This window comes from Phaseolus vulgaris, chromosome 5 (genome assembly GCF_000499845.2).
Source record: "Phaseolus vulgaris cultivar G19833 chromosome 5, P. vulgaris v2.0, whole genome shotgun sequence".
Classification (NCBI taxonomy): Eukaryota; Viridiplantae; Streptophyta; class Magnoliopsida; order Fabales; family Fabaceae; genus Phaseolus; species Phaseolus vulgaris.
The window spans coordinates 19,619,450-19,691,538 of record NC_023755.2 but is presented as its reverse complement, the minus strand read 5'-3'; the positions used below and the strand labels follow the sequence as shown (position 1 = coordinate 19,691,538).

The following is a 72,089-nucleotide window of genomic DNA, read 5'->3' as shown; positions in this document are numbered from 1 at the left end:
CGAAACTTGGCTAAGTTGCAGGAATATTTTTGCTTTAGTGATAATTGTCTCGCCTAAGCGAAAATATCAGAAAATCAGTCTCAACAACAGACTTAAATACATTTTCAAATATCTTTTTAAGGACAATCCAACCATACAACTTCTAAACTGTTCAAAAATATCAATTTAGACTAAAATATTTTCAAGCATCATTCTTCAATAATTTAAATACAATCTAAACTACTCTAACTCATTAAACCACAATCAAAGTCAATTTAATTGACTTTATACTCCAACATTCACAATCCAATTATTAGATCAACTTATTATCTAAATCAGCTATACTAAAGTTCTATCTAAAACATAAATAGCTTCCCTTGCCTGAAATTCTTTATTGAATGAAAACTTCAACTCCAGGAAACCACTCCATAATCTAGAGATCTAAAGCATGCTATTCAAAGATTACCAAAATTCAATATGTGGTAAAACAAGTTGAGAGGAACACTTTTTCCAACTATTCCCATCAAAATTATTGACTAAATCATAGAAAAATAAATAGAATACAAGATCTTTAGAGTAAAAATGAACTTGCTTTATTTAAAAAGCAAATAGGGAAGAAAGAGAGACATAGAGAAATATTACAAGGTGAACTTTAAGCCTAACTCAACCCCATAAAACCAATTCATGGGATGATGTTTGCACCCACTTATATACAATGAATTGTTCTCATCTCTAGTTGATGTGGGATCTCCAGCAAGAAAAAAAACTAGAGAGTGGGTAGCTTTTGTTTTATTAAAAAAGAATTTTGCAAAATCATATATTTACTTCTATAAAAATTTTAAAAAAAATCCAAATTTTTTAAATTAACAAAAAAACAATCAACATCATTTCTAATTGAAATTAAGCAAAAAAAACCAACATCAATTCAAATTGAAATTGAAAAAATATCCAAAAATTTTAAATTAACAAAAAAAATCATCATCAATTCTAATTGAAATTAAAAAAAAAAATCAAACACTCTCTGGAGATAAAGAGTCTCCATCTCGTTGAAGTAATTTATTAAAGATGCAAGGGGATGTTTTCATCTCATCAAAGAAAAGGTTTCACTATTCATGATAAGACAAGACGATGCGCACAGAAAGTTGTCTAAAGTGTGCCAAAACCACGACAAATACAAACCATAAGCCAATAGTTTCTTCTTGCACTAAAAGTACAATAAAAAAGCCGAACCAATAGATGTTGAGAAGGACCTGAAGCGATAAGTATCCTAGGTATAACGTAAAAATATACTCAGTTTAAATATGATATTTTTATGTTAAACCTAAAACATCCAACATAAATAAATGTACTAAAATTACAAACATAGTTTTCTTATGAATATTCATCAACCCAACATAAATCAATTAGATAAATGATGATTATCATATAAACAATATATATAATATTAAAAATGAATTTTATTATAAAAAATATAATTTTAAGTTCTAAAACATATGAATAATAAAGGTAAGCTGTTGTTATTCACATATATGTTACTCCTGTCTATAGGTAATAACAAATTTATTAAGATATTCAATATCAATATCACAATTTCACAATTATGCACAAACAAGAGAAGAAAGAATAAAATTTGAATAGTTAAAGTGAAGAAAAATAAAATAAATATATATTGACTGATATAGACAATTTCATATTATTATTTAATTATAAATTAATGTCAATATAGTTTTAAGATAGTTATTATGAAAATTAATAAATTTATTTTACAATATAATGTACAATCAAAATATACTTTTTATAATTTATCAATTTTAATAAAGTTTTTAAAATTCTATTTTGTAATTTATAAAACTTAAATTTGACATTACATCTGACAAAATTCAAATTATTTTTATTTAATTGATTTAACTGTTGTAATTTTTTCTTAAATAATTAAAATATTTTTTTCTCAAAATTAAATTGTTAAATGTAGAAGGAAATGATATCATATTCCATTGTTAATAACATAACATGGTCATGTAATATAGGGTACACCTATTTTGATTATTTTAAAGATAAAATATTTCAGACCAAAATTATAAATTGTAAACCTGTAAAGTTTTACTGGTTTTAATTCAAACTTAAACATGAATATATTATTTTATTATTTGGGTATTGTATGTTTTTTTATGTAGTATTTATCTTGGACTTATTAATTATTGGGAAATTAAAATAAAAGGTATTGGGTGGTGAATTGCATCAAGGGGAATTCGACAAGTTGAACCCGGGGAATGAAACACGTAAGACATGCATGCATGCGAGGCCACCTCAAACCCTATCTTCATTCAGATAACAACAACAACTACACATTATTACCAGACCAAACTCAGAAACCAAAAGTTACCCAACTCAACACAATGAACACTTCTTTCGCAAAGTTTTACAGGAGATGGTTCGAGCAGCTGCAGGAGATGGTGCAGCGGTTGAAGGATGAGCACAATGAGGAGGTGATGGACAAGGTGATGAGGCAGCACCAGGACTACTACAGAGCAAAATGGGCGGCGGTGGAGAAGGATCCTCTCTGCGTGTTCCTTTCGCCATGGACCACCACTCTTGAACGCTCTCTCCACTGGATCACTGGGTGGCGCCCCACCACCGCCTTCCACCTCATCTACACTGAGTCTTCCCTCCTCTTTGAGTCTCACATCATCGATATCCTCCATGGCCTCCGCACTGGAGATCTGGGCGACCTCACCCCCTCTCAGTTTCGTCATGTCAGCGATCTCCAGTGTGATACTGTAACTAACACTCTCTCTTTTATCTTCTTTTTTCCACTGTATCTAATTCTCTCTTTTTTGTCTTCAATTTCTCACTATTCTCTAGATGCACCCACTGAAATTACATGCATGCAGGGTGTTTTAGATTATCATTGGTGGTTCTCTTTTTCATCACAGATTTCATAATAAATAGTTGCATTAAACGATTTACATTATCATTCTTCATTCTAGAATAAGTATATTTTTTTGAACAAGAATGTTCAATCTAGAATGAGTGTATTTTTATAATAAAAATGTTCAATTTAGAGGAACCAAATCTAGGTTTAGCCAGAGAAATTAGTAAACTTACACTGAATACATGATTAAGATAATTTAAATTACCGATTAAATGAAAAATTGTAGAAGATTTGTGGTTTATTTAGAGGAGAGAAATGTAAATAATTTGATGTTGTAGATGATGTTGACGTGAGAGTTTGTTGTTTTCACTTTGAATTAATTTGAAGGTGAAAGAGGAGAATGCAATCCAAGAAGAGCTCTCAGAGTGGCAGGACAGTGCAAGCGAGATGGGGGATCCTGACATGGACATGAATGAGAAGATCATACAGCTGGTGCCCATAATAAAAAAAGCAGATGATCTACGGCTGACAACTCTGCGGAGCGTGGTAAGATTGCTGTCAACACAGCAGGCTATCGAATTCTTGATTGCCTCAGGGGAGTTGCTCATTGGGATTCGCAGCTGGGGAATGAATCAGGACTCCTCAACCTCATAAATCAGGATCAAATTGCATCACTTTGGTCACAATTTCCCTTTCTCTTTTTAATTTCCTTCAGCTTTCATCTAGACTATGGAACAAAACTTTACTTATGAACCAATTAAGACTTAAATTGCATGTGTTGCTCATGTTTATTATATCATTTTAATAGTATGGTGTGTTATTTTTTACATATTACTATTTCTTAGGGATTCTATTTATAATGTTTTATAATTTTGTGTCGTATTTAATCTTTGATTTTTAAATAATTTAGTTTAAGTTATTAAAATAGTTTAGTTTTTGATGAATAATCATGGTTAATTTAATTTTTATATAAATTTTATGAAAATTTAAATAGAATTTCTAATTAGTGCTTGTTTTTATTATTTTTACCCTAATATTAAATAAAATAAATATAATTTTTTTAAAAAATAATTAATTTTATATTGATTAAATTAGATAAAAAATTAAAAAATATTTATATTTAAATTAATTTTTATTATTTATAAATAGTTTTTATATTGATAACTAAAATTTTAATAGTTAATTAAGTATTGATTTAAAAATAATTATTAATAATATAAATAAATTTATATGTTAATAATTTATTTATCTTTAATTTAATTAATATAGTAATTAAATATTTTTTATTTAATTAATTTTTATTTAATTAAATATAAATTTAAAAATTATTTATTAATAATATAAATTAATTTAGGTATTATAAGTTTTAATTTATAAAATAATATTTAATTTAATTTAATGAATATTTTTTTTATTTAATGATTATTTAATTAATAATATAAATTAATTTGAATATTAATATTTTTTAGTGTTCTTAAATTAATATTTAATTTAATTTAATTAATATAATAACAAATTATATTTTGTATTTAAAATTAATTTTTATTTAATAATTATTTACTAATATTTTTTTAGTGATAATGATAGTGGTAATGGAAATGGATGTTACATATATTGTTTTTATTTATATGTTGAGGAACATAGATCTTTGACACAAATTAATTTTATATAGTACATCAATTATAATCTAAATTTGTTAAATCTTAATTTCATATACTACTCATGGTGTTCATGTATACATTAATTATAACATAAATAATTGATTATAGCTAGGGTGAACAAAACTGCTCTTGATCCACATCTTTTCAAATTTTCAGATCAGATATCTATTTTACTTAAACAGATCTTAGTATAAATTAGAAAATTCAGATTTTCAATCTATATTTAATTCTCATAATTTTGTTCAGTACGCTATGAATCTTTAACCAATCACCTAAGGACATCTTTAACCAATCACCTAAGGACATTCTTCTCACTTCTTTTCACCTGCATATACTTCTCCATTCTTTTTCACCAATTTTAGTTTGTAATTGTATACAATTACTGTATCCCTAAATAATGATTATCTATAATGTTAATTTTTAATATTATTAAATTATAATTTTATTACATTTTCTTGATATTTATATAATATTAAATTTTTTTATATTAATATTATGTTATTTTTTTAAAAAAAATATTGGATTGGATTTATAAAAACTCAAATTGTTTTTAAAAAAATATGGATTTGAATTTAAAACTTGATCCAAATATTTGAATTAAATATTTCAAAATAGTATATATACTTGATGTAGTATGTACAGTTTTTTAGATTAAATAACATAAATGAATGGAAAATGGTATATATATAATAATAATAATAAGTTTGTTTTGCAGAACTAATACTATAGCTAATAGAAAAGGGTCATCCATACAGTGATGGAATTTTTAGAAAATATTTTGGAGGTGTTAAATTTTTTTTTATAGATGTAGAAGAAAATTGGAATTTTAAATATATCAAATGTGCTAAATTTTTTTATAAAATGTATATATATATATATATATATATGTATATATATATATATATTTATATATATATATATATATATATTTATATATATAGGGCCTTTACACACCACTGAATTAATATTATTAGTTAGTCAACAAGTAAAATTATATTTCCAAATCATGGATTTCAAACTGATGTAGAACATTGAAAATAACAGTATAAATAGAGCTTATTATATTAAGTTTCTGAAAATTGTTCTCGAAGTTTCCTTTTAGCAGCAAAATGATATATATATGATGCATATGATGGAAATAAGAAAAATTTATTAAATAAAAATAATTTTAAATAAAAAAATAATTAATTATTATTTTAATTAAAGTATATATTATTTTTAAATTAAAAATTAAATAATTTTAAAATTAATATAATTAGTTATTAAATTATCAATTTTACAATTTAAATAATTAATACTTAGTATACTTAAAATATTAATAATTATTTTAATCTTTATCTAATTTAATTTATAATTATTTTTTATTTTTAAAATTAATTTTTTGTTAATAATTTTTTAGTAGTAAAATAAATAAATAAAATTTTAACTCTTATACAATTCTTAGTCTTAAATTTAGATTGATAAAAAAAATAAAAAGGCTTTCTTCATGAAAATATACACTGATCAAATAAATTTGCATCCTTAGCTGTATTTATACATGATATAAGTTACCTCTAAATCTATCTCCTCTCTTTCAAATTATATGTTTCACCGTATCAAATTACCTTTACAAGACAAATAATTTTCAATGGAAAGTTTGTTTAAACATCAAGGTTAGGATTTCTCTTAAGGAATTTACTCAACTTGTCATTTTTTGCAAGCAAATCATTGATTGAACATGTTCTTTGGAATTTGTTTAACTCAAAAAAAAAAATATTAACTTAAAATAATATTGACTTTTATTTTGTCTTCTGGTATTTATGGAGTTCTCAAAACTATTTTTAATTATCATAAAATATCACGATTGAGTCTCCATTTTATAAAAAAAATTTATAAATTATCATGGATTTTAAAATTTTCATAAAATGGATTCCGAAATTTCTTCAAAGTAACATAAATTCAAAATTATTTACGGTGATAGGAGTGCTCGGGATCTCGGTCCAAGCATTTAGGTATGGTCAACTCGGTTTTGGACCCAAAAGGCGGGTTATGAGCTTGGTCCATCTATTGGTAGTCAGTTCGTAAAAGATAATTAAAAATAGAGAAAATATTCATATTGGTTAAAATATTGTTCTTGTTGGTTGACCTTGGCGACAAGCTCTAGCCTTTCCTGGAATCTATTCTACGTCTTGATGCACTGGAACGCGGCTTCGCTAAAACAGAGAGGGCCCTATCTGTTGATTATACTCCGACGATTAAGTCATAAGAGCTTACTAGAATTTAAGAAGTATTCAGTTTCAGTCTAAAAAACAACGTATTTTTACTTGGGAAAGATAAAAAAAAGACATTATATGGTGACACACACATTCCTAGCAACGTCACTTCAAAAACGCCTCGCGCATCGCGCTACACCTACCCATTGAGAAACCATCACGTCAGCACTCGGGAGCCTCTTCGCTTAGCCAAGGCTCAGCTCGAGACTGGGTGATGTGAGTTGATTTTTAGATGTTTTCGTTTAGGTGACACTTTACTTTAAGATTGAGAATTTAGGAATTAATGGTGATGACCTTAGGAAAATTCCCACTGGACACTAACTTAACTAGGTGGTTAAGTAGGTCTGAAGGTGAACGTGGCATAAAAATCAACGACGAGATAATCCTACCGTTTCAAATTCCATCTTCGCACACACGCCACTCAAAACCTTGTTCCATCCTCTGTGTTTCATTTCTAGTTAAACCCGAAACCTTTCTCTTCCACGTGCTTGTCAAACTTCTCATGCTCTCAGACTTCTCATCTTCAAAGCTTCTTCCTTTCGACTACAAAAAGTATTTTTCTTTACACATTCCTAGCATTGCACATTCATCTTATCCATTATCCTGCCAGATCATCTATCTGAGCATTCATAACTATATTGCCTGAGCTGGGGTTCCATTTCTGTTCATCTTCTCTGTCGGTGATGATTGATTATTTGTTGCTTGTATTGCATAACACACACACACACACTCATTTTGCTTGCAACTTGCTTGCTCTTCCTAGACTAGACTTGTTCTTATATCCTGCTTATGCTTGTGTTTTAGATTTACCTTCGCAAATGGATTACAAAACCTTGTATCCATGGGCTCCCCAAAATATTCTAGGAGAAACCTCTGATTACCCCTCTTCGGAGAGTATATTAGCCCTTAGGAAAAAGAAATGTCGTTTCGATAAAGACAAGGATAGAGTAAGAGTAGTTACATGCGGGAAGGATGAGCCAATTTTGCTGCGATGAGCCCTCAGACCCAAATGGTCCATTTTGCTTTTTCTATGCCATTGTTTTCAAAAAGGTCCTTTAGCGGCTTCCCTTGACCATTTATGAAAAAGAACTTTTAACCGAGTTGAACGTGGCACCTGCCCAACTACACCCAAATAGTTGGGCATTTATTTGTGCCTTCTCCATCCTTTGCTCCCAATTCGGCTTTTCGCCAACTGCGGAAGTCGTTTTATACTTTTTGAGGCCAAACGCCTAGGCTGCCAACTGTGGGTCTCTTTCAACGGTTTATCTGGAAGAACCTTGCTTTCCCTCTTCGAATCCTCGTACAAAAACTTCAAAAGGAAATTCTTGAAACTTCGTAGCAACAAGTGGAATCCAACCCTTCTGGATGGGTTTCCCTTGTAATGGACACTTCCAAGGTGCTCGACGCCTGTAAGATCTACAAACTCTAGACCAGAAATTCTGCAAGTTCCTCTACAACCTTAAGGTGGTCTTCGATGCCGCTCGTCTTATAAGCGAAGAGTTCTCACCCATACTTTTAAAGATTTATACTGGTACTTCTCATTTCCTGCCCCTTATGAGACAAGCTTTCATACCTGTGCTAATCGTTCGCCCTCTTTTCTTTGCAGAGAACATGCTATCACAATTTAACAAGAAGGAGCTAGCGGAGATGGCCAAAAGGACGAAAGCGATTTCCAATGTGCCTAAGGAATCAAAGATGAAAGCTCTCCTCACCACCCCATCCCCTATCGATGAAGAAGAAACAATCTCGGGGTTGGTCTTCACGAGAAAAAGGAGATCTTGGCAACCCCCACCAAGCACTCATGCTCAGTTGGGCGGGTTCCTTCCAATCACGCTGCTCCATCTAGAGGCCAGACTACCCCTTTGGTCGTGGTAGATGTCCAGGAGTGTGAAGCAGAGATCTCGAAGAGGCCAAATGATACAAACCAACAAGAACTTCCCAAAAGGGTCAGTCATCTCAAGATAAAAATCCAGGCCCCACCAAACCTCGAGAAAAAATCAGCAAAAGAAGAAGAAGTTATAAACCAAAATATCAGAAGGTCTTCCTTTTAGTCTTCTAAAAAAATAGAATATGTTTGTAAATAATTTGGGTTCACTTTAGGGGTCCAAATAGCAAAGATAGGCTAGAATAAGGTGCCTTTAGCATAGTAGGGGGTGTAGGTATCATTTTAGCTTGTTCCTAACCCTTTAGAAAGGCATTTTGACCTAGTTTCTAGAAGGACAAGCCTAGGATGCGGAGGCTGCCCATTTTTTCCCTTTTCCCATCCTACCCTTGTTGCTTGTTTTCCAAGGCTCCTTTACCTATAAATAGGAGTCCTACCCATTGTATTTTACAAGTTGAAATTAATAGAAGAAGAGTTACTCTACACAGATTGTGTGAGGTGTTAGTGAGGTTTGAATTCCTCTTAGCATTTAAGTCTTATCTTGTGAGTATTGAGAGCTCTCAAGTGGCGGCTGTCTTCACTTATCTTGGAGGCCAATCACATTCCAAGTGGCGTGTTCCACTTCTCAAATCCATCACATAAGCTTTCTCCTTTCTTCATCTATTCTTCCATTGTCATTTCATTTTTACTTTTTGTATTATGTTCTTGTTTGGTTTTCCTTGTTTCCATTTGACAATTCTATTTTGGTTTCTTTTCCTTGTTCGTTAATTCTACACCTTCTATCATCATTTTCACCTTATAATTGTCTTTTCCTTTTGCCTTTGTGAAATGAACCTTCACGTCTACTTAACCACTTGATTAAGTTAATTTTCAGTGGGGATTTTCCTAAGGTTTTCACTCTTAAATCCCTAAAATCTTAATCTAAGTAAAGTGTCACACCATAAAATGAACAATCCTAAAATCAACTCACATCACCAAACCTATGGGACCCCAACCTGGACGCCTCCTCCTACCTTGAAGAGACTTTGTTGTTCAACGAAGAGAAAGAGAAGCTCATAGCTCATGACGAAAGCTACTTATTCCGCGAGGCCATGAGACAGTTTGGTCAAGCCTTGACAACCAATTGCTTAGCTACTTCTAAGCTGAAAGAGAGAATGGTAGCAAAGGGCGTAAAAGCTCAAGAGACCTCTAGGCTGTACAAAGAGCTAGAAAGGTTGCAGAAGGAGCTTCAACTTTCCAAGACTTCTCAACAAGAAGCGAAGCAACACCAAGTCGTCACGACCAAGACGGTTGTGGCAGAGAAAGAGTAGCTCTTGGCCGAAACTGCAAAGCTTAAGAAGGAGTTGTCCGGCCAGAATGAAAAGTTTGCAAAGAAAATTGAAGCGTGTAAGCAAAATGCTGCCCACGCCTTCCTTATGGGGTTCAGGCGACCGTAGAACAAGCTGCATGTCTTTATCCAACCATAGAATTTTCTGAACTTGGCCTAGACAAAACAATGGTCAATGACCAACTTGTGGAGGAGTAGCCTTACTCTCTACCTTACTTTTAATTTCCCCCCATTTAGAACACTTTGGACATCACATGCACTTTCTAACTTATAAGTACTTTCTATTTATGTGTATTTACTACAAATTTCTTTGCTAGCTATTTGAGTTAACAAACTTCGACTAGTGTATCAGATGCATGTCTTGTTGTTTAACTTAGTGAAATGCAATTAGCATAAGTTGACACCTATTGACAACATACCAATTTAATATCCATGCTAACCTACCTAAGCTAAAAAAATAACAAGATTAATGCATGAATCAGGTATGAAAAATCACAACGCTCTCGGAAAGCTAACCTCTGGATGAACCATACCCTCTGGCCGCAAAGAGCCTCTTGACTCGCATGAGTGCTCTTCAGCTACTTGAGTAGGGATCATATACTTTGACTTTGCTAAACAAGGCCTCCTGTACTTAGACGACCGCACCCTTTCCAAGCTTGGTCTTTTCCCCCTGCACTAAGAATGATTCGTTTATAACCTCGGAGCATCTGACTCGGGTGTTGGCTTACACACCAAGTCAACTCTCAAACAATCTCCTTTAGTCGAAGTATCTAACTTGGGTGTTATCTTACACACCAAGCCAACTCATAAACAATTACCTTTGTTTAGAGCATCTAACTTGGGTGTTGGCTTACACACCAAGTCAACTCTTGAACAATCTTCTTTACTCGGAGTATCTAATTCGGGTGTTGGCTTACATACGAAGTCAACTCTTAAGCAATTAATTACCTTGTTTAGAGCATCTAACTTAGGTGTTAGCTTACACACCAAGTCAACTATTAAACAATTACCTTTGTTTAGAGCATCTAACTTGGGTGTTGGCTTAGACATAGAGTCAACTCCTAAACAATCACATTTGCAGTGTATTACTACCCCACAGGGTGCTCGAACTCGGGTGATCGCCCTCTTGACAGACTACCCCGACTTTTTAGACAATCTTAGTCTCAACAGTCATTTGCAGAGTGTTCGAGCGCAGGTGGTCTTTACCAATGTTGAGGTCAGTCGTATTACCTACCTATAGATGACCAATCTTCTCACAGAGCGCCTACTCAGGTACTCTCACCGAGAGAGGTTGTCTTACATGCTTTCATCCAAAGAACCTTAGTTATAGTTAATTAGGATCTAGAGCACCTGAACTAAGAATCTTAGTACCGAGAAAAATGTCGCCTCATTTGAATCACAATGAACCTCAGAACGTCTAGACTAGGAATCTTTCTAAGAAAAGGTTGCTTCCCCAGGCACTACATAAATCATTTACACACACATGACTCTTAATCGGAGAATTTCACCGGTAAGTCGACTTATCGTGTGCTAACAAACAAACAATTCTAATGCATCATTTTTCAAGAACAATTTTCATTGGGTGACCTCGTTAAAAAACCCTCGTAAGGGAAAAAAAGTGTCCCCTTAATTACTACATCGTTCACAAAGAAAACATTAATATCTTAATTGAAATAAAATTTAAGGTTCGCCTTGAGGTATAGCTCCTCCCTCAAGGGTTTTGAGCCTGTAGGCTCCGTTCCGAGCACCTCCACCATGCAAAATGGGTCAGTCCATTTTGGAGGCAACTTATTCTCCAGCTGATAGGGGTGAGCCTTTCGCATCACCAAGTCGGCAACTCAGAACTGACGAGGCCTCAACTTGGTCTTTTGCTTCAACTCCACCCTTCTCTTTAAAGCTTCAAAATTGATGCGAGCTTGTTCGCGCACTTGGTCTAGCATATCCAGGTTCACCTTCCTTACTTCGTTAGACTCCTCTATCATGAAGTTCTATTACCAAGGTGAGCTTTCTTGGATCTCTACTAGTATCATGGCGTCTAACTCATATACCAAACTAAAGGACGTCTCCTTGGTTATTGACTGAGGAGTACTGTGATAAACCCACAAAATTCGAGGAACCTCCTCTGACCAGGTCCCTTGGCCTTCTTCAATCTCCTTTTCAACCCTCTGAGTAAGACTTTGTTGGCAGACTCGACCTAGCCATTCGTCTGAGGATACTCTACCGAGGCGAATACCTGTTTAATGCCGAGCTCTGTGCATAGCTTACATAACTGCTGACTTGCGAACTGGGTTCCATTGTTGGACACCAAGTGTTTAGGGATCCCAAAATGGCAGACAGTGTTTTTCCACACAAAGTACTGCACCTTGTGGGCAATTATCTGTGCGATTGGCTCAACTTCTATCCACTTTGTGAATTATTCAATGGCTACCACAAGGTACTTCATTTGGCGAATTGCCAAAGGAAAAGAACCCAAGATGTCTATTCCCCAGGTATGGAAAGGCCATGGGCTATATATTGACCGCAACTCCTCAGGTGGTGCATGATGCCAATCAGCATGCATCTGAAACTGTTCGCATCGTTGTGCATGTCTCATAAAATCCTCCTTCATAGTTGGCCAATAATACCCAACTTGAACAACCTTTAGTGAGCGAGCTCTTACTCCCACATGGTTCCCATAAATGCCTTCATGGAGCTCTGCCATGATGCGGGTACACTGATTCTCACTTACGCAAGTGATGATGAAAATTTTGAACAACTCCTCTATTTTTCAAATTGATTGTCTCTTTTAATTTTGAAGACAAAAAAAAATATTCTTGAATTTAATTCTTTAAAAGCTCACTTATTGAGTTGGTACATAATTTTATAATATCCCCAGTATTGGAAAATATTACTGATTTCTTTGCACAATTTAGAAGGACTTGATTGGAAAATAAACAGTTCATGCCTAAGATTACATCTAATTGTGACAATGGTTAAGAAATTAAATTTACGAGAAATTTCCTAATTTCAAATAGTAGAGGGAAATTTAGACAAACATTATTAGTGTACCATTCGGTCCTCGGGCGTTGACCAAAGTCAACATGGTGGGACCCCGAAGGTGGGGTCCGCTGGAAAGTACAACAGAACAAAAAGGAGTCTCTTTAGGCTCACGGGTAAGGGAGCCGAGGAGGGGGTGGCATCGAGGCAGGGCGTGGAGTCCTCGGGTAACGGCACCTCAACAGTAAAAGTGGATAAGCAAGGTGGTTTTCAAGCCACACCCCAGTGACAAGTAGGGGAAGGCCTCGATCACAAGGGACCCGTGCATGGGGTGTAGGAACGCGACAGTACACACCACCGTTAAAGAGCCATTGGGATAGAGACGATCCATAAAGGGTCACGTCCCAGGGGTGATCTGTATGCATGACCCGTGAGTAGGGCAGGGAACTCCCCGGGCAGATGACTCAGAGATTGGATGCATGAGTTGGCATCCAAGCAGTCACCCCGCGCCAGTAGCGCTTCGGTAGAGTAGTCTTACGCACTGGATGGCCCTAAGTCTGGGTGCTAGTGTCGCTAAGACACGCTCACAGAATGCTCAAGTCACAACAATACAGAAGGGCAAAGACACCAAAGGTATATAAGGATTGACAATAGACATAACCAGGTATGTTTTGACATTTTCACAGAACACTCTACGCTTTCATTAGTGCAAGTTACGCATTTCTGAGAGAGAACAGAGTGAGAGAGAACACATAGTGATCTAAGAAAGAGAGTTTGGTGTTCATTGCCCGAGATACTGACTTGACCGTCGGAGTGCAAACGGCCGCGAGGGCGCCCTTTGTTTCTCTGTTTTCAGGTGATTCCACCAGAGGAAGGAAACGTAGGAGTGAAGGGTTCTTGGAAGCGAAGTAAACAGAAACGCACGAAGATGTTAGGTCAACTGGCGGGAACATTTGGCACCCACCGTGGGGCTCGATCTAAAACATCCTTCCCAACCGCGAGAAAGTTCAAGATTCATCAAGAAAGTTCAAGGTTCATCAAGAAAGTTCAAGATTCATCAAGAAAGTTCAAAGATTCATCAAGAAAGTTCAAGATTCATCGAGAAAGTTCGATGATTCATTAAGACAATTCAAGATTCATGAAGAAACGTTCAAGAATGAGGAATACCAGGCAAAGCTCTACGACTTATGTTGGAAGTGAAGGCTTGACCCTGCAACAAGTTATGGAGATGATGCAGGGCCTCCAGGAGGTGATGGCGGCATCAAAGGCTGAGCAGGAGCGTATCCAGCTGGACCTGGCGGCGTCGCAAGCAAGAAATGAGGAGTTGCGTCGCGGGTTGCGAAACCAGGCGGGGAGTCGCGAAACAGAGGAGCAAGAATGCGTTACGCCTCCTAGAGAGTTCCCCATGCCCTTCTCGTAGGCAATCATGGATGCGGTGATACCATCCACATTCGTAGGGCCGAAAGCTACGTTTACTTGTATGGAAGATCCAGAGGCTCATCTCACTGCGTTTCATACGCAGATGATGCTGGTTGGCGGTTCTAACGCTGTGAGATGCAAGTTGTTCATGAGCACGTTGGTAGGGACGACGATGGACTGGTTCATCAGTCTCCCAGACGATCACATGACTTCGTTTGCACAGCTGTCGCAACTGTTCAGGGAGCAGTATATCGTGAACCGCGCTCCCCCACCCAACTCTTATGACCTCTTTGATGTAAGGCAGTATCAGGGGGAGACGTTGAAGGAGTTCGTGAATCGTTTAGGGGCGCAGGTGGTGAAGGTCGCCACCATGGATGAAACAATGATGGTTCATGCGTTTCGGAAAGGGATTTTGTCCTGGCCCTTTCAGTGAATCCCTCATCAGAAACTGCCCCAAGACCTTTGCTGAGATTAGGCGTCGTGCGGTGGCGCACATCGCAGCAGAAGGTGAAGTGAATTAAAAGCGCGCGTGTGTTGTCCCCACGCGCCCACGTGAACCGACGCGTGCGCAACCCATGAGGGTGCATGAGGCTGCAACGGATAAGAAGAGCCAGGGGAGGAAGCAACCCTACGATTCTAGAAAGGCCCAGGCTAAGGGATGTGCGAGGGAGAATAAGCCTATGAGGCACAGTTTCGTGGTGGAGCTGAAGGATCTCATAGCTGTGCCCAACATAGCAAAAAGGCTGAAGATCCCAGCAAAGACTGAGAAGGTGCTGGGACCCCACAAGGATGTATGGTGCGAGTTTCACCAGGCGTTCGGTCACCCCATACGCAGCTGCTTGGCGTTGGGGCATCAGTTGGACGAATTGGTGAAGAGCGGGTTTCTGAATGACTATTTGGCAGAGTCACAAGGGACTGGGGCCCCAGCAACGTCAGGAGAAGATCAGGGGCACGAGATGCCTGTTCATGGGGAGTTCCATATGATCTCAGGTGGATTCTCAAGAGGCGGGTGTACCGTTTGATGTCAAAGACATTGTAAGAGATTCGAGGGAGAACCCTATTGATAAGATATTGCTCTCTGAACAGCGTCGCGAATTGATCGAAGGTCATAATGTGTCCGTTAGGGAGACTGACGAACCATTCCAACGCTGCGCCTGCCAATGTGCTCATCAATAGCTTGGAGTACACAACATCAGATCCTCCTGTAAGCATCATCTGGGTGTGGAACGCTGTGAGGTGAGCCTCTGGGTCCTCTACACCCGTGAAGGTGACTTTCGGGCCCAAAGACGTGGTAGGTAACACAGTGTCCATAATTGTCTGAGAGAATGACATCGGGTGTGCTCTAGGTGGTATGGGTCGGGCAGGCTCGTCTATCGCACTCTCCCCTACCTGTTGCAAATTCCTGCGCAGTTCCTCATTGGTTATGTGCAACTCTTCGTTGTCTGCCTGGGATACAGCTATCTCAACCCTAGATGTTGCTACCGCCTCCTGGAGGGCGCGCATGGCCTCCATGAGTTGTTGCATGATGATGTTGTCCCCCCAGGGCGCAGCAGACCCTTGCCTCGTACTCCTCATATTGCTAGTAAACTCTTAACACGGTGGGCGCCAAATGTTCTCGTTGGTTGACTCGCTCGCCGGTTGACTTGAACGGTAGTCTCTGAACCTCCTATCTTCGCTTGAGAATCTAACTTCCTTGGTTGAAGAATCTCTCGCCTGCAAAGACAAAGGGCACCTTGACGGTCGTTTGCACTCTGACGCTCAAGTCAGTATTAGGGCACATAAACAATAAGTGTATAAAGTAGTTTCAGTCTTAGAAACTGTGTACCTTGCTTGGGTTCTTAGTGCCCTTTATATAGGTTGAAACTAGGGCTTATCTTTGTTTTGTTACTCATGTCTAGGGTTCCTTGTAGAATGTTCCTGTGCCGCTATTATGTCATCTTAACATAATTTGGCACATAGAACTTCCCTTAACTGGAATGCAACGACTAACAAAATGGTCGCCAAGGTACCAACTCATGCACCAATGTTGCAGAGCTATCTGTCCTATAGGTGTCCTAAGTATTCACGTGCCATGCATGCAACCTACCCTTGGAAACCCTAACCCTAATGGGCCTTAGCGCCTCCAAGGATTCTTTACTTGTGTCCCGCCCAAATGCGCCATACACTCCACATGCATGGATCCCTTGTGTCTTAGGGCTTTCTTATATATGAGTGCCTTATCTGATAACTGATATGATTTTTGGGCCCACCTTACGTGGCCCAACATTACTATGTGCCACCGATGTCCGATGTTTGAGGTCTTCTCTGGAGTCGATTACCGAGGACTGGTTGGTACAATACTAGTTAAAACTTAAACAACCTAAAAACATAATTTAAAGAAGTTCAGAGAAAGAGAAATGCACACTTGCAACAGTTGTTGCCGGTAGCTATTCGTGGGATCTTACCAAAAAATGTTAGACATACCATAGCCCGTTTGTGCTCATTCTTCTCTTCCATCTATTGTAAAGTCATTGATCCATCAAAACTAGATGAACTTCAAAATGAAATTATTGTTATCTTGTGTGAATTGGAGATGTTTTTTCCTCCATCTTTTTTTGACATCATGGTTCATCTAGTGGTGCATCTGGTAAGAAAGGTTAGATTGTGTGGACCAGTGTACTTAAGATGGATGTATCCTGTTGAACGGTATATGAAAATTTTGAAAGGTTATGTGAAAAATCATTATCGTCCAGAGGCTTCAATGATTGAAAGGTACATAGCTGAAGAAAGTATTGAATTTTGTTCAGAGTACATGTCAAAAGCAAATCCAATAGGTCTTCCAGCTAATTCATGGCACCATAGATGTTCTACAAGTAAACTTTTACGTGGTGTGAATATTGTAAGCAAATCTCGATCAGAAGTCTTGCAAGCACATTTGTACATATTTTATAACACAAATGAAGTTATACCTTACATAGAAGCTGATAAAGCCATTGTGAAGGCAAATAACCCAAGACAAGCAGAGAAATGGGTCTTGATGGAACATAATAGAACTTTCATTCCTTAGTTTAAAGACGAGGTGTTCAAGGATTCAACGACATCAGAGACCTTGACCTGGTTGACTGCTGGATTGAAGTTTGACGTCATCTCATGAATGAAAAGAGTACAGTTCAAAATTCTGGTGTTACTCTTGAAACCGAGTCAATGCAGTTTTCGACTTCGAAAGATATAAATCTAGTACTTGGATCAATGGCATACTATGAGTTTATAGAAGAGATATGGGATGCTGAATACACCAAGTTTTTCGTTCCAGTTTTCAAGTGTAAATGGGTTGACAATAAAAGTGGGGTTAAAATTGATGAATCAGGATTCACACTAGTGGACTTTCGAAAGATAGGGTATCGAGATGAGCCATTTATAATGGTTCAACAAGCATCTCAGGTTTTCTACGTGAAAAATCCTACGTCAGAACATTGGTATGTCACTTCTCCTCCACCACCACCTTTTCGTCATGTAAAATGGAAAATGGCTCAAATTAAAAAGTCGGTGCACCAAGTTCTGAGCAATCCGAAGTTATCATTGATAAAATTCTAAGTTATTTTCATTTATTTTAAAGCAATAATTATATTAAAAACGGATATGATTTTTGTCTCTTGTAGGATTCCTTGGAATCCCAAGGTAATTTTGTTGTTGAAGGTCGTCACGATATCCTGGTTGAAGCAATTGGATGACCTGAGCACTGTGGTCGTGTTCGTGCAGCTAGGCAAGGGGTTGGAATTAAACTATTTTTTGGAGTTTCACAATGACAATCATCCTCCTCCTCCAAAGAGAGCGAAACTAAAATGAAGACTAAGATACGCGAAGAATTAATGGAGGAGATGAGAAAGGAGACTGATCTGATGTGGCTAGAGATGAGAAATGAGAATGATCGAATGCGACAAGAGTTTCTATCACAACAACTTTGTGTTGAGCCAATTGAACCCCTTGTTAATCCCACTCCCAATAGCACAAAGGGGAGTTGTGCGACTCCTACAACATTAGGGGATGATATCATTGGGCAGAAAAGGGAATGTGAGCTACTGGTAGCGGCCGACAAGCTTCATCAGATGGTGGCCCTTGGAAAAATCTATAAAGAGGCCACCACCTTACATAACGTTCCTTTCTCCCCTGATGTAGCGAAGGTAACAGTTGAAAAGTACGAGTACCTGATGCTCGTGTTCCACTACCTTCAGATGAGGTAACCACTATGGCCGATGCATTTCAGACATTCATTGCCTGGCCCAGACACCTCATTTCATTATATTAATTTATATTTATATTTATATATTACATATAATTTAATACAAATGTTCTTTATCTTGTAGAAACCTCTTGGGAAACCAAGTCCGGAGAAGAAGCGTGAGGTTCTAGTTGACGATCCTATAGCATTCTTAGGTCTAGTTGCTAGTCAGATTGGTAATCAACCTTTTGAAGTTCCATGGTATGATACGTTTTTTCAAATAAACACTGAACTGCCACTGATGATGTACAACACAGATTTATTAGAATTTGTAACTGGGAATCAGGAGCTCAATATAAATATAATTCAATTTTTTATGATGTAAGTATCTTTACCTATATTTCAATTTACTTTATGTTAAATTATTATTGATTATGCTTTAACTAATAACTTGTAGGTTTTTGCATGGAGTCTGTCTCATTGAGGAGAAGGAAAATGTGTATGGATTCTTAGATCCTGCATATATTAATCCCGTTGGACCAAGGTCATATGAGACCCAAGCATACATCACTAACATCTTGGAAAAGGAGGGAAAACAAATTTATTTATGCCCTTATATTAATGAGTAAGTTTAATTATATGTCATCAATTATTACTATTTCATGTTTTAAATATTTACTAACTCTTTCATGGATGATATAGGCATCATTGACAGTTACTTGTCTTATCAATGGTTGATAAGACTGCTATGTGGTTTTGTTCCCTACACAAGAAGATACCCACAAATTTGAAGAATATCATTGATACGTATTAACCAATTCATGGCGTGGATATAACATCCTAAAAGGTCGATCCGGTTCAAATAATTTGAACTAGATAAGAATAAAGGTTTGTAATTATTTTCTTTCTCTTATAATTGTTTATCAATATACTAACTTTTACTTTTTATTGAATTATAGTGTAATAAACAACCAGGAAGCTATGAGTGTGACTATTACATTATGCAATGGATGATTACCATTGTAAGACTAGGCCTTAAAAGTGATTGAAAAGAGGTAACATGATATGTTAAATTATTTTTATTATTCTTGAACGTATATGTATCTTAAAACTAATTTATGTCAACCATATTTTGAAATGCAGTTCTTCACGGATGAAGCACCAATGACTTCGGATGCCATAGCATATGTGAGACATTCTTGGTCCACATATTTCATAAATTTTTATAACTTTAGGATAGTTGATCAATAGTGTAGGGATTATATGTAATTTGATTACTGTTTGTAATGTACATTTTGATCAATATATATTTGATACTCTGAATTTATGTATTTGTCTGGCTGGGTATATATAACTGAACAAGTTAATTTATATGGGTTTGACACAAAACAAATTGTACTAAAAAAACCACTATTTACAAGTGCGGTTATTTACCAAAGCCGCATTTGTAAATCCCGCGCATAATTTACAAATGCGGCTATTACCAAAGTCGCATTCGTAAATGTGATTTACAAATGCAGTTATTACCAAAGCCGCATTCGTAAATCCTAAACCCCTAAACCCTGTCACCTGATTCAGAAACATATACAAATGCGGCTACCTGAAATAGCCGCACTTATAAATAGTATTTACAAATGCGACTATATAGCTGCATTTGTATCTCTTTGATTTACGAATGCGTGCTGATCGAATGCGGCTCTCTAGCCACATTTGTAAATGTAAAATAGCCATCCTTATTTAGCATTTTTACGCTAGTGTGAATGTGAACAAATTGAGGAAGAAGAGAGATACAACTAATAGAGAGAAACGGTGATGAGACCAAAAAATCAATTTAAGAGAGTTAAAGTAACTATCCATTAAACCATGTTTCAAATTTAATATTAACTTTTGTTTTTTAAATTTAAAAAATTATAAAATTATAAAATGACAAAATAACCATAATAAAATAATAAAATAAAATATTAATATATGAATAAAATAGGAACAAATTTGTGTACAATTCAAAATAATTATAATGAGAAATTCTATTTATATATAAGTATAGATAATAAATAATTCAAATTATAATATTAAATTTCTTTCACCGTTAAAAGTATTTTTTTTTAATAAATTGTACTTAGATATAGATAAAAAGCGTAGACCATAAAATATAAAAGTTTAAGAATTAGTATATATTGCATTGGAATAAAAAAATTGCCATGTAAGGATTATATATAGGATAAAACATAGCTAGTTTGATAATGGATTGTGTAACACAATGACTATATCAACTAGCAAAATAACAGTATACAAATCTAAACTGTGTTTTTTTTATACTACATAATATTTTATGATCTTTGTTTTGATTTCTTTCAACTTTAACTATTTTCATTTTATTCTATTTTATTCATATTTAAAATATAGCAATATAAGATATCAAAAGTATTGGATTTTTTCCCCAAAAATATCCATTCTTTCGTGTTTATTCCCTTTTTATCTTATGTGAAATGTTAAAGCATGTAGAATAAACATGTGATTGAATCTTTTTAATTTAATTTGTAGTTATTATTATTGCAGAATATTAATAGCTAATGATTATGGAAACTGGAGGACTGAAATTGGAGGATTTTGCTCTCCACAGAAGCGCAGAGCATAGAAAAGGGAAAAGAAGATAATTGTGTTGTTTGGGAGTGGCTAAAGATAATGGTAATTTATGGCCCTAGTTTATCGGCGTACTGTGGGTGGTGGGTAGGTGGCGGGGGCATTCAGAGTGAGAGCAGGAAGAAAGTGAGTGGAAGTGGAGGTGGGAGAAGAAGCATGGTGAGTTGCAAATTCCAGAGTGTGAGAGTGAGTAGAGCATGCAGTGTGGCACTAACTACCTTGCTCACTACCGCTGCGGTAATGGCTTCTGTAGCAGCAGCTGATGAAGCGGATACTCTATCCAACATACCGCAAACATTGTCCAGTGAGTGCACGTTACCCAAAGACTGCAAGAAAACAAGAATACAGAAACCAAAGTCCAGGAAAGCGGAATCGTGCACAATAAAGTGTGTCACCACTTGCATCCGAGGCGGCGAAGGCTCTCCTGGGGAAGGCCCCTTTAACGTCATAAGGTACAAAAACCAAAATAACTAACTTCCTGCTTGGATTATGTAATTGTCTAAATTGATTCATACCCTTGCCTTGGATTTTGTTTTTCAGACCTCTTGTTGTTTTTAAGCAAGGGTTTCGAACTCGTCAATACTGGTAAATCACTTCAACTCTTTGCTATAGTTTTTAGATTATTCCAAAATATAACTCCCAAAGATCACGTCGCATGATTGTTGGCTAATAATTAATGTGTGATCATATCTATTATGCTTTCATCATTAATTCTGCTATGATTTTATCATAATAAGTTGTTGTCTTATAACGATCTCATTATCCCCATCAAGTTAGAGTATGTAGAATGTAGAGTCTAATATATTGAACTTCTCTCTAAGACATGGTTGTCTAGTTTTAAATTGCGTCTAATAGCTTAGTGTGTCTCATAAGAGCGTATATTGGGTTAGAGTTGGTTTTGATCTCTGTCCTTTATTAGTGGTCAATTCTTGAAAGAAAGATGGATATAACTTTCAACATCGAGAACTTCAATGGGTAGAATAGTTCCAACTCATTGAGAATTAAGATGAGAGTGTTGATTAAGGAGTAAGGGGTGTGGACACCACTTTCTAGCAACATGGTACACATAGAAAGGCATGCTCTGAAGCAGTTGGAGGAGAAGACACATTTGATGATCCTCCCATATTTTTTGATGAAGTGCTCTATGAGGTTGTAGAGGAAAAGACTTATGCAGCGTTGTAGTTGAAGTCGGCGAAGTTGTTCATGACAAAGTCTATTTACAATGAGAATTTGGTGTATCTATGTAGGCTCATCTTGATTAGCTAAATTCAATATTGATGGAGCTCCAAGACATGGACATCAAGGTTGATAATGAAGACACAATAGTGATTCTACTAGCCTTTCGTCTACCCACCTACGAAAATTTGGTAAGTTCTTTGAGTGTAGGAAGGAATGCATTATTCTTGAAGAGGTTAAGTCTAGTCTCTGCATTAGGAAGTTTCGCCTTAAAGCATCTGAGAGTGTTGATGCTGCATCGTCTTTAGGGTTGGTGGTCTTCAAGAAAGACAAGAAGTCAAACAAGATAAAGGCTGATGTTAAGAACGTTTGTAGATATTGCAAGCACTAGGGATATTGGAGGAGGAATTGCCCAAGATTGGGGAAATAGGATCAGGTAGCGGCTACAGTCCAGAAGGTGGAGTTGTCTCATGATGGTCAAATGTTGATAGTCGTTTGATAAGTGGGTCCTAGATTTTGGGTGATCAATTAATATGTGTCCTTAAAGGAACTTGTTTTTCACATTTGATGAGCTGGATGATGAAAATGTTTTGATGGGAAATGACAGTTCTTGCAAGAGAGTTGGTATAGGCTCTACTAGGATAAAGACGCATGATGACATAGTTCGTGCATTGACCAGCGTCAGTATGTTCTGGAGCTAAAAAAGAAACTTATATATATTTTAGTCTTGGATATGAAGGATTTAAGATGTAGTGTGGAGGGTGGAGTGATGCAGTTCAGGGGAAGGAGTGGTTCTTTGGTAATGCAGGGTTTGGGGAAGGGAAGTTAAGGACTGTGGTCAGAAGGAGGATGTTGATTACAATGAGATATTATCTCGAGCAATCAAGCATATGTCCTTTAGGGTCTTACTCGCACTTGTGGCAAGTGCAGGTAAGAGATATGGAGCTCCAATGGCCTCTAATGCGTCAACCTAAAGGTTTTAAGGTGGATGGTATGGAGATTGTGTGTAAACTGAAGAGGTTGTTGCACGATAAAACAATCTCCTAAACAGTGATATAAGAGGTTTGATTGGTTCATTGTCTGTCAGGCATATAACACAAGTTTTTCTGATTCACGTGTCAAAGAATGTGCAGAATGGTGAATTTGTCTACCTATTTTATGGAGATGATATCTTGATTGCATCTGGTCAGCGGATGGGTCTACCGTCTGGTGATCATGGTAGGATAGCTTGGGTGATGGTGCTTGCTTAAAGGAGATTACATTACTGGATCAGTGGCCCCTGGGTCTAGGCTTAGGTTGTTAAGCTATTCAACCCTCATTCCTTTTCTACACTGTTCTAGTTCTAGTTCCATGGCACTTGGCTTTTGTTCTATAATGAAGCAGTCTTATCCACCTACGAGGGAGAATAAAAACAACGAAATGGAACCATAAAAGTGAATAATTTAATTTAAAAGCCTTGCCTTGCAACGATGACACAGATATAATAGAGTCACAACCTCTTTTCGCAATGAAGTAACCAATTATCTCCTGAGTGTGCATGAATGATAGATACTTAAAACAGCTTGAATTTGTGTTTTTAAATTTAAATTGAAACCAAACTTTGGCATGCTATTTTCCTTGAGTGCTTTGGATTACTGATTACCATTTATTTCCTTGAGCAGTTTGGTGGAATGTTCAGATATCTGTAATTTGATAAGCGATGTTGCAGTAACAAAAGCTAGGTAGTCACTCCTTCAGTTAATGCTTTCCTTGTGTAATGTTCAAATATCTCTAGTTTTATGGCATGATAAACATTCAAATTATGTTTATAATTATTAGTTATGAGTACTTCCTTGAGAATTAGTAATAATGTGTATTTTGGTAATAGTTTTGTGTGGGAATAGACACTTATGTAAAGATTGTAATAAGATGTTATTGTAATTTTAAAATTAAAGTGTTAGATTAAACATGTATTAAATAAAATAAAAAATTGAACTAAAATAGTAATTATAAATGAAACGATGAGAAGTGGGAATGAAAGAGAGGTAGGAGTGAAAAAGATAGGATTGTATAATTTGATTGACCATTCCTCACCTTAAATTTGTAAAATGATATTGTTTTGGTATCGTCAATATAGTCCCACATCGCTCAGCAGTCGAGACCAATGAAAGTTTATATACTCTTTCCTCCTCCAACCAACCGAGGTGCCTTTTAAGGACAAAACTGTGATGGAGCACCGACCTCCAAAGCGGACAATACCTCGGATGTGGTGATTAACCCTAGTGATGCTATCTCTTGAAGTCAATGATCTGGTCATCATAAGGTTGGATTTCGATCTCTAGGATCCTTATCTTTCTAGTGAATCTTGATCAACTAGTGTTTTTGTGATGGCAAAGTTGCCAACTTCAACAGTGATAACCATAGGGTGTCATAGAAACTCATATTTGTTTTGTATACATCAATGTGCTCGTCCAGATCCATAGAATCGTTGTACTGATCGATAATCAACCCTTTTTTGTTCTGTGTGATGTCTAGAAGATTGATAAGTCTGAGTTCAAACTGTAGTCGTCCTTTCTGGATTCTGACTTTGTGAGTTTGCTTCTCTAAGGAGAAGGTTGCCTTTGATGCCCACGCCAAGCTTCAGAAGTGGGATTGGCTAGTCTTCATCTCATCTCTTCATTTTGCTCCTTAAGGACTCACACCTCTTCTTCATTTTTTCGTCGGAGGGTGACCTCCTCTATGTTCTTTTGACGCATTTCTTCCATCTCTTTATGTAAAGCTTGGAACATTGCAATTTGATATGCTTTTGGCATCCTATTGTTCATCATCTGTCTCGTTGAAACCATTGTTGCTTACTTTAACTCTATCTTAGCTCCACGGTGGGCGCCAATGGTACTTGTATAGAAAAAGTGGGCCTAGATAGTACCTGAGATTGACAGTAACAATTGTTGTTGGTATTGATCGCTCTCCTCGTACTCGGTCATTCCTTCTTCGTGCTTTAGTTCTTCAACTCTGAGTTATTCAGACTTCAAACCTTTAATTCCTTAGCTACTCAACGCTTGATCGAGAGTAAACCTGTAGAAGGTTCCCTGATGATCAAGTAAGTACTTTAGATTGAGAGTATATGACGCAAAACTAATAAAAGCATATTTTACTCCTCTATAAAAGGTTTATTTATAGTGTTTGGTAGTGAATTATTTGACTCATGGATCGTATCTAACACATATTGATAGCTTTGAGCTCTTCATCTTGCGGTTTTTGTGGTGGAATTGGCGGAAGCATCCATGGATTGTGGTGGAATAAGGCTCTCCTAAGAGTTGTGTAAGCCTTAGAGGTGCATGAAGAGTGTGGGAGTGAGAGAGGTTCGACCAACTCTCTTTGAGGTGCAGTTTTGGGAAGATTAAAGACTTAAATCCTAAGAGAGTTTAGGCAAAGGAGTAAGAATGACACATTTTGACAGCATTTCATTACTCAAATTAATCTTCCAATTTCAGCACCCAAGCTCTCCTTATTAGGACTAGGAGGCCGGAAATGAAGAGTCAAATGAAAGGCAAATGTGCACAAAATGAAATGAAGTTGACGCCTAAATGAGAGCACACATGTGGAGGTAGGTTCTTGAATCCTTCCTTGTGTGAAAAGGCCTAAAACTTACGCTCCATGATGTTTATGTGTGGGCTGGACTTTAGTTTAATTAGGAAATCCTAATTAAACTTAAGAATTAGCCTTCTAGGTGCGTTTTTGCATGTTTCAACACAATTAGAAATTAAACTATGCTACTTTAAAAACTATTCTACACTAGAGTTTAAGACATGTAAAATGTGTCCTCTTGGCCCCTCTTTGACCATAACTCTAGTGGTTGCCTTGTTTTGATATTTAGGCGACCTTTCAAAGGATTGGTGCTGGGGCCTCTTCCATCATCCCATCCCTCTTGAAAAGGATTTGTCCTCAAACCCATTGCTTCTTCTTCTTCATGGCTAGGGGAATGGATGTGGCTGGATGGTGTCCATCATCTCCTCCTTCTTGAGAAGATCTATCCTCAGATCTACAGATTTGATCTCGGATAGCAGCCTCTTGCTTCTTCAACTATGTTGTCCTCCTGGATCAAACGTCCACCTATGGGAATCATCAAACAAAACAAACGTGTTAGTTTGAAAATCAATTTTACTTAGTTGCCATTTCTCTTGTTTTTCTTTTGTGTTTGACAACTTTTCACAAAATTTTAAAGAGGAGTACAAAGTTGGAGTATGTTTGGCAAGCTTCCATAGGTACTACATCACATAAAACATTGTCTTGGTAGTTACCTATAGAAAACTCGACTTTCACTTGTTTATCTACAATTAGTTCCCCATCTTCATTTATCCATTGAAGCTTGTAAATTTTAGGATGAGGGACTACTTATAGATTTAACTTTTCAACCAATCTAGTGCTACAACAATTGCAACATGAACCACTATCCACAATGAGAGAACATATGTTTTCTAAAACTTTGCATCTTGTGTGAAAGATGTTCTCTTTTTGTGTTTCAATGGTTGCACTAGGTTGATTGTTGAGAGTTCTTCTAATCATCAATAATTCCCCCTCTAAAGGATACACTCTTTCTTCATCTCCCCCTTTTTCTTTTTCACTAGGTTTGTCATCACCACTAGTATATTCATCTATTCCTTTTAAAAACAAAGTTCTTTGGTTGGGACATTGAGCTTGCACATGTCCTCTTCCAAAGCATTTAACATCCCTAGTGTGTAAGGGTGGAGTGAGCATATCTTTACCTAAGGGTTTAGGAGTCTCTTTTGGTGTTTCCTTAGATGTACTCTCCTCCCTTTTAATTTCTCTTGTTGGATAGGAGTTGGAGTATGAACCTTCCTTATGACTTGAAGTTTTCCTTAAATTTTGTTGTTCAACTTTGATACAAAGTTGAACCAAGTCATTCAAGTCTTGATAAGGTAGAAGTTCAACCCTATCTCTTATCTCAAGATTTAGCCCACTTAAGAATCTAGCTATGGTGGTGGACTCATTCTCCCTAATGGAGGCTCTCATCATGTATAGCTCCATCTTTTGCCTATACTCCTCTACACTCATAGTTCTTTGTTGGAGTCTTTGAAGCTTGTCCATCAACTCCCTATTATAGTAGGAGGGTATATGGCGGCGCCTTAGGGCTCCCCTAAGGTCATTCCAATACCCTATGGGAGGCTCCCTATGAAGACGCCTATCTCTTTCTAAAGATGTCCACCAATACATAGCGTTTCCTTGAAAACTAAGAGTGGCTAGGGGCACTTTTCTTTCTTCACTCACTCTATGGCAAGCAAAAAGTTGTTCTACCTTCATTTCCCAATCTAGGTATACTTCTACGTTTTCTTTTCCATGGAAATGGGGTAGGTCTACCCTAACCTCTCTTGGGCTCTCTTGTTCTCTTCTATCTCTTCTATTTCTCCTAGGGGGGTTGATAATACTCATTTATCCTAAGGCTTTCCTCCCCAAGAGAATCATGATCTTTAGAGCTAGATGCATGATAATATATTTTTATTTTATTTTTGAGAATTCTCATCCTTTGCTTTAGTCAATTCGTTAATTTTGGCCTCATTCTTCAATTGTCTATATGAAAGTGTTTGAAAGTCCTTGGCAAGTTGTTTTAAAAGAGATTTTATGGACTTCATATCACTTTCATTAGATTTAGAGGAGTGAGTTGACATGACTAAAGATTTGTGATTAAAAGTATTTTACTTCAAGAAAGAAGAGGAAAGTAGTGAAGGTAGCTTTCCAGGTAAGAGAGGTGAGTCACTAGGACTTCTTAAGTACCAAGTCTTGCCTTAGTAAAAAACTATCCCTAAAAAACTTCACACAATTTTTTTTCTTAGTAAATTACTTAGAACACAATGAGGAATGAAAAATCAAATTTTATGCAAGGAAAACAATGCAAAGCTATTTAACAAACAAAGCAATTAATCAAAGCTTAAGCAAGAGATTAACGTAAGCAATTTAAGAAAAGCTAAACAAGAAATTGGCGTAAAACAAACTAGTTAAACACAATTAAAATTGCTAATCTACAAAGCTTTAAACTAGGCGTTTCCTAGGTGAGGCTTCTTAGACACTTTGAGCCTTTGAAGACACACTGATATGATTCCAATAGCAAGATATAGATGATTCTTTGACATTTTATGGAATCAACTTGAGTTGGAGAATGAAAAGACACTTTTAATAGAAATGGATCAATGTTCTATGTTTCAAGAACTCACAAAAATTTGCACCAAACACCAAACTCACATGGAAGACCCATTTCTTGCCAATTGAACCGATTAAAATAGGAACCTAAGACATGTTTAAGCTTCGTATGAACATGGAAATGAAATGAAATGATGGAGAAGAGAGGAACTTATGAGAATGAAGAGCTTGGTTGATGGTCACGACACTTGAAGTGTGAAAGCTCCAAGATAAGTGTGCAATGCCGCCACTTGAGAGAACCGAGGCACTCAAGATGAGACTAGGAAGAGCAGAAGACAAGTTCTCACACACTCAATCACCAATTTGGGAGAGTTTTGCTACTTCAAACATCAAATTCTGAATTATGAAGGACCCAAGCCCTCCTTTTATAGGAGCAAGGGCCGGTCAAAAGCTTACAAAGCTTATTCCGTAAGCTACCCAAAAGACTCCTAAACTCACGCCCCTACTAAGCTCACTCCCCAAGCTTCTAGAATTTCCTAAACTAAAGCCTAAAGATGCTTTTACAAAAGAGGTGTCTAATGTTTCCCTCTAAGCACCTTTTAATACAAAAGATACTATAAAAAGAGAAAACAACCTTCCACTATTTCCTAATTCCTTAAACTTGCTCCTTGTAAGCCTATGAGGTGGGCTAATGACTTCTTGAGCGTCTACAACTTGGGCCTCTACCTCTTCTTGTCCTTGATTATTGGCTTCTATTTCTTCTTGATCTTGATCTCCATCACACACTCACCGTTTAAATGTGATTAATCCACTAATTAAACAAAGGTGAAATGTAATTACAATTCAAAGAAATACAAAGAAATTGAATTGTACAAATTTAATTTCAGCTTGCTAAACTATGCACTCCTTTGGCTTGTTCTTGCTCTTCTTTGTTGTGCCCTTCAAAGTGTATGGTTTTTGGTATTTGTGTTTTGCTGCTGCTCCTTGCCTTAGCCTCTTATGATTTAAGCAATTAAATTCCTCAAAACAGTACCTACTAAGTAGAGCTAGACTCACCTCAAGTCAATTTCCACTTAACAAGCACCAATTGAAATTCATCCACCAACAATTTTAGAGGTCAAGAAAAGAAAGCAAGAAACAAATTAAATTTGAAAAGTACCACAACAACTGGATTTAATGATATGGCACAACTTAGAAGGAGTTCAAAATGATATTGGACAAGCAAAATAAAAAATAGGCACTCAACAAAGGTTGGCACACAAAAGGAACCTAAGGAAAGGCACTAGAATTGATTTGAAAAACCAAAACAGCACTACTGGAAAAATTAAGGTTCAGAAAGCGTGACTTAAAATATTTATGTTGAGCTGGCTATTTTGAATTTGCTTTTGAAAATTTAAACACAAACGATTCAATGTTTGAGCAAACTTTTGGCACTGGAATCACACCAAAAACATGCACCAATTAATTGTGCTAAATTTTTCAAATTTCTTGTCCAACTACCGTCAGTTTTAGCGCCAAAAGGCACACTTTTTTTTGTGTGATTTATCTTTTTTTCTTCTATTTTGCCTTTTTAACTAATTATTTTTTTCTTATTTTTCTAACACATCAAACCACTGAAATCCAGAGTTTCAGAATTTTCCTTCAATGTATTTAAATTCCATAAAACAAAACAGCCAGTACAGAATTTGTAAAAAATAGAGGATTCCTAATTCTGGAATTAAAAACATAATGAGAAACTACAAAAACACAATGGAGTGAATGTTATAGGAATTTGTATGGATCTATCATACAAATATGAACTCAAACTAAAAGGAAAAATGCACCAAAGGATCAAATCAAGTCAGAATTCAAATTGAACTCAAATCAAAACAAGAAACAAATGAATGAAGAAAAGTACTACTAAGATTTGTTGACGTTCTTGGAAATACATGACTAGACAAAGCATGATTTAGATTCAGAAATTAAAATGACTCAAGAACATCATATTGCACCGAACAAAAAATTCAAACAAGACTCAAGTAACCTGAAATCAAAACAGCAACAAAATTCACCATAGATTCCTACACAAAATATGAAAATAAAAAGCTCAAGAACAATTTGAACAATTTGTACCGATTGAAATGCTTAGAACAACATCTAAATCAAATTAAAAATGTAAAAACAGCAAGACAACATGAACAGAGATGAACAACACGAAAATAGGAAGAAATCAAACACAAAAAAGAAAAGAGACACTTATCTCTTGAAGACCATAGCTCTGATACCAAATGATAGCTTTGAGCTCTTCATCTTGTGGTTTTTGTGGTGGAATTGGCGGAAGCATCCATGGATTGTGGTGGAATAAGGCTCTCCTAAAAGTTGTGTAAGCCTTAGAGGTGCAGGAAGAGTGTGAGAGTGAGAGAGGTTCGGCCAACTCTCTTTTTGGTGCAGTTTTGGGAAGATTAAAGACCTAAATCCTAAGAGAGTTTAGGCAAAGGAGTAAGAATGACACATTTTGGCAGCATTTCATTACTCAAATTAATCTTCCAATTTCAGCACCCAAGCTCTCCTTATATAGGACTAGGAGGCCAGAAATGAAGAGTCAAATGAAAGGCAAATGTGCACAAAATGAAATGAAGTTGGCGCCTAAATGAGAGCACACATGTGGAGGTAGGTTCTTGAATCCTTCCTTGTGTGAAAATGCCTAGAACTTACGCTCCATGATGTTTATGTGTGGGCTGGACTTTAGTTTAATTAGGAAATCCTAATGAAACTTAAGATTTAGCCTTCTAGGTGCCTCTTTGCATGTTTCAACACAATCACAAAAAGAAATTAAACTATGTTACTTTAAAAACTATTCTACACTAGAGTTTAAGACATGTAAAATGTGTCCTCTTGGCCCCTCTTTGACCATAACTCTAGTGGTTGCCTTGTTTTGATATTTAGGTGGCTTTTTAAAAGATTGGTGCTGAGTCCTCTTCCATCACATATTTTCAATAAATCAGTGTTAGCTGATTTCTTGGGGTGTCACCCAGATTTGGCGAAGTGTGGCCTGAATTTGTAGGGAGATTATCTTGATTTATAGGATGTTTCCTTACTTATCATTTACTGTTAGTTTGTCCCTTAATATGGTTGATTACTGGATCTATCGCTTAATGACGCTAAGAGTGTTGTGACTCATTCGATCCCGATCGGAACAATATTTATATTGATTTTAATTTTATATATTTTTTTAAAATAAGGTAATATCAAAGAATAATATACATTACAATAAGTCTAATTATACCGTTATTTTAATATGTCGATACTTCTTTTTGAATTTTTTTTTCTTTTCCTTACAAAACATAAAGTGATAGTTTTGAAGTTTATAATATTACTAAAATTCAATCAAAGAATAAATAATAACATAAAATATGTATGAAAAGGTATCTCATTGTATAAGATAAATAGTTGTATCACATCGTTTTTAATATACTAAAAAATTATACTTTTGATACAATTTTTTTAATTTTGTTATTTTTTTTTAAACTCTAATTGAAATAATTGAATACATGTCTGATCTTTAATAACTCTTTAATAACTGACACGTGTATTAAGTTAAAATATTTGTAAACTGATTATTTACGTCAATATATTTAACACAAGTATATATTAATGATTTAAGAGAGTATTTACTTATTAGTCTTTGTTTAATTTTAAAATGTGATGTATTTCCTTATATTGTCATATTTTAAATTTTGATTCATTTTCTTTAACTATCTGTATTTTAGAAATCCATTTTATTAGACAATTTTTTTTCTTTTTTAATAATTCAATTTACAGTTTATGTTTTGTTCTCGTCGGTTGATTCTCCAGCCGATTGACTAGGTTGAACGCCTCCTCTTGGAAATGCCTCTTCTGGAATCGGACCCATGTTTCCATCTTGATGCTAGAATAAGGTTTCGTTGGGACAGAGGGCATCCTACCTATTGATTACACTTCGACGATCAAGTCAACTAGGGTTCACCAAATGTAAACAGTTTTTAGTCTAGTGTGCAAAAACAGCGTACCTTTACAAGGAGACTTCATCCCCTTTTATCATCGCACACGCAACATGCAACTACACTCCCTGGAGATAAAGAAATCTTAACTGAAAATAATCATATTAACTTTTATTTCTAACAGAAAAGCGCATGTCACGGGCACTAACACTATTCTGGTGCTATCCGCAGGCCCACATTCTGTTATCAATGCATCTCCCCATCCACTTAGGGTTACTAACAACTAGCCACATGCAACAAACATGCAATAGAAAAAATATTGCCACGTAATAATAACAAATATAATAATATCAAATATACAATAATAATAAATATGCACAATAATAACAAATATACACAATAATAACAAATATTATATTCATCACTCCAAATATATCAATAAGCACGCGTATATTGATTTATTTACGTAACAACGCTCCCGCGTGCCTTGGGCCCATCCTTGAAAAAGGCCATTTACGCAAGTTTCACCCAGGCCCAACAACCGAGTTGTCTCCCTACTATACCCAAGAGCCGAGTTGTCTCAAAATTGCTACCGAGAACCGAGCTATGGCTAGCACACAAGCCCCCCAGGCTTGAGCTAAACTTTGGCTAAGCAAAGAGTCTCCTGAGTAGCAATTGATGTGACTGTTTCTCAGGGGTAGGTGAGGCGCGACACATGAAGCGTCTTTGAAGTGACGTTTTACTGTATACGACCCCACACATACACGTGTCCTGACATTACTGGTAGCAGAAACTCCATCGTTTTGAATTCTCTTTTCCTCTTAACCTTCGTCTAGAACATTCAGCTCTCTAAACCTTCAAAAACTTACACTCTTCTTAATCATTACTCAGAGATCTTCACGCATTTCTTAAAGCTTATTTTCTTCCAATCACAAAAGGTATTCCTTTTTTTATGGAAGAGGGTCAAGCTCCACACCCCATGAAAGACAAGGGCCAAACCTAGAGTGTCCAGAGCCAAGAGGGGAGCGTCTAGCACATGAAGAAGAGCGTCTAGAGGGGGAGCGTCTAGAAGGAGGAGGAGAGCGTCTAGGACCTCTTACTAGGTCCATTACCAAGCTACGGATGGGAGCCTTGGGCCAAGCCACGGATGGGAGAGAAAACAACATGTATATGCTCCATGAAGGCCCATTAAGGGTAGCTTAGTACTAAGTGTAGTGTAAATAGCATAAACTTGTCTTACATGTGATTTACCCTAGATTTTGTGCACGTTCTAGAACATTGCCTCACATGGCCGGCCATGTGCTCCATGTGGAGTAATTTGCATTTCATTTTGATTAGCATTAGGGTTGCATTATGGTCCTCCTTAGCCTATAAAAGGAGGAGCCTACACCTTGTATTTTCAAGATTGAATAGAGTATTGTTATGCTGCCCATTTAGTGCCATACATTACTCCTTGCCTAGCTTCTAGGTTTTAATCTTCATTTCACCACCTACAAAGGGGCTGGCGAATCTCCCCATGTCCACACTCTACATGCACCTTCAAGGTCACCACACCTCCTAGGAGGACCTTGCCCACTCTCATCCATAAGCTTCCGCACCATCTTCAACCAATCATCCAAGAAGAGCTCATAGGAAATCCATCATTTGGTATCATGAGCTATGGTTCTTCAAAGATGAGTATCTCTTTGTCATTTTCTTTTTGAGTTCTTCTTAAATCCGTGTTGTTCTTCATCTTCCATATTGTCTTGCTGTTTTTTAATTTTTGTTTTGAATTGGTGTGCTGTTTGGAAATTCCAATCAGTGCATCTTGTTCAATTGTTCTTGAGCAATCTTTGTGCAATTTTTGGTAGGATTCCATATAGTTTGTGTTGCTATTTTATTTTAGGTATTTGAGTCCTTATTGCAATTTTAATTGGTTCATTTTGTGTTCATTTGAGTCTTTTAATTTCTGAATCTATATGTGTTTTGTCTAGTCATGTTTCTTCCAAAAATGTCATCAAATCATAGTAGTACTTTGTTTGGCTTATTTGTTTCTTGTTTTTGGTATAAATGCTTGATCTAAATCTGTTGTGTTTTTTATCCTTTGGTGCTTTTTATTTTTAGCTTGAGTTCATATTTGTGTTTAGATTTACACAAATTCCATTTCACCAATTCCATTGTGTTTTTCTTTTGGTATATCTTGCTGTTTTTTTTTTCCAGATTTACAGAATCCCCTATTTTGCATAACTCTGTGCTGGCTGTTTTGCTTAAGAAAATTATTTTCCCACATAGGAAATTTCTGATCCTTTGGATTTTGCAAAATTGAGGTGTTAAGGAAAAGTCAAAAAAAGAATCAGTTCAAAAAAGTCAATAGAAAAAAAATGATAAATATTATAAAAACAGTGTGCAATCCTGACGCTACAACTGGCGTAATTGAACACTGATTTTAGAAAATTTATTAAAACAAAATGGTGCATGCGTTTGGAGTGAAACCAACGCCAGAATTTTGTCAAGATCTTGATTTGTTTGCATATAAATTTTCAGAAGAAAATATTAAAAGGACAACTCAGCATAAATCAGTGAAAATCACGCTCTCTGGACCACAACAATTATTTCAGTGGTGCTGTTTTTGATTTTGAAATCAAATCTAGTGCTATTCTATAGGTTCCATTTTGTGTGCCATCCTTTCTTTGAGTACCTTTTTATTTGCTTGTCTAATTTCTTTGGAACTTTTTCTAGTTGTCACATTTAATTCCTTTTGTGTGGTACTGTTTTTCAAATTAATTTGTTTCTTGCTTTAATTCTTTGACCTCTAAGCTTCGTGGTGGATTAATTATCAATTGGTACTTGATTGAGTGGGATTTGACTTGAGGAGAGTCTAGTTTGCTTAATAGGTGCTGGATTGAAGAATTAATTACCTAATTCCAAGAGGAACAAAGGCAAGGGGCAGAAACAAACACCTTCTAAATACACCACATACATTGGAAGGCCCAACAAAGAAGAGACAACAAAAGAAGTTAAAATAGAAAAATCAACAAAAGGGAGTTCATCTAATTTCTTTTTAACTTAACTTTTGTTAATTACTTGTTTAATTACGTAATTAGACGGTGAGTGTGTCTTCAAGGGCTCCAAGTGTCCAAAAAGCCTCACCTAGGGCCGATTAGTTTAGAACTATCTAGCTTAGCAATTGTTAATTGTTTTAATCGTATCTCTTTGTTTTAATTAGCTATGCTTATTAATTGTCTTTGTATTGTTTAAAGCTTTGTTAAATTTGCTTGGTTGATTAGATAGTTTGCATTGTTTCTTGCATTCAAAATTTGATTTCTCCAACTTGATTGTGTTTTAAGTGGTTTACTAAGAGAAAGATTTGTGTGAAGATTTGGAGGGATAGTTTTTGGCTAAGGCAAGACTTGGTATTTAAGTAGTCCATTGTGACTCACCTCTCTTACCTGGAAAACTACCTTCTTTAACTTTCCTAATTTTTCTCAAAGTAAAACACTGCTATACACAAAGCTCTAGTCATGTCTTCTCCATCTCATTCTGCAAAGTCTATTGAAAGTGATGTAAAGTCCATGAAATCTATTTTAAAACAACTTGCAAAGGATGTTCAACTCATTTCCTATAGACAATTGGAGAACGAGTCTAAAATCAATGAACTAACTAGAGCAAAGGAAGAAAAATCACAAAATTAAAAAAAATCTCATACTCATGCATCTCATTGAAAAGAAGATGAGTCTCTAGGGGAGGGTAGCCTTAGAATCAATAACTATTACCAACCACCCCCTAGAAGAAATAGGCAAAGGGAGCAAGAGGGCCCAAGGGAGGTTAGAGTAGACCTACCTCACTTCCATGGTAAGGAAAACGTAGAAATCTACCTAGATTGGGAGATGAAAGTAGAGCAACTCTTTGCTTGCCATAATGTGAGTGAAGAACGTAAGGTAACCCTAGCCACCCTTAGCTTCCAAGGGAACGCCATGTATTGGTGGACCTCTCTCGAAAGAGAAAGACGTCTTCATAGGGAACCTCCCATTGAATATTGGAATGACCTTAGGGGAGCCCTAAGACGTCGACATATACCCTTGTACTACCATAGGGAGTTAATGGACAAGCTTCAAATACTCCAACAAAAAAATATGAGTGTAGAGGAGTATAGGCAGAAAATGGAGCTCTATATGATGAGAGCATCCATTAGAGAAGAGGAGGACATTACCATAGCAAGATTCTTAGTGGCCTCTCTCTTGAGATAAGAGATAGGGTAGAACTCCTTCCCTACCAAGACTTGAATGACTTGGTTCAACTTTGCATTAAAGTTGAACAACAAAATTTGCGCAAAACTTCAAGTCAAAGGGTGGTTTCATACTCTAGCTTTTATCCCAAGAAAGACTATAAGAGGGAGGGTAGTACATCTAGAGAAAAACCAAAGGAAACTACCAAGCCCTTAGCAAAAGAAGCCTCCACCCCACCCATCCGAACTAGAGACGTTATAAGTGTTTTAAGTGCTATGGAAGAGGGCATGTGCAAGCACTAGGGATGGCAAAGCGGGCCAGCCCGCCCCGCATTGGCCCGCCCCGCGTTTGGCCCGCAAAAATGTGGGACGGGTTGGCCCGCCCCGCAAAGTTATTGCGGGCTAGAATTCCCGACCCGCCCCGCATAAGAGCTGACCTGCAGGTTTGCGGGCCAGCCCGCGTTCTTTTTTTTTTTAAATTAAATATTTATTTTTTTACATTTTGTTATTAAAAAATTGTCAAATTAAACCTATATATTTGTTATTATCAAACCTAATTTTTTTTCCTTCCTTTTCAAATATAGTCAAACATCAAAACATTAAGATAAATATCAAATATCACTATTCTTCCACTTCCAAAACATTAAAAATACTTAATTCCAAAACATTAAACATAAACATTAATTCAAAAGCATTAAACATAAACATTATTGACATTCTTCCATTTCAATAACATTGGATGCCACCTTAGTAGAACCTTCATCCATTTTTTCATAATTATAATCTTCTCCGTCATCTGCATATATTAAAACAATGACAATTAATTAATTAATTTTTCATAAAAATAATACAATAAAAATAAGATAACTTTTGGCTCAATTGATGGTTTGGTCAAGGGTAACTTCTAAAATACCCTCTGCTTACTTCTCCTTCTCTAACTGGTGTCTTGCTCCTTTATCGTGTTTGAAATTGATTTAATTGGCATGACCCAGTTTAGGTTGCTCTGCTGCTATTAAGTGTCAATATTTTTTTTCTTGTGGGTTTGCGGGCCAGCCCGCCCGCCCCGCAACTGGCCCGCGCGGGTTGCGGGCTAATGCGGGGCGGGCTAATGCGGGTTAGCGGGTTGAAAAGGTCATCCCGCCCCGCGTTTTTTACCTGCGGGCCGCGAGCCGGCCCGCACGGCCCACCCCGCTTTGCCATCCCTAGCAAGCACAATGCCCAAACCAAAGGACTTTGTTTCTAAAAGGTGTAGATGAATACACTAGTGGTGAGGATGAGCCAAGTGAGAGAGAGGAGAGGATGAGAGGGTAGCTCCATTAGAGGGAGAATTGCTAATGATTAGGAGAACCCTCAACAATCAACCTAGCACTTCCATGGAAACACAAAGGGAGAACATCTTTCATACAAGATGTAATGTTTTAGAAAATATATGTTCCCTCATTGTGGATAGTGGATCTAGTTGCAATTGTTGTAGTGCTAGAATGGTTGATAAGCTTAATCTACAAGTAGTTCCTCACCCAAAACCTTACAAACTACAATGGATTAATGAGAATGGGGAACTAAGTGTAGATAAGCAAGTGGAAATCAAGTTTTCCATAGGGAACTACAAAGACAAAGTTTTATGTGATGTAGTGCCTATGGAAGCTTGCCACATCTTATTAGGGAGACCATGGCAATTTGACAAGAAAACCTTGCATGATGGTCTCACTAACGAGATTTCCTTCACCCATAAGCATAGGAAGTTTGTACTTAGTCTTTTACCACATTCTCAAGTGGTGAAAGACCAAATACAAATGAAACATAAGAGGGATGCGGAAAACAAAAAAAAAGAGTGCTAGAAAAAGAGAAAATCCTTAGGGATAGGAAGGCGTGGGAGAAGAGTGTTCCTTCCCACAAGGTTGCTCAACAAGAAAAGCCTTTTGAAAACATCTTGGAAAATTTGCTTCTTGTTGAACAACCAAGCCTAATCTTTTGTAAAGGAACACTTGCATGCACTACCACAAGTGATGAACTCATGAGTCTACCTCCTCAAGTGGAAATTTTTTTAAGTGAATTTGAAGATATATTCTCTAATGAGGGACCCATTGGACTCCCTCCCATTAGAGGTATAGAACATCAAATTGACTTCATTCCGGGGGCAAGCCTACCAAATAGGCCCGCTTATAGAACTAACCCCGAGGAAACAAAGGAGATAGAGTCACAAGTTCAAGACTTGTTGGAGAAGGGTTGGGTTCAAAAGAGCCTAAGCCCTTGTGCTGTACCTATCTTGTTGGTGCCCAAAAAAGATGGCAAATGGCGTATGTGTTGTGATTGTAGAGCAATCAACAACATCACCATCAAGTATAGGCATCCAATTCCGAGGCTTGATGACATGCTTGATGAGTTGCATGGGTCAACCATATTTTCTAAAATTGACCTTAAAAGTGGGTATCACCAAATTCGAATCAAAGAGGGTGATGAGTGGAAAACTGCTTTTAAGACCAAGTTTGGATTATATGAGTGGTTGGTGATGCCCTTTGGGCTCACTAATGCCCCTAGTACATTCATGAGGCTCATGAATCATACCTTGAGGGATTGTATAGGTCAATACGTAGTAGTTTACTTTGATGATATCCTAGTGTATAGCAAAACCCTAGAAGACCATCTAAGTCACCTTAGGGAAGTTCTTCTAGTGCTTAGGAACAATAGTTTATTTGCCAATAGGGATAAGTGCACCTTTTGTGTAGATAGTGTAGTTTTCCTAGGTTTCATAGTTAACAAAAGGGGGGTGCATGTTGACCCCGAGAAGATCAAAGCCATCCGAGAGTGGCCCACTCCACTAAATGTAAGTGATGTAAGGAGTTTTCATGGGTTAGCTAGCTTCTATAGAAGGTTTGTGCCTAATTTTTCAAGCTTACCTTCTCCTTTAAATGAACTTGTAAAAAAAGATGTTGCATTTTGTTGGAGTGATAAGCATGAGCAAGCCTTCCAAAGGCTAAAGGCTCAACTCACCAATGCACCAATTCTAGCTCTTCCAAATTTTTCCAAAACTTTTGAGATAGAATGTGATGCATCGGGAGTAGGCATAGGTGCGGTATTGTTGCAAGGTGGCCACCCCATTGCATATTTTAGTGAAAAACTCCATGGTGCCACCCTCAACTATCCCACCTATGACAAAAAGCTCTATGCTCTTGTGCGAGCCCTAAAGACTTGGGAACACTACCTTGTGTCCAAAGAATTTGTAATCCATAGTGATCACGAGTCTTTAAAGTATTTAAAGGGCCAACACAAGCTCACCAAGAGACATGCTAAATGGATGGAGTTTCTTGAACAATTTCCTTATGTAATCAAATACAAGAAAGGAAGCACCAATATAGTGGCCGATGCTCTTTCAAGACGGCATACACTCTTTTCCAAATTAGGTGCCCAAATTCTTGGATTTGATCACATAAGAGAGATTTATCAAGAGGACCAAGAACTTTCATCCATCTATGCCCAATGTCAACATAGGGCGCAAGGAGGTTACTATGTGGCCGAGGGATATCTTTTTAAAGAAGGAAAACTTTGCATTCCCCAAGGCACACATAGAAAGCTCCTTGCAAGGAATCACATGAAGGAGGACTCACGGGCCATTTTGGAGTTGATAAAACTCTAGACATTTTGAAAGAAAAATTTTGTTGGCCACACATGAGAAAGGATGTCCAAAGACATTGTTCTAGATGCATATCATGTTTAAAAGCAAAGTCTAGAACAATGCCTCATGGACTCTATACCCCCTTGCCGATTGCAAATGCTCCTTGGGAAGACATTAGCATGGACTTCATTTTAAGACTCCCTAGGACTGCAAGAGGCCATGACTCTATCTTTGTGGTAGTGGACCGTTTTAGCAAAATGTCCCATTTTATTCCTTGCCACAAGGTAGATGATGCTCAAAATATTTCTAGACTCTTATTTAGAGAAGTGGTGAGACTCCATGGTCTCCCTATAAGTATAGTATCCGATAGAGATCCCAAGTTCATAAGCCACTTTTGGAAAACTCTTTGGAGCAAACTTGGAACAAGACTACAATTTTCAACTTCTTGTCATCCTCAAACGGATGGTCAAACTGAAGTAGTCAATAGATCTCTTGGGACTATGCTTAGGGCTATCATGAAGGGAAACCATAAATCTTGGGATGAGTATCTTCCCCATATTGAGTTTGCTTACAAAGTGGTCCACAAGACTACTAATGCTTCTCCTTTTGAAGTGGTATATGGATTTAATCCTCTCACACCTATGGATTTGTTACCTCTTCCTAATCCACAAGATTTTGTGCATAAGGAAGGAGTAATCAAAACCGATTTTGTGAAGAAAATGCATGAGAAGATTAAATTCCAAATACAACAACAAAATGAAAAGTATACAAAATACAACAATAAAGGGAAGAAAGAAATATTTTTTGAGGAAGGAGACTTAGTTTGGCTTCACCTTCGAAAAGACCGCTTTCCAACTCAAAGGAAGTCCAAACTAAGTCCCCGAGGTGATGGACCCTTTCAAGTCCTCAAAAGAGTCAACAACAATGCATATAAATTGGACCTACCTCTTAAATATGGAGTACATGATACTTTTAATGTAATTGACCTATCTCCATTTGTTGGTACCAATGACGACGAAGACGACTTGGATTTGAGGACAAATCCTTTCCAAGGGGGAGGGGATGATGGAAGAGGGCCAAGCTCCACACCCCATGAAAGACAAGGGCCAAACCTAGAGCATCTAGAGCCAAGAGGGGAACGTCTAGCACATGAAGAAGAGCGTCTAGAGGGGAGTGTCTAGAAGGAGGAGGAGAGCGTCTAGGACCTCTTACTAGGTCCATTACCAAGCTACGGATGGGAGCCTTGGGCCAAGCCACGGATGGGAGAGAAAACAACATGTATATGCTCCATGAAGGCCCATTAAGGGTAGCTTAGTACTAAGTGTAGTGTAAATAGCATAAACTTGTCTTACATGTGATTTACCCTAGATTTTGTGCACGTTCTAGAACATTGCCTCACATGGCCGGCCATGTGCTCCATGTGGAGTAATTTGCATTTCATTTTGATTAGCATTAGGATTGCATTATGGTCCTCCTTAGCCTATAAAAGGGGGAACCTACACCTTGTATTTTCAAGATTGAATAGAGTATTGTTATGCTACCCATTTAGTGCCATACATTACTCCTTGCCTAGCTTCTAGGTTTTAATCTTCATTTCACCACCTACAAAGGGGCTGGCGAACCTCCCCATGTCCACACTCTACATGCACCTTCAAGGTCACCACACCTCCTAGGAGGACCTTGCCCACTCTCATCCATAAGCTTCCGCACCATCTTCAACCAATCATCCATGAAGAGCTCATAGGAAATCCATCACTTTTTCTCAACCTCAATTATTCATCTTTACAATTGCATGTTCTGCTTGGCATCGTTCTCTACTTTTTTCTGTTCATATACATGCTTTATGTTGATCACTTATAGATTGTCGCATGAATTCCCAAATGTGTGTTAGGTTTTGTTCTTCTGTTGTTCTATTGTATGAATTTCTAAATTTATGCTCGCCTTGCTTGTTTCTCTGTTGTGTTGGGTCTGAGTTGTTTTTCACTTTCTGCATGTGATTGTGTTTAGATGCAACCAACCATGGATTATAAATCCTTGTACCTTTGGGCACTGCCAAACCTCCTAACCGAAACCTCTTCCTATACCTCCCACGAGAAAATAATAACCCTTATAAAGAGTAAATGCCACTTCGGTAAGGAAGACAATTGGATTTTCTTGGACCCTTGTGAGGTAGACGAGCCTATGTGTTGTGATGAATCCATATCCCCTAACAGACCCTTTTGCTACTTCTACGCCACTATTTTTAAAAGAGTCCTTATTCGTCTCCCCTTATTTGTTTTTGTAAAAGAGCTTTTAACCGAGCTCAACGTGGCCCCTGCCCAGCTACATCCCAATAGTTGGGCATTCGTCCGAGCCTTCTTCATTCTCTGTGATCAGCTCGACGTGTTCCTTTACTTCTTCAAGGGGAAGAAACTAGGTCGTCAACTATGGGTCTCTGCAAATAGAAACTTACCCTTTTCCAATCATCTTATAAAAACTTTAAAGGCCATTTCCTCAAGGTCCGCGCCAATAAGAAGCATCCTGACCTTCTAGATGGGTTTCCCCTGTATTAGACTCCTGTTGACCAGAAGGTTTGCGAATTTTTCTCAAGCCTCCCAGTTGCCTTCGATACAGCTTACCTCCTGGCCAACGAGTTTGACCCAGACTCTTTAAAGAGTTATACTGGTACACTTTTTTCCTCTAACCTTAGAGAGTAAGATTTTTACTTATGAAATGTAACCGATTCTTCTTGTGTCTTTTTTGCAGATAGAATGTTGTCACACTTCAACAAGGAAGACCTGTTGAAACTGTCCTCGAAGGTGAAGGTGGGGAGCCAAATGCCACTGAAGGCGGTGGTCGCTCCAACTTCTTCTGAAGAAGACGAGGACACTACCTCAGGCTTCGTCTTCACTAGGAAAAGAGGGAGAAACCATGCCATCAGCCCGATGCCTTCTCCTTCCCAAGGCTAGGCGGGTTCGAATACTGCTCCTCCTCTGCAACCCTCCAACGTCCTTCCAGCCACACCGTGCTATCTTGAAGGGGTGCAGAGAGCTCAAAGAGGAAGGGCTTATGGGATTCTGACGTCGATATCACCTCCTACCTGGAAGACTCCATGCTGCGTCCTGAGGATGAGGAGAGGATGGTGGTTCACGAGGGTCACCATTTGTTGCAAGAGGCTATGAAGCAGTTTGGACAAGCCTTGGTGATGTGATTCCACTAGCACAATTAGAATGATTCTTGACATTCTTAGGAATCATCTTGAGTTGGTTATAAGCTAGGCACTTTATCATAGAATTGGATCAAGGTTCTATGAACAAGAACTCACCAAAACTAATGCCAAAACACAAACTCATATGGAAGTTCCAATTATTGTCAAATTGAACCGATTAAAAAGAGAGGAAAAGCAATTGCACCGAATAGAATTGACATAGAATTGAAATGAACCGAACAAAATGAACTAAAAGGCAAGAATACTGAAAAGAAGTGCTGGAAATGTAAAAGCACCGAACCAAAATTCAAAATAAAAGAAGAACAGCAGCTGGAAAATGAAAGTGCCGAACCAAAATACAAGAACACAAGCTTAAGACATGAATATCAAAAGAGAAGGAAAGAAAGAGAAGAGAAAGCTCATGAAGATGGAAGAATGGTTGGATGATCACGCCACTAGGAGGATGGAGACTCCAAGATAAGTGTGCAAGCCGCCACTTGAGGTAACCATGGAACCATCAAGATAAGACTAGTGAAGAAGGAACAAAGCTCTCCAATGCTCTCTCAAAAATTGAGTATAGTTTCTTTAGTCTAAATTCAAATCTGAATTGTACAAGCTAAGCACCTTTATTTATAGCCTAGAGGTGCTGAAAAATAGGTGGGAAATTTCAAATAAACTCATTTGAAATTCCCACCAAAAAACAAGTCACATCGGAGGTGTGACCTTTTTCTACTATGACACCTCCTAAAAACTACACCTACACCACTCTCCTAAGTCACATGGACAATGTGACTTTATTTTACATTTTCACACTCCTTTATTTAATAACCACACCTCCTAAAAACTATACAAGAGTATTTCAAAGTTTGGCCTTGCTCCTCATGGGATAGACTTGGGCTCTTTGGGCTTTGGCCTTCTTGGGTTTGGGCTTGGGCTTTGGGCTTGGGCCTCATCTTTATTTTATGTCTTCTTTTAATTTTGAGAAGACTAGAAGGAAGAACTTCAAATGTGATGGTGGATGTCCTCTTCCTCCATTAATAAAAGCCTTCTTTATAAGATTCTCTTCATACTCCTCGAGTTGGAGAGAATTCGTCCACGAATTCTGAATCCCTGCATATAACAAAGTCAGTTTATTCTTACAATTAAAAGTGGAAGAAAAAGGAAAACATGACTTAGCATTTGGAAACAATGGGATTTCAGAAAATGAGGTGCTATAAAACGACCAAGTTGGAAAATGTTGTTTAGGAATGATGATATCTTTTGGAAAAAGTCCTCTTAAATGGTGACAACCATTAGGAGGTATGAAAAAATCATCCCTAACATTTTTTTAACCAAGATGGTGGTGAAGTAAGAACCTTTGGAAATGAAAAAAGATAAGGAAGGAAAACACCTTGGATGTGAAAGTATAAGACCCATGTCAACTTGGCCTTCTTTGTCTTTTTCATTTTTACTTGTGGTAGGTGGGTGAGTGAGGTCTTGTTTTACCTTGTTTAGCTTTAAGATTTGCTTTTGTGGACAATGAAGAGCTATGTGCCCAAAACCTAAACATTTAAAACATTTGATATTTGAAGTTTTGGTAGGTGACTTAGGAGTAGAAGGATTTGTAGTAGAAACTTTTTTTGGAAACAAGGTTTGTTTAGAAAAATTGGAAGGAGAATTTTGAGTAGAAATTTTGTTGGCATCCTTCCTAGAAGAGTTGTAGAAATCATCATCATGAGTATTTTTGAAAGTTGTTTTCAAAAGATAGGATTCCACCTTGATGGCTTTGCGAAACACTTTCTTTAAAGAAGAGTACTCATTTAATTCTACAAATTCTCTAATATCTCTTCTCAAACCACGTACAAACCATTTTATCTTTGACTCTTCATTAGCATGTATATTCATTTTAGTCAAAGTTGTTTCAAAATCTTTAAAGTATTCATCTACCATCCTATGTCCTTGAGGAACCCTTTGGAACTTCAACAAGTGTTCCTTCCTAGAAGGAGGAACAAACCTCGCGCGCATACGCTCTTTCAAAGCATTCCAAGAAACCACAGGAGGTTTCTTGCGATATATAATGTCCATTACAATTTTATGCCACCATTCTTTGGCATAGCCCAAAAAGGATGAAGAAACTACCCTAAGTTTATCGTCATCTTGGACCTTATACACATGAAAATAATGGTCAACCTTAGCCTCCCAATCTAAATACACATTAGGATCACTATCACCATTAAAACTAGGGACTTGTCCACAAGAAATGTTGAACACTTGGTGATATCTTTGGTCACGGTTATAGCTCTCTTCATGAGAATGATGGTGATGCTTCCTTCTTCTATGTTCCTCTTCACGGCCTAAGGCATTTGAAGAACCTCTTGATGAAGGTCTATGTGAATGATGCCCATCATTGATAGAGTGAGATGGCCTAGCATGTTGCACCTCCATCTTTTGAAATTTCTCTTCCAAACGCCTAATGGTGCGTTGAGCTTCATGCAATTCACCAAGGACCGAAGCTTTGGAAGGAGAATGCTGCTTGTAGGATGCATCACTTGAAAATCCGGCTATTTGCAAACAAAAACAGCAAACAAGTCAAGAAACAAAATTAGCAAAAACAGTGAGTTTGGCAACCAAATTGCCGAAGTGAATTTGGCCAGAAAAAAGAGGTCACTCTCAAAGAAAGAATGTCCTTGCACCAAACTGATCTTGAGGTCTTGGAATCCTCAAATGAAAGATGTCAAAGCAAGGCACACCAATCTCAAAGCCAACCACAACAAAACCAAAGAAGCAATAAAGACAAACAAGAAAAAGTATAAGCAAAGAAAGGCTAGAACAAAAGGAATACTAGATGCTTGACAAACTTCAAAGATTAATGAACAAAAGACAAGCAAGAAAATAAGGAACTCAATGAAAAATTAGGCACTCAAAAGAATACTTAAAGAAAAGCACAAGAGTAGATGAAGAAAACAAAAAAAAGCTACTGGAAAAATATTTTTTTTATGCAAACTGTGCTTGATGTTCACTGATTTAACTGGAATGATATAGAGCGAACTGGATTATGAAATTTAAACCACAGAAACTTCAAGATGTTAACTCAATAATGCCACTGGAATCACTTAAAAACAGTAAGCCAATTAATTGAGATAAATTTTTTAAAATCGCTGCTAGATTACTGTATTTTTTTCGGCAGAATTGTACACTTTTAGTATTTTATTTATCATTTTTTGTGTACTTTGAATTTTTGAGTACTTCTTTTTTCTATGCTTTTATAACACTTTGAATAACAGAAATCCAGAATTTCATAATTTTCCAGTGAGTAAATCAATTGCAATAAGGAAAAACAGTAAGCACTTTTCAGAAAAATAGAGGAATCCTAATAGGAATGAAAAACAGAATTATGAACTAGCAAAGACATAATGGAAAATGATGTATATGGAACTTGTATAGGTCTAGAATACAAGCATGAACTCAAACTAAAACAGAGCAGAACGACCGAATGTCCAACTTGCAACAAGAGCTTGTCCAGAAGGACAAGTTCTTTGCCGACGAGGTCGAGGTCTACAAAGGTGAAGCTACCCAAGCCCTCTTGGTGGAATTTGAGGTTGTTGTCGAGTAAGCCTCCAGCCTCCATCCGAGCTTGGACTTATCTCAACTGGGACCAAGAAAAAGGGTCGTAGACAGATAAATTGTAGAAAATTAAACATAATGTAATTATGCACTTATTGGCACTTTTGTATTTTATTTTTATTATTAACCTGCCTTAGTTTACCGCAATCATTTGTCGTATAATAATGCCTTAAATCTTTGCACATGCATGCTATGATTAACCTCGACTAGTTCAAGTAGCTCATGATAATGCGTACACGTCTAAGTATATCAATCAACCAACTCGTCTTTGGTGCTAACTCTTCCCACCATGGGATAATAAATATAATCAAAGTTTAACGAAACTAACCTGTTGTTGGACCATTCACCATAGCCTTTATAGGCTAGCGCTTAAAGTGGTGTGTTCAAAGGTATCTTACCTCGAATCCAACAGGTACCGTCGTGCATGGCGCATGCTCGGACGACTGAGCTATGCAACTGAAAAAACCATTCTCATAGAGCGCTTGTACTCAGGTGACTGGCAACACCTGAGTTTTCCTACACCAATTAGACAATTTACCTGCGCAACTGGCTCATCCCACACAGCGTCTATAATCGAGTGTTTCTCACACGCCGAGCTAGCTTAACTCACCATGTGCCAACTGGATGGCCTTTATATGTAACTTCACTTACCCCACAGAGCGCCTAGACTTGGGTGATTACTTTCACACCGAGCTAGCCTGACTTACCCTATACTGGGTCAAGTGATTTATTGGTGCAACTTTACTCATCCCACAAAGCGCCTAGACCCGAGTGATCACTTTCACACCGAGTTAGCCCGACTTATTTTGTGTTGGTCTGGATGAGGCATCTATGCAACTTTACCCGCTGTTCGACTTCACGAGGAAGGTCGATTTATCTGCCAATGGTAATTAATCGCTCACACGACCATTTTCTCAGAGAACTTCTCCGAGAAAGGTCGTCGCACCATGCATCACAATCAAACGACAAAGACAAAATAAAGCAACAGTGCATCATAACCAACTTTTTTATTAGGTGATCTCGTTAAAAAATCCTTTTCTAGGGAAAAAGAGCATCACCCTTTAACATTGTATTGTTCAACAACAAATATTAGATGAATTAACTGAAATAAAACTTGAGGTTACAACGTTCCATGTCCGAGGAATAGGTCCTCCCTCCAAGGTTTCTAACTTGTACGCGCCGTTTCCGAGCACTTCAACCACGCGAAACGATCTTGTCCACCTTGGAGGCAACTTATTTTCCAACTTATAAGGATGAGCTTTTCGCATTACCAAATCGGCCACCTAGAACTGCTTAGGTCTGACCTTGGTTTTTTATTTCAACTCAACCCTTCTTTTCAGCGCCTCAGACTTAGCATATGCTTGCTCATAGACCTCATCTTTATACTACTGATGGCAGAGAAATGTTTCTTTATATGTTCAAAGAGGACCACAAGAAGTAAAGCCCAAGCCATGAGAGCTAGTTTCTTTATTTGTAATTTCAGTAGAATAGGGTTCCTTTAGCATAATGGGGGGGGGGGTGTGCTTATCATTGTAGCTTGAGTAAAGCCTTTTAGGGTAAGAAGTTAACCTAGCTTCTAGAACTTTGTTCCTAGGGTGCGACATTGACTTTAGTCAAAACCCTAGCAGCCGCTCTTTTGTGTATTCCCCTTCCTACCCTTGCTCCTTGTTCTCCAAGGCACTTGAACCTTTATAATGGGGTGCTTGGCTCATGTTTTAATAAGATCAATTTTATGAGTAAATTGCTGCCAAATATTGCAAGCTTCTACTCCCTTGTCTAGTCTCTCTAGGTTAAACACTTTGATCTTCACCTCCACCTTTCTCCAAGTGATATGGCCCAACCAATCACTCTCCATACCTTTCATGCACCTACAAGGAACCCATAGCTCTATATGAGCCCTCCTTGATCCATCACATCCATTTGCTTCCGCCACCCTTTCAAATCTCCAAGAAGAACAACCCATCATTTGGTAACAACCCATCAATGCGCCCTGCTATGTCAGGCTTCTATAAAACCTTATGGATGGGTAGGTTAGTCATCACTATCACAGTGAAACTGTGAAAATAGTGCGTAATCTCCTAGCTGTGAATACTACCGCTAGTGCAACTTTCTCAATCGCTTGGTAACGTTCCTCAAGCCCCTGTAGCACCTTGCTGATGAAGTAAATTGGCTTTTGAACCTAGTCCTGGTCCTGCACTATCACTGAGCTAATCGCCCGGTATGTGATAGAAAAATACAGGCGGAGAGGAACACCCTCCATTGGATTACCGAGAAAGGAAGGGCTGGCTAAATACTCCTTCAACGGGACGAAAGCTTCCTCACACTCGGAAGTCCACACAAAGTGATTGTTCTTCTTTAGGCATTGGAAATATGGATAACCCTTGTCTCCACTGGTTGATAGGAAACGAGAGAGAGTTGCCATCTGTCCAGTCAGCTGTTGGACTTCTTTGACGGTGGCAAGGCTCCTCATTTCGATGATGGCGGCACACTTGTTAGGGTTAGCTTCTATGCCTCTCTCGGTTAACATAAATCCAAGGAACTTCCCTGCCTCCACCCCGAACACACATTTTTCAGGGTTTAAGTTCAGGTTATACTTGGCTATGGTCGCGAAGAGCTCCTCAAGATCCGTCACATGCTGCTCTTTCTCCTTGGAGGTAACGACCATGCCGTCTACGTACGCCTGCACATTTCGCCTGAGCAAGGGGGCGAGAATCCTGTCCATCAATCGCAGGTAAGTAGCGTCAGCATTTTTTAGGCCAAAGGGCATGACCTTGTAGCAATAGCTAGCGAGATCTATCATGAAAGCAGTCTTGTTCTCATCATTTGGCTGCATCCGGATCTGATTGTACCCCGATAAGGCATCCAAGAAACTCAGTAGTTGGCAACCCGAGGCACTGCTTACCAAGGAATCGATGCTCGGGAGTGGGTAAAAGTCTTTCGGACATGCTTTGTTCAGGTCCGTGAAGTCGAAGCACATCCTTCATTTGTCGTTGGCCTTCTGAACTAGCACCACGTTTGCTAACCATTCAGGGTACTGGATCTCTCGGATATGGTCGGCATTGAACAACTTCTGAGTCTCCGTCTTAATAATTAGGCGTCTCTCTTCATTAAATTTCCTCTTCCTTTGCACTACCGGTCGAACCCTGCTATCCATAGTGAATCTGTGACATAGGAAGTCAAGGTCTATCCCAGGCATGTCAGCGGAGGACCATGCGAACACGTCCAGGTGCTTGGCTATCACCCCAACTATTTGGTTTTGCAACTCCCGACCTAACGAGGCACCGAGCTTGAACAAATTTCCTTCAATTTATCGTTTCTGAACATTACCAACTGGTCCCGGTCGTTGTTTATGGTCTATCTCAAGTTCTAGGACCTCGGTCACCTTTCCCTCATGAGAAATGGTGGCAAAATTAAAACTCGTTCTATTCTTCAGGCTACTCATAACACTTTCGAGCAACCTTCTGGTTGGACTTTATCGTAATCACCTTTCCCTCGAGGGATGGTAGCTTCATTTTCATGTGTTTCGTAGAAGCCACCGCTCCTAACCTGTTCAACGAGGGCCTTCGTAACAACAGGTTATAAGCAGAGGGAGTGTAAACCACAACATATCTGATGACGATAGTTTTGGCTGCTTCCTCATCTCAGAAGGTCGTCCTCAAATCGATATAGCCCCGAACCTCCACTTGGTCCCCTACGAAACCAACCATAGATTGACAAACGTGGACCAAAACAGCACATCTGTCGAGCTTCCCTGGTCAATGAGAACCAGATGCACCTTTCTCCCCACCATAACAACGGATATCACTATCGGGTCCTCGTTGTGAGGGACTTTACCTACCAAGTCAGCCTTCGTGAAGTAGAGATCTAGCTCTAGCGTATCATCTTGATGATTGTACTGTCTCCCCCATAAAACCCGCTCGAGATCGTATTTAACTCGGCGTGCATTGGGACCTCGTGCACCTGGTCGCGTAGGACAAATTCCCCCTGTGGATCACTTTGATAGGCTTCAAGGTATTCCTTTAAGAAACCTTTTTTCAACAGCTCGACCAACTGGTAGCCCAGGGCCATACACCGCTCAATATCGTGCCCGAACCCCCTGTGGAATTCACACCAAATATCCTTTCTTCCCCCCAAATTTCTATAAGCCTTTTGGGGGAACCTCAACTTTTTGGCCCATATAGATATGCTTATCGATTCCTTGTACGATATGCGGAACTTGGGACTGAGTCCTCTTCTTTGCCTATTGCCTTGAGCTCACCCTTCCTGTAAGGGGCATGTTTCACTTCTGCCTTCCTCCCGGCTGAGGCCTTATTAACCCTCAAAGGCCAGGAAGCTTTGCTAGCCTCCTTCGGCTTAGCCAGCCGAGAATGTGAACCATTGTTTCTAGCCACCACTACTTCTTCAACATTAATGTGGGCTACTGCCCTTCGTCTGATTTCAGAGAAAGCCTCTACCGGATTTGTGATGAGGGAATCGCAACACGGTCCTGGAGCGACTCCTTGCTCAAAGGCGGACACCATGACGTTCTCATCATGAGTTCGGAGTCTCATAGTGAGAGCCCAAAATCGGTTCAAATAATCCTTCAACGTCTCCCCTTTCCTCTGGCGCACATTGAGGAGGTCATATAGGACTGGGGGTTTAACCCGGTTGGCATAAAACTACTCTCGGAACAGTCTAGCAAACTGTGTAAAAGAGGTAATATGGTCGTCTGGGAGTCCATTGAACCACTGTATCATCGTACCCGCGAAAGTGCCCATGAACATCTTGCACCTCACTGCTTCTGACTCACTCGAGATGATCATTTGGACATTAAACGTAGTAAGATGACTTTCAGGGTCTTCTACTCTTGTGAAAGTGATCATAGGTGTCACGTAATCTGCGAGTACTGGCTCGTCCGTGATAGCCCGTGAGAAAGGCTTGGGGTAGTCTCTCTCAGGCGGGTTTGAATCTCGCCCTCTCGGGATATGCCGATCTCGCTGTTGTTGGTCCCTATGCAAATCTTCATTGCTTTTGCGTAACTCTTCTCATACTCTTTCTTGCTCCTGTCTCGACTGTTCGTTGGTCTCATAGAGATTCCTAATGGTCTCCATAAGCTGCTATAGTGTAGAAGCCTCACCTCCTTCTTGTCACGATGGTACTTGCAACGTATTCCTCATCTTCGTCTGCAAACTTGAACCAGAATGTTTTGGGATCAAGTTTTAGCGGGCCCCACGATGGGCGCCAAATGTTCTTGCCGGTTTACTCTCCTGCCGATTGACTAGATTGAACGCCTCCTCCTGGAAATGCCTCTTCTGGAAGCGGACCCAGGTTTCCTTCTTGATGCTAGAATAAGGCTCTGTTGGGATAGAGGGCGCCCTACCTGTTGATTACACTCCGACGATCAAGTCAGCTAGGGTTCACCAAAAGTAAACAGTTTTCAGTCTAGTGTGCAAAAACAACGTACCTTTACAAGGAGACTTCATCGCCTTTTATCACCGCACACGCAAAATGCAACTACTTTCCCTGTAGATAAGCAAATCTTAACTCAAAATAATCATATTAACTTTTATTTTTAGCAGAAAACCGCATGCCACGGACACTAACATTCTTCCAGTGCTATCCGCAAGACCACTAGTTATCAATGCATCTCCCCATCTTCTTAGGGTTACTAGCAACTAGCCACGTGCAACAAGCATGCAAAAAAAAAAAAATATTACCACGTAATAATAACAAGTATAATAATATCAAATATACGATGATAATAAATATCTGTAATAATAACAAATATACACAATAATAATAAATATTATATTCATCACTCCAAATATATTTATAATATATTTATAAGAACACGTATATTGATTTATTTACATAACGACCCTCTGCGTGCCTTGGGTCCATCCTTGAAAAATACCATTTATGCAAGTTTCATCCAAACCCAACAATCAAGTTGTTTCCCCACTCTAGAGTCGAGCAGTCTCAAAATTGCTATGGAGAAGCGACCAATAACCAGCACATGTTTCATTAGCTTAATTATTTTTCAAAGGTATTATGTTATATCTGATAGGTTAAAACCATGCTAACATGTATTATTCTTAAATTAGCTCGTTCCTTATTCGTTATTTTTCTACTCGTAACCTAGAATCAAAATATTAATTGATAATAACTATTTAAATATATTTTGTAATAATTGGTTTATCATTTAAATTTTGTTTTCTGTTAGAAAATAAAAAATGTTAGACATATGTTTTAAAATATCAATAAAGTGAAATATCAATTAAATTTGTAACCGCTTAAATATTTTTTGTCAAAGTATATGTTTTAATGATTTTTTATTCATTTTCAATTCTTTATTGTGATAACATTTGAACAAAACCCAAAACTAAAATATGATTTTAATCCCTATAAATGAGCAAGTTTTTTTTATTATTTTATTTTGATCCTTGTAAAATAAACTCTTTAATTTTAGTATCTCTAAAATTGATTTCTTTTATCTCTAATATTATGTATCACTCTTTAAAAGTACTGTGATATAATTTCAGTTACTAGCCTCTTTAAAAACAACAAAATATATGTTACTTATTTATCTAACATAAATGTTAATGATAAAAAAATAATCATTTTAAATTTTGTAAGAAAAACAACGAATTTTATTTATAAAAAATAAACTAAAATTCATATATTTCATAAGAACTAAAAATAATAATTTCAATTAACAAGGGAATGAAAATTTAGCAAAAAATTATAGCGACTAAAATAAAAAAAACATCACTCATTTTATAGGGATTAAAATTATATTTAAATTTAAATATTTTATAGAATTATCTAAATGTTATTCCTCATAGTTGATTTAAGATTAAAAATAAGTGATGTTGGCTTAAAATAATTTAGGGTGAAATATGTTTTTTTTAATATATACTAGCAAAATACAATGATTGATTCAGTGGTGGAAGATGATATGGTGTGATTCGGTTTATCTTTTCTTTCTTTCTCTTTTTCATTTTCTCTTTTTATTTTCATTTTTAGTTGGTCCTCATGAACCTCTTTGGGAGAGAGAGGTTTTAAGATAACCTTGTGCCCTTGGAAGGTAAAAGTCATTTTGTTGGTTAGGCCATCATGTAGAACTTGTTTATCATATTGTCATGGCCTTCCCAAAAGAATATGTGTCGCTTCCATTGACACAACATCACATAAAACCTTATCTTTATACTTTCTTATAGCAAAAGTTATGAGAACTTGTTTATTAACCATGATTTCTCCTTCGACACTAAGCCATTGTAGTTTCTAGGGCTTTGTATGAGAGATAGTGGGTAAACCAAGCTTCTCCACTACTTTTGTACTTGCCACATATTACCAATAAGTCACTTTCACAAGGTCTCTCACATTCATTATCACTAGGGATTTTTGAAGGGGAAGGGGAATTAGACTTAGAAGAAAGATCACCATGTTCACTTACTACTCCTCCCTCCCTCCCCCCCAATGATTGATTCAGTGGTGGAAGATGATATGGTGTGACTCGGTTTATCTTTTCTTTCTTTCTATTTTTCATTTTCACTTTTTATTTTCATTTTTAGGTGGTCCTCATGAACCTCTTTGGGAGAGAGAGGTTTTAAGAAAACCTTGTGCCCTTGGAAGGTAAAAGTCATTTTGTTGGTTAGGCCATCATGTAGAACTTGTTTATCATATTGTCATGACCTTCGCAAAAGAATATGTGTTGCTTCCATTGACACAACATCACATAAAGTCATATCTATATACTTTCTTATAGCAAAAGTTATGAGAACTTGTTTATTAACCATGATTTCTCCTTCGACACTGAGCCATTGTAGTTCATAGGGCTTTGTATGAGAGATAGTGGGTAAGCCAAACTTCTCCACTACTTTTGTACTTGCCACATATTACCAATAAGTCACCTTCACAAGGTATCTCACATTCATTATCACTAGGGATTTTTGAAGGGGAAGGGGAGTTAGACTTAGAAGAAAGATCACCATGTTCACTTACTACTTCGCCCCCCCCCTCCCCCTCAATGATTGATTCAGTGGTGGAAGATGATGTGGTGTGACTCGGTTTATCTTTTCTTTCTTTCTCTTTTTCATTTTCTCTTTTTATTTTCATTTTTAGTTGGTCCTCATGAACCTCTTTGGGAGAGAGAGGTTTTAAGATAACCCTGTGCCCTTGGAAGGTAAAAGTCATTTTGTTGGTTAGGCCATCATGTAGAACTTGTCTATCATATTGCGATGGCCTTCCCAAAAGAATATGTGTTGCTTCCATTGACACAACATCATATAAAACCTTATCTTTATACTTTCTTATAGCAAAATTTATGAGAACTTGTTTATTAACCATGATTTCTCCTTCGACACTAAGCCATTGTAGTTTCTAGGGCTTTGTATGAGAGATAATGGGTAAGCCAAGCTTCTCCACTACTTTTGTACTTGCCACATATTACCAATAAGTCACTTTCACAAGGTCTCTCACATTCATTATCACTAGGGATTTTTGAAGGGGAAGGGGAATTAGACTTAGAAGAGAGATCACCACGTTCACTTACTACTCCCCCCTCCCTCCCCCCCAATGATTGATTCAGTGGTGGAAGATGATATGGTGTGACTCGGTTTATCTTTTCTTTCTTTCTATTTTTCATTTTCTCTTTTTATTTTCATTTTTAGTTGGTCCTCATGAACCTCTTTGGGAGAGAGAGGTTATAAGATAATCTTGTGCCCTTGGAAGGTAAAAGTCATTTTGTTGGTTAGGCCATCATGTAGAACTTGTTTATCATATTGTCATGACCTTCCCAAAAGAATATGTGTTGCTTCGATTGACACAACATCACATAAAGTCATATCTATATACTTTCTTATAGCAAAAGTTATGAGAACTTGTTTATTAACCATGATTTCTCCTTCGACACTGAGCCATTGTAGTTCATAGGGCTTTGTATGAGAGATAGTGGGTAATCCAAACTTCTCCACTACTTTTGTACTTGCCACATATTACCAATAAGTCACCTTCACAAGGTATCTCACATTCACTATCACTAGGGATTTTTGAAGGGGAAGGGGAGTTAGACTTAGAAGAAATATCACCATGTTTTTGGGGCAACCTCAACTTTTTGGCCACTATAGATATGCTTATCGATTCCTTGTACGATATGCGGAACTTGGGACTGAGTCCTCTTCTTTGCCTATTGCCTTGAGCTCACCCTTCCTGTAAGGGGCATGTTTGACTTCTGCCTTCCTCCCGGTTGAGGCCTTATTAACGCTCAAAGGCCGGGAAGCTTTGCTAGCCTCCCTCGGCTTAGCCAGCCGAGAATGTGAAGCATTGTTGCTAGCCACCACTGCTTCTTCAACATTAATGTGGGCTACTGCCCTTCGTCTGATTTCAGAGAAAGCCTCTGCCGGATTTCTGATGAGGGAATCGCAACACGGTCCTGGAGCGACTCCTTGCTCAAAGGCGGACACCATGACGTTCTCATCATGAGTTCGGAGTCTCATAGTGAGAGCCCAAAATTGGTTCAGATAATCCTTCAACGTCTCCCCTTTCCTCTGGCGCACATTGAGGAGGTCATATAGGACTGGGGGTTTAACCCGGTTGGCATAAAACTACTCTCGGAACAGTCTAGCAAACTGTGTAAAAGAGGTAATATGGTCGTTTGGGAGTCCATTGAACCACTGTATCATCGTACCCGCGAAAGTGCCCATGAACATCTTGCACCTCACTGCGTCTGACCCACTCGAGATGATCATTTGGACATTAAACGTAGTAAGATGACTTTCAGGGTCTTCTACTCTGGTGAAAGTGATCTTAGGTGTCACGTAATCTGCGAGTACTGGCTCGTCCGTGATAGCCCGTGAGAAAGGCTTGGGGTAGTCTCTCTCAGGCGGGTTTGAATCTCGCCCTCTCGGGATATGCCGATCTCGCTGTTGTTGGTCTCTACGCAAATCTTCATTGCTTTTGCGTAACTCTTCTCATACTCTTTCTTGCTCCTGTCTGGACTGTTCGTTGGCCTCTTAGAGATTCCTAATGGTCTCCATAAGCTGCTACAGTGTAGAAGCCTCACCTCCTTATTGTCACGATGGTACTTGCAACGTATTCCTCATCTTCGTCTGCAAACTTGAACCAGAATGTTTTGGGATCAAGTTTTAGCGGGCCCCACGATGGGCGCCAAATGTTCTTGCCGGTTTACTCTCCTGCCGATTGACTAGATTGAACGCCTCCTCCTGGAAATGCCTCTTCTGGAAGCGGACCCAGGTTTCCTTCTTGATGCTAGAATAAGGCTCTGTTGGGACAGAGGGCGCCCTACCTGTTGATTACACTCCGACGATCAAGTCAGCTAGGGTTCACCAAAAGTAAACAGTTTTCAATCTAGTGTGCAAAAACAATGTACCTTTACAAGGAGACTTCATCGCCTTTTATCACCGCACACGCAAAATGCAACTACTTTCCCTGTAGATAAGCAAATCTTAACTCAAAATAATCATATTAACTTTTATTTTTTGCAGAAAACCGCATGCCACGGACACTAACATTCTTCCAGTGCTATCCGCAAGCCCACTTGTTATCAATGCATCTCCCCATCTTCTTAGGGTTACTAGCAACTAGCCACGTGCAACAAGCATGCAACAAAAAAAAAATATTACCACGTAATAATAACAAGTATAATAATATCAAATATACGATGATAATAAATATCTGTAATAATAACAAATATACACAATAATAATAAATATTATATTCATCACTCCAAATATATTTATAAGCACACGTATATTGATTTATTTACATAACGACCCTCCTGCGTGCCTTGGGTCCATCCTTGAAAATACCATTTATGCAAGTTTCATCCAAACCCAACAATCGAGTTGTTTCCCCACTCTAGAGTCGAGCAGTCTCAAAATTGCTATCGAGAAGCGACCAATAACCAGCACATGTTTCATTAGCTTAATTATTTTTCAAAGGTATTATGTTATATCTGATAGGTTAAAACCATGCTAACATGTATTATTCTTAAATTAGCTCGTTCCTTATTCGTTATTTTTCTACTCGTAACCTAGAATCAAAATATTAATTGATAATAACTATTTAAATATATTTTGTAATAATTGGTTTATCATTTAAATTTTGTTTTCTGTTAGAAAATAAAAAATGTTAGACATATGTTTTAAAATATCAATAAAGTGAAATATCAATTAAATTTGTAACCGCTTAAATATTTTTTGTCAAAGTATATGTTTTAATGATTTTTTATTCATTTTCAATTCTTTATTGTGATAACATTTGAACAAAACCCAAAACTACAATATGATTTTAATCCCTATAAATGAGCAAGTTTTTTTATTATTTTATTTTGATCCTTGTAAAATAAACTCTTTAATTTTAGTATCTCTAAAATTGATTTCTTTTATCTCTAATATTATGTATCACTCTTTAAAAGTACTGTGATATAATTTCAGTTACTAGCCTCTTTAAAAACAACAAAATATATGTTACTTATTTATCTAACATAAATGTTAATGATAAAAAAATAATCATTTTAAATTTTGTAAGAAAAACAACGAATTTTATTTATAAAAAATAAACTAAAATTCATATATTTCATAAGAACTAAAAATAATAATTTCAATTAACAAGGAAATGAAAATTTAGAAAAAAATTATAGCGACTAAAATAAAAAAAAACATCACTCATTTTATAGGGATTAAAATTATATTTAAATTTAAATATTTTATAGAATTATCTAAATGTTATTCCTCATAGTTGATTTAAGATTAAAAATAAGTGATGTTGGCTTAAAATAATTTAGGGTGAAATATGTTTTTTTAATATATACTGGCAAAATACAATGATTGATTCAGTGGTGGAAGATGATATGGTGTGACTCGGTTTATCTTTTCTTTCTTTCTCTTTTTCATTTTCTCTTTTTATTTTCATTTTTAGTTGGTCCTCATGAACCTCTTTGGGAGAGAGAGGTTTTAAGATAACCTTGTGCCCTTGGAAGGTAAAAGTCATTTTGTTGGTTAGGCCATCATGTAGAACTTGTTTATCATATTGTCATGGCCTTCCCAAAAGAATATGTGTTGCTTCCTTTGACATAACATCACATAAAACCTTATCTTTATACTTTCTTATAGCAAAAGTTATGAGAACATGTTTATTAACCATGATTTCTCCTTCACTGAGCCATTGTAGTTTATAGGGCTTTGTATAAGAGATAGTGGGTAAGCCAAACTTCTCCACTACTTTTGTACTTGCCACATATTACCAATAAGTCACCTTCACAAGGTATCTCACATTCATTATCACTAGGGATTTTTGAAGGGGAAGGGGAGTTAGACTTAGAAGAAAGATCACCATGTTCACTTACTACTCCCCCCCTCCCCCCCAATGATTGATTCAGTGGTGGAAGATGATATGGTGTGACTCGGTTTATCTTTCCTTTCTTTCTCTTTTTCATTTTCTCTTTTTATTTTCATTTTTAGTTGGTCCTCATGAACCTCTTTGGGAGAGAGAGGTTTTAAGATAACCTTGTGCCCTTGGAAGGTAAAAGTCATTTTGTTGGTTAGGCCATCATGTAGAACTTGTCTATCATACTGCCATGGCCTTCCCAAAAGAATATGTGTTGCTTCCATTGACACAACATCACATAAAACCTTATCTTTATACTTTCTTATAGCAAAATTTATGAGAACTTGTTTATTAACCATGATTTCTCCTTCGACACTAAGCCATTGTAGTTTCTAGGGCTTTGTATGAGAGATAATTGGTAAGCCAAGCTTCTCCACTACTTTTGTACTTGCCACATATTACCAATAAGTCACTTTCACAAGGTATCTCACATTCATTATCACTAGGGATTTTTGAAGGGGAAGGGGAGTTAGACTTAGAAGAAAGATCACCATGTTCACTTACTACTCCCCCCCCTCCCCCCCAATGATTGATTCAGTGGTGGAAGATGATATGGTGTGACTCGGTTTATCTTTTCTTTCTTTCTATTTTTCATTTTCACTTTTTATTTTCATTTTTAGGTGGTCCTCATGAACCTCTTTGGGAGAGAGAGGTTTTAAGTAAACCTTGTGCCCTTGGAAGGTAAAAGTCATTTTGTTGGTTAGGCCATCATGTAGAACTTGTTTATCATATTGTCATGACCTTCCCAAAAGAATATGTGTTGCTTCCATTGAGACAACATCACATAAAACCTTATCTTTATACTTTCTTATAGCAAAAGTTATGAGAACTTGTTTATTAACCATGATTTCTCCTTCGGCACTAAGCCATTGTAGTTTATAGGGCTTTGTATGAGAGATAGTGGGTAAGCCAAGCTTCTCCACTACTTTTGTACTTGCCACATATTACCAATAAGTGACCTTCACAAGGTATCTCACATTCAGTATCACTAGAGATTTTTGAAGGTGAAGGGGAGTTAGACTTAGAAGAAAGATCACCATATTCACTTACTACTCCCCCCCCCCTAACCATCATGGTTCATTTTGTTGGACAATCGGTCGCTATTTGCCCAAAATCTAAATATTTAAAACACTTTTTACTTGAGGTTTTGGTAGGGGACTTAGGTGTTGTAGTGAAGGGTTTAGAATCCCGAGGGTCGTAAGTGGACTCCTTTACAAAATTGGAGGGAGAAGTCTTAGAAGAAAACTTGTTTTTATTTTTCCAAGATGATTGGTAGTAACCATCATCATTTTGAGAATTTTTGGAAGAGGTATGCTTTGAAATTTTCTAAAGATGAGTACGCATATAATTTTACCATATCTTGGATTTCCCTTCTCAAGCTGTCTTGACCAATCCTCGGTCATCGACTCAGGGACTGATCTCAAACATCGTACACCGATGCTTGGTAATGGAAGGGGGCTACGTAAGGTGGGCCCCAGACGCACTTACCAGGGGATTGGTTAGATTTTGGACAATAGTATCATAGACCCTGATGTTGGAGATCGATATCAGACCTCGCCAGCAGAGTGAGAAGATCGGACATTGGTGATCTGAACGCTATAGAGGGCCATGTGAGGTTGGCCCTAGAGTTATACTAAGTTAACAATTAAGACATGAGATATGTTGGAAGCCTAAGTCACGAAGGATCCATGCACGTGGTGTGTATAGCGCATGAAGGCGCGACACGAGTGAATAATCCTGGGAGGTGTTAAGGCCCATCAAGGTTAGGGTTTCTAGGGAAGTTGCATGCATGACACGTGAATACTTAGGGCACCCACGAAGCAGATGGCGCTAGAGATTAGGTGCACAAGTTGGTACCCAAGCGGCCACTCAGTTATTCGTTGCACTCCAGTTAAGGGAAGTTCCATGTGCCAGATACGCTAAGATTTTGTAAATAGCGGCGCAAGGACGTTCCCCAAGGAACCCTAGACAAGGGTAACAACACAAAGGTAAATCCTAGTTTCAGCCTATATAAAGGGTCCTAGGAACCCTAGCAAGGTACACAGTTTCTAAGACTGAAGCTAATAGACACACTTGATGTTTCTTTGCCCTAATACGGACTTGAGCGCGGAGTGCAAACGGCCGCTAGGGCGCCCCTTTGTCTTTGCAGGTGAGAGGTTTCTTGATCAAGAAGGTACGATTCTCAGGCAAGATTGAAGGGCCAAAGCAGATGTTGGAGTCAATCGGCGAAGCGAGTCAACCGACAGGAACATTTGGCGCCCACCATGGGGCCGTTAAAGAAAGGTCCCACTCGCAATCACATTAGGAGTCTTTACCATAAATATGAGGAGTACGAGGTAAGGAATTGTTGGATCCGCAGGAGTTGTGCCCCCCGGAGGGGACAACTTTACCACACAGCAAATCTTGGACACAATGCGAGCCCTCCAAGCAGAAGTGGTAGTGTCCAGGGATGAAATTGTTGCGTCACGAGCAGACAACGCGGAACTGCGTAGGGCCAATGAGGAAATGCGCAGGGATTTACAACAAGTAGGGGAGCGCGCGACGGACAAACGTGCCCCACCTGTACCACTTAGGGCACACCCCATGTCGTTTTCACAAGCGATCATGGATACGGCGTTACCAATGACCTCTTTAGGCCCGAAAGTCTCCTTCACAGGAGTAGAGGACCCAGAGGCCCATCTCACGGTGTTCCACACCCAGATGATGCTTACAAGAGGATTTGACTCTGTTTACTACAAGTTTCTCATGAGCACGTTGGCAGGCACGACGTTGGAATGGTTCGTTAGCCTTCCCGATAGACACATCACCACCTTTGACCAATTTACAACGCTGTTCAGGGAGCAGTACCTTGTTAACAAGGCCCCCACCCGACTTTCTTACGATGTCTTCGACATTAAACAATACTAGGGGGAGTCCATGAAGGACTACCTGAACAAGTTTGGGGTCCAAGTGGTAAGGTTGAAACCCACTGATGAGGCCATGATGGTGCATGCCTTTGTCAAGGGAATGGTGCCTGGACCTTTCAGTGAATCGCTTCTAAGGTTCTACCCGAAGAGGTTCACTGAGATTAGGCGTCGAGTAACACAAAAACAAGGTCTTGTCGGTCCTGTCCGACCTCAAGCGGCGGCACGACCTCAACCTATGAGGGTGCACGAGGCAACCACGAGAAAAAGGGGGCCGGAAAACCCTACAAGTGGACCCAGGCGGAGACCCGCATGCGAAGGGACCCACCCCGAGGCATAATTTTCGAGTGGAACTCAAGGAGTTGATCACTACCCCGAACATAGCGGCGAGGCTGAAGGTGCCAGCAAAGACCGACAGGAAGATGGGGCCCAACAAAAACGCTTGGTGTGAGTTTCACCAAGCAAATGGGCACTACATACGCAATTGCTTGGCCCTGGCACACCAACTAGTTTAGCTGGTTAAGAGCGGTTTCTTAAAGGATTATCTTCAAGAGTCGCAGAACGATCAGGCGTTAGTAGCTGTAGGGGCAGATCAGGGGCACGAGGTGCCTATGCACTGCCTTCCAGTGAAAGAAGTACACACGAAGTGTAATGGTGGTGAAGGTACAAAAGGTAGACCAGACCCCCAATGTCGACCTTGTCTTCACCAAGGCCGACCTCCAGGATGTCATACCCTATGACAATGACCCGGTAGTGATTTCGCTAGTCACAACAGGAAGGAAGATGCATCGCGTCCTCGTGGACCAAGGAAGTTTGGCCGATGTGATGTTTTGAACGACCTTCAACCAGTTACAACTATCCACGGACCTGTTAAGGCCCTACACCGGATGTTTGTATGGTTTTGCAGGGGACCAGGTGGAGGTTCGTGGGCACATAGAGTTGAGTACGACATTCACGGATGGCACGACTTCGCGCACTACCAACATCAGGTATCTCGCTGTTAATGTTGCATCGGCCTACAATATACTGTTAGGTAGGCCAGCTTTGAACAGGATCGGAGCAGTTTCCTCCACGAGGCATATGAAGATGAAGTTGCCTTCCCTTGAGGGTGCGGTGATCACCATTAAATCTGACCAGAAAGAGGCTAAGAAGTGCTACGAAAACAGCCTCAAGACGAAGAGAAGGGTGTTCGCTGTTACAACCCAGCCTCCAAGGGAAGAAGGGATCACCCGTGCAGAGATCGCCCGGGAAAGACGACCTGAACCCGCCGGAGACATAGTAGAAAGAGAGATCGGCGGGAAGACGTTCAAACTTGGATGATCTTTGAGCCGAGAGTCGCAGGATCAGGTTGTTGAGGTCATAGCGAGGCACCTTGACGCTTTCGTGTGGTTTGCCTCCAACATGCCTGACATAGACCCCGACTTCCTGTGTCACCGTCTCACCATGGACCCCTCGATCCGACCTGTTCGCCAGAGAAGGCGAAAGTTTAATGAAGAAAGGCGCCAGGTCGTGCGCGAATAAACGGAGAAGCTGATGAAGGCTGGCCACATTAGGGAGATTTAATACCCCGAATGGCTAGCCAACGTGGTATTGGTAAGTGATCCTGCCGACAACTCGAGCGTGGAGGAATCGCTTCGCAGCTCTCTCTGCCTCGTCTACGCGACTGTGTTATCTGCAAAATCACTCTCAAAACCTTCTCTAGGATCTCCAAACGCGACCTGCAAAACACACAGACAGCGCCTCTAGCGGCCGTTTGCACTCCGACGATCAAGTTAGATCACAGAACCACCAAATGAGAAAAACTAGTAGTGTGTGTGAAAACTCTTGCTCTCTGTTTTTTTCTTTTTATCTCTCTGAATCTCACCCTGATTCTCTTTTATGCCTCTCTCTGTATCTGGGCCTAACAGAATTCTGTTATGCCCCTCTGGCATGTGCCAGAACCCTGTTATGCCTTTCTGCGACAACGTACCTCCAGAATCAGTAGAGCGTGAGTGTCTGTGCGTGTCTGCGCTTGTCTGTACCCTTAGCGGTACGGAGTGCACCTTTGTCTGGACCGCGCCCTTCTCAGATGATGACACGTGGAGGCATGCAACTCACATCTAACCATACACGTTTCACTACTTGAAGGGCTCTAGCACTTCTCTTTTTGCGCCTAAGTTATTCCCTTGCGGAGTAACTTAGCATATTTCTTCCATCTGGGTAAATCGCATACTCTCAGGAGAACGCCAGGTGTGGCTGGTCTAGGCACACTCACCAAGCGTTCCTCTCTGCGTAAACGGCTTACCTTTCACAGTGTCACGCACGTAATGGGTTGAGGGAATAACCAATCACTGACCGGTTTACTAGCTCCCTCAGGCCACTCTCGTGCACGATTCCCTGAGATGTGCTCATGCGAGGTCCATGCGTAACGCTCTCGCTGGGAACCTCAGTCCCAGTTTAGCTGCGTATAACACGAGACCCCGATGACCATGCACCCGATGACTGATCAGTGCTCTATTGCTTCTCGCATTCTGCCCCCAGGCGTTCATCTGGGAACTGGTCTGTTGGTGGCCACTTGGTTACTGACCACCGATCACCGTTCTGGGTGATCTGTCCCCTGACCTCTCTGCCGCCTGATCTGTCGGTGGTCACTTGGTTACTGACAACCGATCACGTTCACCCTGATCTATCTGTCACCTGGTCCACGTGTCACCCTACGAGTGGTCCACGTGGTTGTCTTCTGTTGACGTCATCGACTACCGATGACCGACCGGATCAGTAAGGAAGGCTAGTGAGAAGATGAGGATGTGTGTGGACATCACGGACCTCAACAAGGCCTGTCCGAAGGAATCCTACCCGCTGCCCAGTATTGATGCCTTGGTGGACAGCGCCTCTGAATGCAGACTCCTTAGTTTCCTAGATGCCTTCTCTGGTTACAACCAGATCATGATGCACCCCAAAGATTTGTGCAAGACAGCTTTTATGACAGAGATGTCTTTTTATTGCTACAAGGTAATACCTTTCGGGCTAAAGAATGCAGGTGTCACCTACCAGTGGTATGGACAGAGTACTAGCCCCCATGTTAGGGCGGAATGTCCAAGCATACGTGGACAATATAGTGATCACTTCCCAGTAGAAGGAGCAGCATGTAGCCGACCTGGAAGAGTTTTTCACCACGATAGCAAAGTACAAGTTGAAACTGAACCTAGAGAAGTGCGTGTTCGGGGTTGAGGCAGGCAAGTTCTTAGGTTTCCTACTCACTGAGCCTGGGATAGAGACAAACCCTGAGAGGTGCGTCACAATAATAGCCATGAGGGACCCAACCTCAGTGAAAGAGGTGCAACAGTTGACAGGGCGCATGACCGCTCTGTCCAGATTCGTATCAGCAGGAGGAGAAAAGGGGCACCCTTACTTCCTGTGCTTGAAGAGAAATAGCCGGTTCGCATGGAACCGGGAGTGCGAAGAGGAGTTTGTGAAGCTGAAGGGGTACTTGGCCAGCCCACCAATGTTGTGCAAGCCAGAACCAGGAACCCCGCTCTGCCTATACTTCGCAGTCACGGAGAAGGCGATCAGTTCGGTCCTGTTACAAGAACAGGATTAGGTACAGAGCCCAATCTATTTCGTCAACATGATGTTGTAGGGGCCGGAGGTGAGACACCAGGCACCTTAGAAAAGGCAGCTCTAGCATCAAGGGCCAGATTATGCTGACTTTGTGGTAGAGCTCTCCTCGGCAGCCACATACCAAGAGGGAGCAGGTTTCAGATGGGTGCTTTCTGTAAATGGTTCCTCAAACCAACAAGGTAGTGGGGTTGGTGTCATCTTGGAAGGACCAGATGGGTTGCTGATTGAGCAGGCCCTACGGTTTGCTTTCAAGGCCAGTAACAACCAAGCAGAGTATGAGGCCCTGATCGTTGGAATGATGTTGGCCAAGGAGAAGGGAACGAAGGGGTTGTTGGCAAAAAGTGATTCTTTGTTGGTTACAGGTCAAGTCACGTGGGAGTACCAAGCTAAAGACCCTCAGATGGTTGCATACCTAGAATATGTCCAGATCTTGAAGGAGTCATTCGAAGTGTTCGAGCTAGTCCACATACCCAGAGAACAAAATGCCCGAGCTGACTTGCTTGCAAAGCTCGCCAGTTCGGGCAAGGGGGGTAGGCAGAGGACAGTGATTCAGGAGACCCTGAAGGCACCTCGAACTACCACGGACAACGTGGCAGAAGTCCAACAGGTTAGAACATCAGAAGGGATGAAGAGGAGTCATCGGTCGTTAATGCAGGAGACGGTGAAAACACCCAGAATAAGCAGTGATGAGAATCAAATAAAGGAGGCTTTTATTAATGGAGGAAGAGGACATCCACCCTCACATTTGAAGTTCTTCCATTCGGTGCTTTTGCTCTTTCTCTCTTTTTGTTGGTTCAATTTGACAATATGTGGAACTTCCATATGAGTTTGGATTTGGTGCTAGTTTTGGTGAGTTCTTGACTTAGAACATTGATCCAATTCTAAGAAAAAGTGCCTATCTATTGTCCAACTCAAGTTGATTCCTAAGAATGTCAAGAATCATTCTCTTCTTTGCTATTGGAATCACATCAAGCAGGTACCCGGTTGCTGGGGAGATAGCGTCACAAATTTACCAGGTTGAATCAGGAGAAATCTGGATGACGCTCTACCAGCGCTACTTGGCTGATGAAGTACTCTCACTAGAACCTGCAGAAGCTCGAAAAATCAAGAAAAATTCGAGTAAGTACACCCTGATCAATGGGAAGTTGTTCAGGCATGGATTTACCCATCCTATCCTGGTATGTGTAGACGGTGAACAATGCTCGCGCATCATGGTAGAACTGCATGAAGGGATATGCGGTAGCCACATCGGTGGTCGATCCCTCTCATCAAAGGCCATTCGTGCAGGGTATTACTAGCCAACTATGAGGGACGACTGCACGAGGTACGCCCAGCGGTGCAAGGAGTGCCAACAACATGCTGATTGGCACAAGGTGCCCGCAGAGGAGTTGAGATCGATCTACAGCCCATGGCCATTTCATACCTGGGGGATCGATATTCTAGGGCCTTTTCCTTTGCCAGCACGGCAGATGAAGTATCTCGTGGTTGCAACCGGGGAAACACCTTTCAGCTTGGTGTACGACTGAGTCGCTATGATTCCGGTAGAAATCTAGAAGAACTCACCGCGTTTCCAGAACTTCGTGGTTAAGGAGTTCAACGAATAAAGAAAGGTGAACCCGGACCTACTAGATAAAGGAAGGGAGGAACCAAGGATTAAGGCTGAAGCCTTGAAAAGGAGGGTGGAGTACAAGTACAACTCCAAGCTGAGACCTCGGCAGGTCTAGGTCGCGACCTGGTAATGCGGAAGGCCCACCCGTACGAATTATAAAACAAGCTATCTCCCAAGTGGACTGGCCCTTTCAGAGTAACAGAGGCCCTTGGGAATGGACCATACAGGCTCAAAACGTTAGAGGGTGGCGCGATCCCTCACACTTGGAACGTGGCCAATCTGAAGTTTTATTTTAGTTAAAAGTATTTTGCATTGTACACGTTTAAGGGGGCGCGCTCTTTTTCCCTCATAAGGGTTTTTTAAGGAGGTTACTCGAATAAAAGTTTAGTTATTCAGTTGAGAAATGTGCATGCATTGCGCTTAATGAACCTCTCCCTTGATGTGATACACGGAGAGTAGAGGTAGTTTAGTTTTCCCAATAAGCCCCTCTCGTGTAAGTTCACCAAGGCGAAGAATAGTATGGTTCTCCAATCAAAATGAACCTCTCCCTTGAAGTGATACACGGAGAGTAGAGGTAGTTTGGTTTTCCCAATAAGCCACTCTCGTGTAAGTTCACCAAGGAGAAGAATAGTATGGTTCTCCAGTCAAAATGAACCTCTCCCTTGAAGTAATGCGCCTAGGTCGGGAATAGTATGGTTCGATGATGAACCTCCCTCTTGCGCAAGTTTACCAAGGTTGGGAACAAGTATGGCTCAAATGTCACAGGCTTGCCCTTTGACTTTTTACAGCAAGGTCACGGTCAGTTATTTAAGCCTGTCCCTTGACTTTACACAGCAACGATGAGGTCGGTAAAAGCCGTTCACTCGAGTTAGAAACACCAAGATGGGGGCAGTACAATTCCTTAGGAGGCCCCCTCTTGCGTATGAACTCCAGGATCGAACAATATGGCTCATCGGTTAAAATTCACCCTTACCTTTGTAGTGTAGGGTCGAAATCGGGAGGGTACACTTCTTCCCTGTTTGTAAGCCAAGGGCGAGAGCAGTATGATTCACCAGTTTCGCTAGCAAGGCATTCCCGTCGACCCAAGAAGGGTAGGAACGAGTCCAACAAGACACCTTACTTAAGGAGAATCAGGAACAACGAGAGGAGCCTACCCTCGAACAAAGGTCGAACCAGCTAAGGGGAACGCGGGAAGTGAAAACATGCTACCTAAGGCGCAAACCTAAGTCGAAGGTGCTGTTAGTGAGAGCCAAGGCACGTAAAGGTAGAAAAATGCAAGCTAAAACAAACAGCTAAAGAAGAACCAGATGGGCAATATATATATATATATATATATATCTACAAAGGGGCAAATTGTTCGTTGAGACAGTAAGTTACAAAGGTCATTATCTGAGCACGAGCTGCCCATCAACGATACACTTCGACTCCGCGAATGGAGAAATCCACCTCAGAATGCATGCAGGCAAACTAAGCGATGGCATCTTGAAATTCCTCGTCGTAAGCATCAGCGACGTCGTTGGTGAGCTCTTCCTCCACCTTCTTGAAGGATTCAACCTTCTCTGCTAGCTCCCCTTCGACCTGCCCTAGCCGGACCTCGCGCTAGGTTGCCCTCTCCTCCAGCCTAGCCATCTTTTCCTTCATCTCCTTGACCAGTTCATCCAGCTCAATTACGTTGGTGCAAAGAGGCAATATCTTCGCTTCTAGTTGGACAGCCTCCTGGCCCTTGTCATGAAGAGCTTTCTTTGCGTCCTTCTCAGATTGGCGAAGGCTTGCCAACTCAACGTACATGGCAGTCTCGCGATTGGCGAAGGTCTTGGTCTTAAGGGACAGTTCTTCCTCGAGTTCTGCCATCCTAACCTTGAGTTCTTCGGCCTCTTGGGCCCTACTCAGTGCGAGGTTGGACGCGATTAGGAAGTCCCCAAGGCCGTCGACAACACGATCCTTGGAGAGATTGCCGCTCAAGCTCTTCAGCACCCCCTTGTCTTAAAAGTAGTTAAAGATTCGTTGAAGCAACATGGGGAGCTCGGAGGTGGAAGGCATCTCTTGGCCTTCGGGGGCGCTCTCTCCCCCACCTTCGTGAACAACGAAGTGGCGCGGGGAGGAGGCGCTTGGGGGATTGTCCGTGAAAGCAAGGTCCCACCGGATACAGAAGCAGAGGGCGCCACGACCTCCTCTACCCTCTGCCTTTTGAAGACAAGGCCGGTGCATGTGTCTTCGTCATCGGTTTCAACGACCACCACCCCTTTTTGCCTATCAACAGCAGGGGCTGGTTCGATTGGGTGGGGAGCAGAAGTAGCTGAGGTTGGAGGGGCTATGGACGTTGAAGTGCCCACCCCTGCAACGGCTGCCCTACGTTTAGCCAGCTGGTCGGCCAATTTCTTCATTTTGTCCTTATTGAAGCCCATATCTACACGTAAAAAATAAGTTAGCATAGGAAATAATGACAAGGCAAGTCACATACAAGCAAGAACAAAATGAGACAAGAAGCATGGGAACGAGGAAAATACCAATATATGTCTTAAGGTTTTCGGGGTTAAACTCACACTGGAGTAGCTCCAAGGTACTGAATGGGGTATGGAGTTCAGAAAAGAGCTCACATACTCCTCGCTCCTGAGGGGAAAGGTCCTCCAGACTCTGGGCCCTATGAAGGTTTGGCTTTTCTGACCAGTATAAGGGAAACCCATCTAAAAGGGCAGGGTCCCTCCGATTGCTTCGAACTTTGAAGAAGTTCTTCTTGAACCCCTTGTATGATTGTTGAAAGAGCGTTAAGAGCACCCTCCCAGCCACACTGTTGAAGATAACCCACAACTTCTTCCCAGGGTTTTTAGCTTCAAAAAATTAGAGGAAAAAGTCCACTGACGGCGTATGACCGAGACTGTGGCAAAGAATGGTGAAGGCCCTTACGAATGCCCAACTATTGGGATGCAATTGGGCGGGGGCGACGTTCACTTCGGTCAGGAGCGAATGCTCGAAGGGAGAGAAAGGCAGTCGAAGCCCGAGCCTTTGAAAAATGGTGGAGTAAACAAAGCAGAAGGGGCCTTCGGGGTCTGAGGCTTCGTCAACACACATCGGCTCACCTTCACGGCAAGCCATTATCCTCACAAACTTGTCATGGTCTTTTCCAAAGACAAGCGATGGGTGGCAAGTTTGTTTTTTCCTATAAGTGGCTATGCTTGCAAGGAAGGTAAAGGTAGACGTCTCCTTTAGAAAATCCGTTGTGCCCAGCAATACATGGACTTATAGAGTGAGGCGGAAGGAGGGGGAATTGGCAAAGAGGATGGAACAGGGGATGAAGACGAGGTTGAGTTGGAGTCTGAAGGAGAAGCTGAAGAAGGTTCTCGTTGGGACATCTTAGATAAGAAAGCTAAAAATGAGAATAAAAAGAGAAACTTCAGAAGAAGAGATGGCGTAACTTGACGAAACCAGAGATAACCAGAAAAACAGAGACTCGAGACATGAACAGTGGAAATGAATGCGCGAAGAAATGCAAGAATCATAAATAGTCCCAGGCAGTTAGTTATAAGCATGTTACAAGCAGCGAAATCATAAATGACAAAGTAATCAGTGAATAAAAATCATACCTTTCGAATATTGAGGTTCGAGGGTTTGAGTCTGGAAGAAAGAGAAGAGAGCGTTTTTGCAGAAATGCTAAGGGAAGGTTCGTGTAAGTAGAAGTAATGGAACAGTGGGGGAAGCATAAGAGTTAAAGTGTTTAAACAGTGCACGAAGAAGTTCGAGCGCCAACAAGTTCCAGCCGTCGATCTTGACACGTGTACGTTGATTAACGAAGAATGGTGAGATGTCACTTCGGTGTACTGTTCACGCCCGTTACCCAATGCCACGTAGCTCGCCCAACGCGATCACTTAGTCTCTTCGCTAAAAACAAGTTATATCTTAAGACTGGGGGGCTTATGTCCCGACCAGTCCTCGGTCATTGACTCAGGGACTGATCTCAGACATCGCGCACCGATGCTTAGTAATGGAAGGGGGCCTCGTAAGGTGGGCCCCAGATGCACCTACCAAGGGATTGGTTAGATTTTGGACAATAGTATCATAGACCCCGATGTTGGAGATCAACATTGGACCTCGCCAACAAAGGGAGAAGATCGGTCGATGGTCTGAACACTATAAAGGGCCATGTAAGGTGGGCCCTAGAGTTATACTAAGTTAACAGTTAAGACATGAGATATGTGGGAAGCCTAAGTCACGAAGGATCCCTACTCGTGGTGTGTATAGCGCATGAAGGCGCGACATGAGTGAATAATCCTGGGAGGCGCTAAGGCCCATCAGGGTTAGGGTTTCCCGGGAAGCTGCATGCATGGCACGTGAATACTTAGGGCACCCACGAAGCAGATGGCACTAGAGATTAGGTGCACAAGGTTGTACCCAAGTGGCCACTCAGTTATTCGTTGCACTCCAGTTAAGGGAAGTTCCATGTGCCAGATACGCTAAGATTCTATAAATAGCGGCGCAAGGACGTTCCCCAAGGAACCCTAAACAAGGGTAA

General features: G+C 39.3%; 2 protein-coding genes across 10 annotated transcripts; both read left to right on the top strand.

Moving 5' to 3' along the window:
• Positions 1 to 2,323: 2,323 nt before the first annotated feature.
• Positions 2,324 to 3,680, top strand: LOC137834447 (protein DOG1-like 4). The gene is made up of 2 exons (XM_068642498.1): positions 2,324 to 2,756; positions 3,239 to 3,680. The coding sequence occupies exons 1-2, from the start codon at positions 2,376 to 2,378 to the stop codon at positions 3,503 to 3,505; spliced, it is 648 nt and encodes a 215-aa protein (XP_068498599.1). The 5' UTR covers positions 2,324 to 2,375; the 3' UTR covers positions 3,506 to 3,680.
• A 17,391-nt stretch (positions 3,681 to 21,071) lies between these two features.
• Positions 21,072 to 47,210, top strand: LOC137835256 (uncharacterized). 9 transcript variants are annotated; one of them, XM_068643675.1, is made up of 4 exons: positions 21,115 to 21,658; positions 21,747 to 21,791; positions 24,044 to 24,103; positions 31,443 to 31,737. In XM_068643675.1, the coding sequence occupies exons 1-4, from the start codon at positions 21,249 to 21,251 to the stop codon at positions 31,558 to 31,560; spliced, it is 633 nt and encodes a 210-aa protein (XP_068499776.1). In that variant the 5' UTR covers positions 21,115 to 21,248; the 3' UTR covers positions 31,561 to 31,737. The 9 variants fall into 9 exon arrangements, 8 of the variants coding, with proteins under 8 accessions (XP_068499782.1, XP_068499778.1, XP_068499776.1 ...); XM_068643676.1 differs by lacking the exon at positions 31,443 to 31,737 and adding an exon at positions 32,352 to 32,706 and having other exon boundaries at positions 21,116 to 21,658; XM_068643678.1 differs by lacking the exon at positions 31,443 to 31,737 and adding an exon at positions 35,338 to 35,694 and having other exon boundaries at positions 21,120 to 21,658.
• The last annotated feature ends 24,879 nt before the right edge of the window (positions 47,211 to 72,089 follow it).

Excerpts from the sequence above, each read along its gene's own strand:
- LOC137834447 (XM_068642498.1), top strand. The coding sequence starts at position 2,376 with ATGAACACTTCTTTCGCAAAGTTTTACAGGAGATGGTTCGAGCAGCTG. Across the intron at positions 2,757-3,238 it reads GCGATCTCCAGTGTGATACT|GTGAAAGAGGAGAATGCAAT; the intron begins GTAACTAACACT and ends ATTAATTTGAAG.
- LOC137835256 (XM_068643675.1), top strand. The coding sequence starts at position 21,249 with ATGGTAATTTATGGCCCTAGTTTATCGGCGTACTGTGGGTGGTGGGTA. Across the intron at positions 21,792-24,043 it reads TTTCGAACTCGTCAATACTG|TTTGGTGGAATGTTCAGATA; the intron begins GTAAATCACTTC and ends TTCCTTGAGCAG. Across the intron at positions 24,104-31,442 it reads GTTGCAGTAACAAAAGCTAG|GTGGCTTTTTAAAAGATTGG; the intron begins GTAGTCACTCCT and ends TTTGATATTTAG.